General features: G+C 42.6%; 1 protein-coding gene across 1 annotated transcript; it reads right to left on the bottom strand.

Moving 5' to 3' along the window:
* Positions 1-18,086: 18,086 nt before the first annotated feature.
* cib3 (calcium and integrin binding family member 3) lies at positions 18,087-61,977 on the bottom strand. Its single transcript, XM_039767038.1, has 6 exons — positions 61,896-61,977; positions 50,252-50,286; positions 47,097-47,208; positions 38,225-38,372; positions 26,466-26,661; positions 18,087-18,756 (listed from the first exon to the last, which is right to left on the bottom strand). Exons 1-6 carry the CDS (start codon positions 61,944-61,946, stop codon positions 18,735-18,737), a joined length of 564 nt encoding a protein of 187 aa, XP_039622972.1. The 5' UTR covers positions 61,947-61,977; the 3' UTR covers positions 18,087-18,734.
* Between the last annotated feature and the right edge of the window lie 1,201 nt (positions 61,978-63,178).

Raw genomic sequence — 63,178 nt, 5'->3', positions numbered from 1 at the left:
GAGGCACGCTGAGAGTCGCCTTCAAACATGGAAAGGAATACCGCTGGACAGGAGGTGAGAATGGTGCCTCAAGAAGTACTGACGGAGTCTGAGAAGCGGGTGTCATAGAATTGCACTCAAAAGAGGGAGCGGCAGGGGAAGAGACATTAGGAAAGATGTAGGAGAGAGTCACCTTTGAAGACAGAAAGTCAAAAACCTTGGAAATGATCTGAGAAGCCGGCTTTACGGGAATGTGTGCAGTGAAGTGAAGACACATTAGAACATTAGAACACTCTAGACGAGAACAGGCCATTCAGCCCAATAAAGCTCGCCAGTCCTATCCACTTATTTCTTCCACACGTTAGTGAAGGAGTAAGAGGCACGCTGAGAGTCGCCTTCAAAGATGGAAAGTAATAACACTGGACAGGAGGTGAGAATGGTGCCTTGAAAAGTAATGACGGAGCCTGAGAAGTAGGCTTTACAGGAACACACTCAAAATGGTAGACGTTCAGACACGTGTGAATACCGAGGAAAGGTTGCTGAAGGTACACGCAGAGCAAGAGATGGCAAACTTTCTTACTTACTCTATTAACTATCTTTGACAGGTACTGTGGCTAGTTGTTAATAAAACAATAAAACAATAAATATTCAAGTCCAAGAACAGACCTCTGATGTACTGTTGTAGAATAAAGTATGAAAGACGACAATAAAAAGGTTTGGGGTAGACACCTCGTATACCTGAAGCTTTGTTCAAAAATCAAAGCAAACAATGATATCTCGTTACAGAATTGAGTCCAGAACAGAACCGATTTGTAACAAACAAAATGGCATTTTTAAGGCCGGGTGAAGGAAGTGATGTCATTGGGCCCGTAACCGGAAGTGATGTCATCAGGTCCAGGCGGAATTTCCTGTGTTTGGTCTGCAGAAGAAAGAGAACGGGTCGGTGCTCTCTGCCATCCCCTGGTCTGACATGGAATTACCCCTTGTCGAGCCCTTTAGCTGCCTCCCATGCGCACGTGTGTGACGCTGTCTGTGTTATTACTGCCAGTGTACTGTAAATGCCTAGCGTCTTCTTCTAACCACAATGGAGAGAAGCTGACGCAATACAACAGGTTCAATTTAGTTTATAGGTAGTTCAAACAGCCACAGTGCAACGCTCTGCTGTTAGTTCAGCTGAAGCCAAGGTTAAATGATCATGGGCGCTCCGCTATGGGATTGCTCTGTAGTTGAACATCATGCCACAGTGAGATTTCTCTGGGCAGAGGGAGTGAAACCTGCTGGAATTCACCAAAGGATGTCAACTCAGTCTTCTTCTTCATCTTTTCCCACTTCTATGTGGGGTGAATGTGTCTGATCGGCCTTCTCCAAACCGCTCAGTCCTGCACGTCCTCCCCAGTCAAGCCCTTTTCTTACAAATCTTCTTTTATTTTATTCATCTCTCACTTTCTCTTCCCCATTCCCATCACTCTTTGTCCTCATATTCCTTGTCTCTCCTCATCATGTGTCCTTACAACTTCACTCTACTTTCCTGGACTTTCTTATCTATCCCTCCCACTTGTGTTGTACCTCTGATTGTCTCATTTCTTATTTTGTCCTTTTTTGTAACTCCACACGTTCATCTCAGCCTTCTCATTTCTGCCACATCTAACTTCATCTCCTGTGTCGCCTTGACTGCCCATGTCAGGGCGCCACACATCATTGCTGGTATTACCACTTTCTTAAAATCCTTAACTTTAACCTTCACTGTAATTCTTCGATCACACAACATTCCTGATACCTTCTTCCAATTGTTCCATCCACACTGCACTCTATGGGTTATCTCTGGATCTGTTTGTCCATCTTGGCCTACCTTCTAATCCTTGATATTTAAAGTTATTCACCCTTTTTAATAGTTCTCCTTGCAGGCTAACGTCTGAATCCTGGTCATCAATAAACATTAAATACTGTGTAAGCTTTAGTAAATACATTTTTACAAGCACACTGCAAGGATATGATGATTTTTTGACAGGATAGTACAGTTACTTGTACCGCTTCTACGAGTGTCCAGCTGGAAAAGCTGTATGTCCTGAATGCGGTGCTGTAAGAGCAGATGAATGGAGTGCACTTTTTTCACTTATTTTCTTCTTGAAGAGAGACCACAGAGAGACGGTCACCCCAGTTTGTGGAATATTTGCCAGTCCTTTTAATGACACAATGGTGAAGATACAACTCTGAGCTACGCCAACCACTTCTCTTCACTTCTGCACCTCCACTCACTAATTGCTCTGTATTCAGCAGGGGGTGGTAGCTCCCATGTTGGAAGGAGTTCTTTTGTAATTGCGGTGTGTTACATAACCCAAAACCATATAGATATAATATAAAAAGGCGATATTCCTTCCTTAGTGATATGGCGGTCAGAGATCACATAGGAGAAATAACTTCGCTTTCTTTAATGATGGCTTACACAGCATAACAGATAAAGGAAGCCATTACCAGAACTCAGTTCATGAGGGGGGCCCGATGTGTAGAGTCTGCCATTTTTGCCATGCAGTTGGTAAGAATTTCAGGATTGGATGACGGTGTCTCCCATCTGTCCGTCGGCTTCAAAGGTGTGCCGGGCAATGTTCCAAGGCTTTATCCTCTTTCTCCATGTGCAGGCCCCCACTTCGGTGAATCATGCCATTCCAAACAAGCCAAAGAGAAGACAGTTTCATGCTGACTTTGACACACAGAAGTAGTATACAATGCCCATTTCGCAGTTGTCCCTGTTTTGTCTTCTAATGCTTGCTTAGCAGTTCTAAATGATGAGCCCCTGTGTGCTAAATCTGGCTTTGTGTTAGCTGTGCATGTGAGTAGAAAGAAAAATAGATTTATAAAATTATATTTGTACAGAGCACAGTGACATATTAAACATACTAGCCATGTGTGCCCAACTATGTTGCGCGTGTTAAAGTTGTCTGTGAAGGGCTCTCTGTTTAAACGCGGCTGCCAATCATGAACTGGGCTCTTCGTCGTACAGCAATATGATTTTTATAAGGGAAACAAAATTACAAAAGAAAACCCTTGGACATTGATTCGATAGGAATGGCCTACTTGGAATCACTGTCCGAATCGTAATTATGTGGTGGTGTAGGAGCATTTCTGCTTCTGTCCGTTCACAGTCCGTCTCGTTTTCACGACGCTGTCGTTTCCTCTCACGATCTCTTCTCAACCTTTCTCCAATCTCGCAGGTTGCTTTGTGGCAATCCAAAGAGTAAGGCAATATACACGGAGCAATGGTTATAAAAGGGGGACACATAGGTATCCAGGCTCTTTAAAGCATAAATAGGGATCACTTCACTGACATGTGAGCAAGCCACGGTACAACTGTGAGACGCGCAGCACTCGCCGGCTACAACGTAACAATAATAATTTCCTGAACGTGCTGTTACGTTGTCATTCATTTTACCCACTGTCTTTCTTTCATTCATTCATATGTTACGTAGGCACGTACCTTTTATCTTCGGCAATCTCACTCTCTAACCAGGCCTCAGGAGCTAACCAGCGTAACACTGTCCACCACCCCTTTCGTTATTCTGGCACATTGTTGACATATGTGAGTAACAACAACGTACTAAACTGGAAGGTGGTCTACGCATGCGTGGAATTCGCGGACAAACAAAGATCTAAATGAAGATCTCTTTAGTTAATTTAAAGCACAATAATTTGTTTAGTTTGAATGTCTGTGTTTTGAGGTGTGACTGGCGTACTACAGTCTTCAGTAGTATAAGCCTGGAGGAGATTCTTAATGCAATGCCTATGTTTTAGCTGTCTCTCTACTGCCATCTAGTGCTTCTTCTTCTAATTCATTCGCGGACAAACAAAGATCAAGATCCAAATGAAGATTATATATAGAGATATTAAACATATACACTTCTTACATGCTCAAAGTCAAGGCAAGATAAAAACAGAGATAACACAGCAATAATTAGTAGCATTCTTGTTAATATGCTTTCCTAAATCGAAAAGTCTTTAGCTGTTTTTTTAAAACAGCCCACAATCTGCTGTGTTCTCAGGCTCTCTGGTAGGCCACTCCAGAGCCGTGGAGCAGCCACTGCAAAGACTCGGTCACCGGTTGTATGAAGTTTGGTCACAGAGGGGCGAAGTCGGTAGGTATATGCAAAACGGAGGTTTCTTGTAGTGGATTGTAATATAAGGAGCTCTTTGAGATATTGTGGAGCATTTCTATGGATACACTGGTGAGAAAACAAACAAAGTTTGTATTCAATATGGAGGTGAAGAGGGAGCCAATGAAGTGACCGAAGGATTGGTGAAATGTGTTCATATTTCCACACCCTCATCAGGATCCTTGCAGCACTATTTTGAATTTGTTGCAGCTTTTGAAGGCTCTTGTTGAGTATCCCGATCAAGAGTGCATTACAATAGTCCAGCCTGGATGAGACAAAGGCATGAACCAGCTTTTCAGCATCACAAAGGGAGAGGCAGGGACAGAGTTTGGCTATATTTCGGAGATGAAGGAATGCAATTTTACAAAGATGATGGATATGTATATCAAATGACAGATGGGAGTCTAACTTGACACCCAGATTTATAACAGAAGGGGAGAAGGTAATAGTATGGTCAGAAAAGGAAATACACTTTACAGAGGAACAAAGTTGATGGGGGGTACCAATTAAAAGAGCTTCAGATTTAGTGCTGTTTAGTTTGAGGAAGTTCTTGGACATCCAGGCCTCAATCTCATCCAAGCAATAGGAAAAAACTGATGGAGGTGTAAGAGAAGTCGAATCCAGTCTCACATAGAGCTGCATAGGGTACAAGAGGGGCTGAGGACCGAATATGGTAATGCTATTTTATTCTTCAAATATCGTTCACTTCCCTCTCGGATTGTGAAGTGTACGAATCGCATTCCCGTATCTGCCGGTTGCTACAACCCTATCTTCAGCTTACTTCACCTTGTCTTATGACAGACGCCTGTATGAATAACCTGCCATTGCAATAATAATCCTTAGTAGCTTGCAAGCAGTTAAATTTCGTTTCAGAGAAAATCCAAACAAAAGGGTTCATCTTCTGAGATGCATCTCGCTTGTAAATCTGGACAGAAATCCAACTTCTAGTAGGTGGCTTCAGTTTTGAATTTCCCGCACATGGATGCTGTTGTTCCTCGCTTCACCTCCAGATGTCTCTCTTTCTCCTCAGTTCTTTCTGGGTTAATGCCCTTTAGGTGAGTGGTCCTGTCCCGTTCAGTGCCTCCTCCCAAAAAGAGGCAAACTCATGTCAACCCATTTAAGGAGAGAAGAAACTAGCAAAAGGTCAATAGTACATGAGGAACGCTCTAACTTAGTCGCTTGTCACCAGATAATGAATAAAGTAGTCAAACATAACACAGGTCTACAAAAAAATATTTTTTGCTACTGGGAACTTCCGACCAGCTCTTTATTAAGTTTTTTACACTGATTTCATATGTGAAATCGGAATTAAGCTAGCATGTCAGGTTTTTGAGATGCACATCATTGACGTTTTGATACTTTTGAATATCAATATATCAAGACAATATCTAGAGTTTGGACTCTGTCCCACCAAAATTGTTTTGATGTGTTTATTCTGAAAACAAACCAGAAGATGATACCAGCATGTTCTCCACAAGCTCAGCATTATGCTCTGGGACTGCCAAGAAAATTCTGGACAACCTGCACGAATGAGGGTGCTGATTCAGTGGGCTTCAGTTCCCTTTTGAACTCATCATCAGGCATCAGTTCACGGATTTCAGGACCAACAAAAACACCTTCCTTAGTTTTGGCTTCACTTTTCTAAAGATCAAAATTATTTCTTAAATACTGAAACGCATCAACGTTTCTGTCATTTGCCTTGACAAAGTTTTCAAAGTAACGGTGAATCTAACGAACAAAATGTCTTGAAATGCAGTTTTATGTTAAGGAAACAGTAAAACTGACTACCTACTGCACCGTCATGTCTGAGTTGTGTCATTATGCTTTAGAGTCATATAAGACCTGGTAATCAGTAACAAATATTTTTTCCGCTAATTAAAAATGAATAATTTTTAAATAAAATTAATAATGGCAAGGTAAACAACTCACAGGTGTTAGTAGTGTGTGGCATCCCTAGTAGAATTACCGGTATTTATTAAAATGGTTATCCATCTTTACCGTCCAGTCACCCTAGTTGTCCAAGACCTGGAACATCATAACTAAAAAACGGGACGTGTTGCTGGACGAAAACGGTTTTCAGCAAGTGAAATTTGTTAAAGAACAGGTGAAAGAATCCCAGTAGCAAATTGCTAGCTGACCAATGTAATAAATGGACACTGTTTATTTACCTTGTCGTATTATTATTTTTTAACAAGCTCCTTCATTAACACCACATTTTTCTGAATGAGTCTACGAATTTTCATCGAACAATTCAGTAAACTGTGTACAAAAGGCTGAGTCACGTAGCTACATTTTGAGTAAATATGTATGCACTATTTGTATTTTATATGGGTGATGGCATAAATCTTGATGGAAAATTTGGCAAACAGACCAATGTGAAATGCTTAGGATGAATGTTAACAGGGCCGCCTAGAGAAAATCCGGTCCCCGGTGCAAAGAAGGTGTGTGGGCCCTCGTGTCTCAGAACGCGGCGACTACGTGACGTATTTGTTTGCCCGCTGATGACTTTTTTCTCACTGCGCCTGGAACCCCCTCCTCCTCGTCACTTCCCACCGAGCGGGGAATCCCCTTGTAGACCACGTGACTTCTCTCCCAGGGCGGCCTTCATGAATGTCTCTTATGTCGTAAACTGTTGACTGCTGCTAAGTACCCTGTGACCCACGTGCCTTTTTAATTTTGAAACTAAACAGACTTGCAAAATTAAAAAAGCACAATAAAAATTAAATTAATTAAATAAATAAATGTTCAAATTATAATAAAAATGATGGGATGCGTTGGGCTTCATGGGCCCCCTTGAGCTTCATAGGCTCCGGATGTGATGTACCAGCTGCACCCCTTTCTCCTCAGGTCTGAATGCCAAGGTCTGCTCTACAGCCTGTAACACCCTTGTGATATTTTACTGGCATTCTTACAGTTCTCAGTGGTCCGACAAACACGCCCTTCACACCATCAATAGATTTAAATTTATTGAACCACCTTTAAAGAAAGGGGTGGAGTGGTGGCTCTGCACCGGCAATCAGAAGGTTGCCAGTTCGAATCCCGTAAACACCAAAAGCCTTTGAGCAAGGCCCTTAACCTGCAATGGCTATGTCCTGGGTATGACGTTAATCTGTATGTAAGCCCTACAGGGAAAAATCTGGGGGTTGGTGGGAGAAATGTCACTCCAGCCACCATAAGAAAAACCTCCCAGTGTTCCATTTCATCTGAACTTGTGTGGTGCTGAGGTGTCATTTGTCACATGGCTGCACTCGGGTCCTAATCTGGGATCCTGCGTTGGTTTGTCGTGTGGTGGGTGCGGTAATGTGCTGTATCAGCGCCTGCTCCTATCCTCTCTCTCTCTCACTCTTCATAGAGTGTTAAGAGAATACAATACAAAATCTTTTGCTATAATGGTGAACATGCGATGAGGCACCATCCTGAATTGACTGATAATTCATTGATTATAATAATTCTTTACAATTATGTAGTGCTTTTCTCAATACTCAAAGCTCTTTATATAGTGAGTGGGGATCCACTTCAGCCTCTGCCAATGTGTAGCATCCACCAGGATGATGTGACGGCAGTAATGCCAGTAATTAATAAAAGCCATTACCAAGATGCCCATCCAGGGATGCGAAATTAATGTACGTTGAGTGAGGGATTTCGGTTTTATTTTCCAGACGGGAGGCCAAAAATTTAAAGAGATCTGTACAATTTCTGAACAAGGTTCATAAGTCAGCAAAAGTCTACGTTAAACAATTTAGGACTCCACAAGACTCCAGGACGTAATCACGGCCAAAGGGGCTTCAACTAAGTACAGAATAAAGGGTCTGAATACTTGCATCAATGGGATATTTCTGTTTTTTTATTTTTAAGATATTTCTAAACTTTCCTAAACTCCTGTTTCTGCTTTGTCATTCTGAGGTATTGAGTGTGGCTTGACGAGGAAAAATTAACTTAAATGTTTTTAGCACAACGCTGCCCCCTAACAATATGTGTAAAAAGAGATGAATCTGAATGCTTTCTGAAGGTGCTGTATGTTTTGATCTCTGCTGGAGATGTTTAAGATGCTCGCAGTAACTGATGACACTAACTGTCCGGTGCGTTAAATGCGAGTCTGACCTCAGAAACAGAGAATCAGAGCTGAGGTCTCCTCACATGCAAGTCTTGAAAGGAGTTGGTCAAAATTTCACCTGAAATAGACAAGAAAGATTGCCTTGAGTTTTCGCAGGTGCTAAACTGAACTCAGATGTAAAGTCAGTAAAGTAAGTAAAATCAATACATACTCGTATAAAAGGCAAAGCCCTCACTGACTCAGCACTAATTCTCCCACTTTCCATATAGGTGGAAGCTGAAATTCACGTGCTCATTCCTTGCAGTGTACTTACAAAAGTTAGGTATGTTTCATGTCCTATTGCAACACCCAAGGGGGGGGGGGGAACGGGTGTACCCCCTAAACTGCATATATAGATAGGGGAAACCCCTCCTCACTATTTCTGTGACTTCCAATATAAGTAAGAAGCCCAAATTTCCCATGCTCCTCCTTTACACTGTCCTTACAAATGCTAAGAATGTTTCATTTTGTGCCGTGCCCCATAACGAACATTTGACAATAGTGTCTTCTTTTTGGCAGTTCTCACCATTATGCGGTAAGGAACTTTCGAAACTGACCTCTCCTTTTGGCGGTTTCATTCCTTATTTTAGTTAAAAGAGGATTTATTTCACGGCAGAGATGCACAAGGGCCGCCCCCAGTCCCCCTTCCTTTTTCTGTACGGCCGCTGTCCGCACACCTACCACGTGGTTGGCTCCCTACCTGTATACATTAACAACATCCCATGCTCATGTGCCTCCTCACTCACTTCCTTCCTTTACTCAGCTGTTCGCCGTGCTCACTGCTCCCTTCTTCTTTAGTCCATCGCTTCAAGCCTGTTATTGTTGGCCTTGCTGCACACCTTCCTGCTGGTGACTCCTGCCTTTTCATTTAGTTTCTTCACACTCTTAACCTTGCCTCTGCAAACACTACTTTTGAAGGTCGGTGCACCAGTTGTGCTACTACGAAACTTACAGCCACCAAAACTTTGTAAGGGCACCAGGCTTCAGATCAAATCTCTGCACAAGAACCTCATTGAGGCGACTGTCTTCACTGGAACTGGCTCAGGGGAGACTGGATTTATTCCTCGCATCCCTCTCATACCCTCTGACCTCCCATTCCAATTCAAACGCCTTCAATTTCCAGTAAGGGTCTGCTTCATTATGACAATAAATAAGTCAAAGGGCCAGACTCTAAAAAAGGTCGCCATTGACTTGACACAAGATTGCTTCTCACATGGACGATTGTACATTGCATGCTCAAGAGTGAGCTCAGCAGACAGCTTAGTCATTTTACAGCCCGAGGGCAGAACTGCAAATGTTGTTTACAAAGAGATCCTTATATCCAAAAAATGTGCATTTCTCATACACAACATTTAGGCTTTGTTCACACGGGCGTTAAGTTTTTGGATAAACGAACTTGCTGTGAACGTCCTAGACGTTTATGTTGCATTTTGTGGTGGCGATCGATTGACTTCTATACCGGCGTTCGTTTGTCTCTGTCTAATGCCAGCCTGCAGCCCAAATTGTAGTTTGTGTGTTAACCTGTGGAGGCAGTGTCGGGAACTGGATATGAAAGCCCTTGTCGTTTTATTTGAGGTGCCTCCTTTCAATATGGATCATTTTGCTATGTTAGATATTAATCTTCTTGTTTTAAAATACTGTAATGGCGGCGTAGGGAGAGAAAAAATCGCCGCCACTACTGGGTTCATCCTCTGACTGCACAATGTCGGGTTAAAGGAAGTTTTTTTGTGCTTTATGAAGAAATGCGAACATTTCCGCGCAAGTTTTTTAATTACTGTCGGATGTCGGTTTCCACTTTTGATTGTCTGCTGCAGCTGGTGCAATGCCACATTGCACGCCGATCAACCAATATGCGACTTGGTGTTAGCCCCGAAGAGAGACTACTAGTCACTTTGAGGTAAGGAAACAGTAGTCGAGTGTGCGCTTACACCGGTGTTATGCACTGAAATGCCCCCCCCCCCACATAATCGTTATCAAATATATTAGAACATAAATTAATAGGTTCATGGTTTACAAATTACATGAGAAAATAAAATAAGCAATATGAAAATATATATGTTGTATATGAAAACATAAAAATATTAATATCATGGGATATATCTGGTCCTCGGAAGCGTAAAATAAACGCGCAGAAAACGAACTAGAAGTGGTTTCCTTGCGTTCGTTGGGTTTTGAACGCCAAGAAAAAGCTGCATGCAACGTTTTTTTGATGCCGTATAAACGCGCTGCCGGACAAGCGCGTCACCAAAGCCCGTGTGAACACTGTCATTGACTCCTACGTAGAAAACACTCGGCGCTTGATCCGCTCACGGACTTCTGACGCAAAAAACGCTCGATTTTAACGCCCGTGTGAACAAGGCCTAACAATCATAAATTAAACTCTTTACTATCATCAAATTCACTCTCAATACTAAAATAAGCCTACGAAAATTACATTGACAATCATGTTACATTATTTTTAAAATGTTTTCTTTACTTTTTCATAACTTCTTTAACACACTACTTCTCCGCTGTGAAGCGCAGGTATTTGCTAGTTTATTTATAAAGCACTTTTTTCAGACAGGCGTCAAAAACTCAAGTCAAGTCAAGTTGGGGAGCCTGAACTGGTACAGTGCGTTGCCGCACCCACTACACGGCAAAACAACTCAGGATCCTGGTTTGAAACCCCCCAGGCAGACACACAGTCCAGTCCCACCTTCCAGAAATGACCCTCTATCTGCCGCAGCCAGGTGTTACGTAGGCGATCCCTTGGCCTGGTCCAGCCACTCATGAGGACGGAAGCCCGCAGTATTTCGGGGACGATTAATAAAGGAAGATGTGATGGTGACCTGGAGAAGAAATACTTCCGGGTCACAAAGTATAAAAGGACTGTGGGAAACCCCAGCAGATCGAGTCGGAGTTGGGAGGGTGTGTGACGGAGCTGCTGGGAGTGGAGGACTGGATTATTGTTGTATTGAATTATTATTGTGTTTATTATTGAGAATTTTAGAGAATGCGTTGCTTTGGGAACTTTATTTCAAGAATTATTAAAGATTATTCTTCTGTGCTTTTACATGATGTCTGGGACATCTGTCTAACGGGTTCAACGGGGCAACGGCGACCCCTAGCATCCACAATATATATTGTCACACACAATCGTTTAGGAGGCAGTCAAAAAGCTCAAAGGTGAGTGAAAAATCGCAAAATGAAGGATTGTCACATGGTACTTACCTGAACCTCTTCTCTCAACAGGAAAAACGAAGGAAAATAATAGCTGCTATTTCCAGGTTCCAAAATGGCCACCATGACATCACTTCCGGCAATTCCATTTGGCATCACTTCCGTCTCGCCCCTTGGACATCACGTCCGGTTCCTTCCACAATGACGTCACTTCTTGCCAACCATTTCCTGTTCTCATAATCCATCTGTCTATAGAAACTCCATTTTGTGAAAACAACTTTGTCAATTGTAATTGAAAAAATACTTTTGATCAACTTTGCATTTCATTCTGCATTATTTTGTCCACAGGACAATATACGAGGACGGTCCCGAAAACTTTATTTTTGTGGAGTTTCCTTCTTTTTGGATCGTTTTTCCACAATATATATATTACAATGTACCAAGCAGTTATATGAGAATAATGTATTTTTTTCTTTTTAACAATATTTTCATCTTGATTTTCATTCTACTTTTCTAGGTGTTCTAATTGTTTAATTAATCCATTGTTTTCTAATTAGTGAGTCTGGTACTAAAGTAGTTGCAGCCTTTGATTATTCAGTATTGTTTGCCAGTGTGTCTGCGCTGCTCATTTTTAATTGTCATTAGTAAGAACTGCACAGAGAAAGGGCAAAATATAATGAAATCAACAAAAGAGAGTTAAGTATTTCAATCAATAGCAAAAGCAGAAATATTTCTAAATGTCTTATACTGTAAATGTAAAAATCACACTGCTGTGCTTTTCTGAATGTAGAATGAAAGAAAAATAATCCCAGCTAATTAAATGAGATCAGTGCTATCAGGTGTTGTCACTGATTAGGAATCTGGTTGGAACAAAAACCTGCAGCCACGGGGGGTCCACCAGGGCCGAGGTTGGAAACACTGCTGTCTACCCTTGCACTCCCGGGCCAGACAGACAGACAGACAGCCAGCCAAGACAGACAGACAGCCAGACAAACAGACAGCCAGCAGGGCCAAGACAGACAGACAGACAGATGCATGCACGCGTAGACGTTTAGTTTTGTGTTTCCTCAGAGGTGAAGCTCTTACCCCGACTCCACCTCTCACTTCCGGGCTGGACAGACAGACACACAAACACTTGCATGTGTAGACGTTTATATATAAGATACTCAAGTAACTAAGGACCTCACCATCTTCTTCCCACACGGCGCATACTCTTCTATATTCCATATGTGGTATGGCGGGCCTGCAGCTCAGAATAGGGGGCTGTTTTTTAAAAAATAAATAATGAATTAATTGGCCAGCTCCTTCTCTGTGGGTGCGTATGCTCAGGCAGCTAGGAGGAGTTGGTGGAGGATTTTGGGCACACCTGCACATGAAGGTGTGGTCAGTCTCAGTTGTTTCATTGGCTCCCTGCAGTGTGCGATTGAGACGCCGAGCCCTAAGAATGCTGCATGAGAAAGGGGAAGGAAATCCAATGGTCAATCAGATAGCGATGAGAGAGAAGACAGGAGCGAGCAGTGAGTGAACAAACAAGCAGACAGCTGGGAGGAAGTCCCTTGAGGGAGGGTGCTGATGGCATGCAGGGACTGAACGACCTGGAAGCTGGAGTGACTGACGTCTGCTGCTCGGCTGAAGCGACTCAACTCGGAGAGGCAGCTCATCTGCAGGGGAAAGAGAGGCTCAGTGAGGGGTCCTAAGTGGAGCCATGGACCGCAGGAGTGTGTGCCTGGTAGAAGGAGTCGGATGTTTGGGGTTGGTGCCCTGCTGGGCGCCCGAGATGACTACAGGGGCCCGAGCCTAGGAGCAGCAATGAAGGTGCTGGTTAGGTGCCTCCTTGGTTGCAAAGGACCCGCTTTGGGTTAAGCCAGTGAGATGTCTGTTTTGAAGGGCATGCACCAGGGATCATGCTTTTAAGGACAGCTGCCTGAACTATGTTTTTAACCTCGTTTTAATGGATTATTTATTAGATTAATTTTAACCTCCGCATAAACACTTTTTTATAAGGACAATTTATTTGCACTTTTTGGACACTTGTTGTGTTTGGATTTTAATAAAAGCACTGAGGATTGGTTCACCTTCCACTTTGTGTATGTGGTCTCCTCGTTAATTGGCTCATCCCTCAGAAACATTATGGGCAGTGGCGGATTAAAGAGGCACCCCATGGGCCGACCCACACCGTCACACCGTCTGTTTAAATACAATCACTTTCTCTAATGGAGGAGCACCCCGATGCCCTTTGAGTGGCTCAGTCATGAGATAGGCACCCGCCCCTATTGGTTGGAGAACGAAAAAAAGCATAGGGCAGAACCCCCTAGAATAAATAAAATAAAGTAAAAATATACTAACAAAAACTACCCGAAAGCTTTTTTGAAAAGGTAAGTCTTCAGCTGGGCTTTAAACTGTTCAACCAAATACGCCGATCTCCATGCAGGATGAAGGCCATTCCACATTCTGGGGGCAACACATTGAAATGCAGGATCCCCACCCGTCTTCAGCCTGGAGCAAGGGACAGAAAGAAGGTCTTGTTGACGGGATCGCAGGGCTCGACTAGCAGTGTAATGGTGCAGGAGACCCACAATGTATTAATGATCCTGACCATGCAGGGCTCTGTAAGTGAGTTTTGAGGGTTTTATATTGTATCCTGAATTCGATTGGAAGCCAATGCAAAGAGAATAACACGGGAGAAACGTGAGTCCACTTGTGGGAGCGTGTTACAAGACCAGCAGCTGTGTGTTAATCCAGATTTGCTTAGACAGGTAAAAGGAGAATTACATAAATCAATGTGTGATGAGGTAAAAGCATAAATAAGCATTTCCATCTCAGCCTTAGAAACAACAGTTCTTAACTTGGACAAAATTCTCAAGTGAAAAAAGCAGGAGTGACTAGGGGACCTCACATAGGCATCAACATTAGAACATTAGAACACTCTGGACGAGAACAGGCCATTCAGCCCAACAAAGCTCGCCAGTCCTATCCACTTAATTCTCCTAAAATAACATCAAGTTGAGTTTTGAAAATCCCTAAAGTCTTACTGTCTACCATACTACTTGGTCGCTTGTTCCAAGTGTCTGTGATTCTCTGTGTGAAGAAAAACGTACCAATGTTTGTGTGAAATTCACCCTTCACACGTTTCCAACTGTGTTCCCATGTTCTTGATGAACTCATTTTAAAGTCACTGTCTCGATCCACTGGGCTAATTCCCTTCATAATTTTAACACTTCACTTAATCTCCTTTTGCTTAAACTGTAAAAGCTCAGCTCTTTTAATCTTTCCTCCTAACTCATCCCCTGTAGCCCTGGACTCAGCCCTGTCGCTCTTCTCTGGACCTTTTCTTGTGCTGTTATGTCCTTTTTGTAGCCTGAAGACCCAAACTGCACACAGGACTCCAGATGAGGCCTCATTAGTGAGTTATAAAGTCTGAGCAGAACCTCCGGTGACTTGTACTCCACACATCAAGGCGCTATATAACCTGGCATTCTGTTAGCCTTCTTAATGGCTTCAGGGATTGGTTCAAATTCAAGGATTGATTGAAAACAACACCTAAGTTGCTTAGTCCAGTGTTTCCCAAACTCGGTCCTGGTGGACCCCCTGTGGCTGCAGGTTTTTGTTCCAACCAGATTCCTAATCAGTGACAACACCTGATAGCACTGATCTCCTTTAATTAGCTGGGATTATTTTTCTTTTATTCTACATTCAGAAAAGCACAGCAGCATGATTTTACATTTATAAAACATTTAGAAATATTTCTGCTTTTGCTATTGATTGAAATGCTTAACTCTCTTTTGTTGATTTCATTATATTTTGCCCTTTCTCTGTGCAGTTTTTCTCCTTCGTCGTATCTTATTAATGACAATTAAAAATGAGCAGAGCAGACACGCTGGTAAACAGCACAGAATAATCAAAGGCTGCAAGTACTTTAGCATCAGACCCACTAATTAGTAAATAATGGATTAATTAAACAATCAGAACACCTGGAAAAGTAGAATGAAAATCATTATGAAAATATTGTTAAGAAAGAAATACATTATTCCCATATTACTGCTTGGTACATTTTAATATACAGTGGTGTGAAAAACTATTTGCCCCCTTCCTGATTTCTTATTCTTTTGCATGTTTGTCACACAAAATGTTTCTGATCATCAAACACATTTAACCATTAGTCAAATATAACACAAGTAAACACAAAATGCAGTTTTAAATGATGGTTTTATTATTTAGGGAAAAAAATCCAAACCTACATGGCCCTGTGTGAAAAAGTAATTGCCCCTTGTTAAAAATAACCTAACTGTGGTGTATCACACCTGAGTTCAATTTCCGTAGCCACCCCAGGCCTGATTACTGCCACACCTGTTTCAATCAAGAAATCCCTTAAATAGGAGCTGCCTGACACAGAGAAGTAGACCAAAAGCACCTCAAAAGCTAGACATCATGCCAAGATCCAAAGAAATTCAGGAACAAATAAGAACAGAAGTAATTGAGATCTATCAGTCTGGTAAAGGTTATAAAGCCATTTCTAAAGCTTTGGGACTCCAGCGAACCACAGTGAGAGCCATTATCCACAAATGGCAAAAACATGGAACAGTGGTGAACCTTCCCAGGAGTGGCCGGCCGACCAAAATTACCCCAAGAGCGCAGAGGCGACTCATCCAGAGGTCACAAAGACCCCAGGACAACGTCTAAAGAACTGCAGGCCTCACTTGCCTCAATTAAGGTCAGTGTTCACGACTCCACCATAAGAAAGAGACTGGGCAAAAACGGCCTGCATGGCAGATTTCCAAGACGCAAACCACTGTTAAGCAAAAAGAACATTAGGGCTCGTCTCAATTTTGCTAAGAAACATCTCAATGATTGCCAAGACTTTTGGGAAAATACCTTGTGGACTGATGAGACAAAAGTTGAACTTTTGGAAGGCAAATGTCCGTTACATCTGGCGTAAAAGGAACACAGCATTTCAGAAAAAGAACATCATACCAACAGTAAAATATGGTGGTGGTAGTGTGATGGTCTGGGGTTGTTTTGCTGCTTCAGGACCTGGAAGGCTTGCTGTGATAGATGGAACCATGAATTCTACTGTCTACCAAAAAATCCTGAAGGAGAATGTCCGCCATCTGTTCGTCAACTCAAGCTGAAGCGATCTTGGGTGCTGCAACAGGACAATGACCCAAAACACACCAGCAAATCCACCTCTGAATGGCTGAAGAAAAACAAAATGAAGACTTTGGAGTGGCCTAGTCAAAGTCCTGACCTGAATCCAATTGAGATGCTATGGCATGACCTTAAAAAGGCGGTTCATGCTAGAAAACCCTCAAATAAAGCTGAATTACAACAATTCTGCAAAGATGAGTGGGCCAAAATTTCTCCAGAGCGCTGTAAGAGACTCATTGCAAGTTATCGCAAACGCTTGATTGCAGTTATTGCTGCTAAGGGTGGCCCAACCAGTTATTAGGTTCAGGGGGCAATTACTTTTTCACACAGGGCCATGTAGGTTTGGATTTTTTTCTCCTAAATAATAAAACCATCATTTAAAAACTGCATTTTGTGTTTACTTGTGTTATATTTGACTAATGGTTAAATGTGTTTGATGATCAGAAACATTTTGTGTGACAAACATGCAAAAGAATAAGAAATCAGGAAGGGGGCAAATAGTTTTTCACACCACTGTATATATATATTTTTTTACCAAACTTAGTTATCTAATTTCTATATTGTTCCAAAAACACAGAACTTGGGAAATAACACATCACTTAATTAGCCCAGGAGTCCAATTAAAAAGAGAAGCTGCTTGGAACAAAAACCTGCAGCCACAGGGGGGCCAGAGGACCGAGGTTGGGAACCACTGCCTTAGAGAGACCTGAGAGAAGTTAGAAAGTGGCAAAGTTTTGGCTAATTGCCCGGGTACAGGTCACAAGGGGCAAAAGTTAGAAGCTCTGTTTTCTGAGAGTTTAGCTTTAAGTTAACAGTTTAAAGCCATTTATTAATCTTCGTCAGACAATTAACAAGAAAAGCAAACTTGTATAGTTGTTGGCTCGTAAAAGAACAAAAGAGCTCGATGTCATGGGCAGAAAAATGATAAGAAATATCCTTAAAAGAATTAATAATATGAGCTAACGGTAGAATATATAAGAGAGAAAGGGTAGGCTCAAGGACAGAACCCTGAGGCACCCCACAAAACAGTGAAGTACTAACTGACGTGAACTCGCCCAACATAAACTGAAAATCTCCTATCAGGTAAATAGGATGAAAACCCGGCTAAAGCTGAGCCAGTGATACCTACAGAGTGGGATAACCGATATTAAAGGAGTTTACGGTCAACAGTATGAAGAGCTGAACTAAGATCAAGCAGCACTAACACAGAGCACCTGCCAGCAGTCATTATTTTTAACAACAACGGCTGTGAAACTACAAAAAGAAAAAAAAAAAACGACCTCAGAGAATCAAGATCTCGGTTTTACGTCTCATTTTTCAGTTTATTGAATCATCAAGTGAATTTTTTGAAAAAAAGAAACCCAATAAAACCATCGCCTGAACATTTCATCTGGTGAGGACAGACGCTAAGGATCTGTGCTGGAGTCCCAAAGGTTGCCAGTTCGAATCCCCGTCACTGCCAAAAGAGATCCTACTCTGCTGGGCCCTTGAGCAAGACCCTTAAACTTCAATTGGTCCAGGGGCGCTGTACAATGGCTGACCCTATGCTCTGACCCCAAGGGGTATGTGAAAACTAATACGAGAAATTGTATAAGGTGAAATAAAGAACAAAAAAAAAAATAATAATAAGAGTCCAGGCCGCCTGTAAATGAACGTTTTCTTTGATTGGTCATCAGTTTCACGTTCATATTAAACTTTATTCACTTAGGCCAAACCTAAAGGAGACCATGAGGGTGTGAAGCATAGGTGTAGCCAGTGGGGGGGGGGGGGGTAGATTTCATGTTTTAATCGGCCCAGAAAAATATCTTCTGACAGTTCCAACTGGTTGATCACAAATGGAGTTATAAATTCAGATACTTTTTTGTTGACCATGAAATTAATTCCTGGCCGCAAATATCGAAGTCTCAGCTTTAAGATACAAGCAACGTCCATTTTGAAAAAGACAATGTTGAACTTGGGGGGGCTGCTTTTAATTTTCGGTTTCTTTCTGATGCTTTAACTGTGGACACACAAATCCCTTCAACTCTGATCCTGTCACCTCCTTGTGAAGTTCCAGCATGGGCGCCCGAGATGACAGAAGAATTTGCAAGACTCGATGGTTTCAGTCACTCGCCCAGTCCCCAGGTTGATGTTCTCCAGTTAGAGTAAGTCCAACCTTGGTCTGTTGATGTCATAAAGAACATTGAAATGAGTCCATCGTCCAGTTGGGAAGCTTAGATTCTGATGTGGAATGTGCTGCGTTTGAAGGGGAAGACAAAGGCAGTGCATATTAATTCTTTAATGTAATGTCCATTTACAGCATTTATCGTTCATGTTGATCCATTTGTGGTTGAATGGCCACTTGTGAAAGGCACTCTACACGCTAAAGATGGGGTAGACTTTTCAAAATGTTTTATGATGCACACTCGTAAAAGCACTATTTAAAGTAATCAAATTTAAATATTAATCAATTAACTTTAATACAATTGTCAGATTTAGTAGTACTTAATACAGAAGGTGCTATAATCAGTTAAACCCGATATCAGCACTGTTATTGAAGGGCTTAATGCCAACCAGTCACTCATATTCCAAACTCACTTATCCAGTGCAGGGATAGTGCATAAGTCAGGAAAGACCCCCGGGGCAGAATGCCAGTCTATTACAGGGTGACCACTCAGAAACAGACACATCTGGGGCCACATCAGTCCGCCAAACCTGCTTGTCCTTGGACTGTAGGGCAGTGGTTCTCAACCTGTGGGACGGGCCCCCCTAGGGGGGCGCGAAGTAACAAAAAGGGGGGCGCGAAGATGTGAATAAAAGAAAACAAGAGTCAAGAATATTACAAATCTGTTCAAACCAAAACAAATTAACTTAAACTACATTCTGATACTAGAACAATAAATAGAGAGTTAGATAAATGTCGATAAAAGTTGAGTAGGTATAATAAAATATGCATCTACATTTCAAAAAAATGTTGGGGGGGGTGCGATTAAAACTATTAAGAAAACTCGGGTCGCAAATAGTTAAAGGTTGAGAAACGCTGCTGTAGGAGGACACCGGAGATCCCCAGAGGAAATCCACACGGAAATGGAGAGAACGTGGAAACTCCACACAGAGAGCTCCTGGGTACATGAACCCCGGATACTTTGTTGTGAGGCACTACAACTGCACCACCATGCCAATCAATTAGTTAAGCCTCTTAAAAATGTGTTCTGTTAAAGAAGTTATAGGAAATGAATCATCAGTTAACCAGTCATCCATTTTAAGACCATCTTATTGAGTTCAGGGAATGTATGGAGATGGCGCTATGCCAGTGGCACTGAGCACAGGGTAACAACCAACCTTGAATGGGACAATAGTTATCCTAAGTTGCATGTATTTAGGCCATGACAAGAAAATCCACACATGAAGGAACCAGGAACCTGGGACCCTGGAGCAGTGAGGGGCTCACTATTGTGTCACTGTAAAGGCTTTCAATCGATATGCAATATACTGTCAAGGACGGCAGGGTGTCGGGGCAACATTATGAGGATTTTCTTCTGTCCAAGAGTTGGACGAGGCCACAGTCCTGGTGGAAGGTTAAAAGGAATTAAAAGGGCTTCCAGAGGAGCCAAGCTGGACAGTTGGTCCTCACTGCCACTCAGGAGACTGAATCTTTGCTCTGGTCAGACAAAGCCACATGTCTCTCAAGGGGTTTAGAGACGACTAGAACCATGTACTGATCAGCTGGGCAATGACACCTGAGACCACTCTGTAAAAGGACATCCGAATACACAGTGAGTCAAGTGAGGCTAGAGTCATGCGAGACCCCCTTTTATTTTACACTGGGCTTGTGTGTGTGTTTTTTTTATGTTTTGAAAATCTTGATGAACCATCCCTTCACTTCACTACTTACAATTTCAATGTGTCTGTACATATATGTCTTTATGCTGTATCTTCTTCTTCTTTTGGCTGCTCCTGTTAGGGGTCACCACAGCGGATCATCTTCTTCCATATCTTTCTGTCCTCATCATCTTGTTCTGTCACACCCTTCACCTGCATGTCTTCTCTTACCACATCCATAAACCTTCTCTTAGGCCTTCCTCTCTTTGCCTTCCCCGTCAGCTCTATCCTTAGCACCCTTCTCCCAATATACCCAGCATCTGTCTTCTGCACATGTCCAAACCAATACAATCTTGCCTCTCTGACTTTGTCCCCCAACAGTCCTATCTGAGCTGACCATCTAATGTCCTCATTTCTAATCCTATCATCCTCGTCACACCCAATGCAAATCTTATTATCTTTAACTCTTCTACCTCCATCTCTGTCTTCTGCTTTCTGGTCAGTGCCACCATCTCCAGCCCATATACCATATCTCTTGCTGATATCAGTCTGTCACAAATCACTCCTGATACTCCTCCACCCATTCCACCCTGCCTGCACTCTCCTCTTCACTTCTCTTCCACAATCCCCGTTACTCTGTACTGTTGATCCCAAGTATTTAAAATCCTCCACCTTCACCAACTCTACTCCCTGTATCCTCACCATTCCTCTGACCTCCCTCTCATTTACACATATGTATTCTGTCGTGGTGGTCCTAATGACCTTCATTCCTCTCCTCTCTAGAGCAGATCTCCACCTCTCCAGGTTCTCCTCAACCTGCTCTCTACTATCATTACAGATCACAATGTCATCAGCAAACATCATAGTCCATGTAGACTCCTGTCTAATCTCGTCTGTCAACTTGTCCATCACCATTGCAAATAAGAAAGGGCTCAGAACCGATCCCTGATGTAATCCCACCTTTATGTTGAATGTATCCATCACTCCTACCGCAGACCTCACCATTGTCACACTTCCCTCATACATATCTTGTACAACTCCTACGTACTTCTCTGCCACTCCCGACTTCCTCATACAATACCACATCTCCTCTCAGTCACCCTGTCATAAGCTTTCTCCAGGTCCACAAAGACACAATGCAACTCCTTCTGGCCTTCTCTAAACTTCTCCATCAACATCCTCAGAGCAAACATCGCATCTGTGGTGCTCTTTCTTGGCATGAAACCATCCTGCTGCTCACTAATCATCATATATATAGTCATACATGTGAGTCTGAGGACCACCATCCGAGCTTGTCAAAGGTAAGCCATACCTCATGGCTGAAAGGATAGGACAGTGGGTGAGTGCGTGCTTTTGGCTGAGCATTCCCCTGTACAATGATATGGATACCCGCAGGGCAGCCTGGGAGTTGTGGTCCCATTAGGCTCTGTGGGGACCACCCCAGGCAGTTGTTGGTTATTGACTACACCAGGATCAGTGTGGTCCTGCCCAGGCTGGAAGTGCTTCCTGGAGATGGTTAATTGAGCAATGGACATAATACCGAGTCGGGTGTTAAAAGAAAGTTTTGATGGTCCAGCAATCATTGTGCGCAAGGCAGGAACAATCCTGAATGGGATGCCAGCTCATCGCAGGGTGAATATGAGCACACATGTACACTAGGGGCAATTTAGCATCACAAAGTCACACATCCTGCATGCCTTTGGAAGGAAACTGAAGCACACTGACTAAACCAACCAGGAAAACTCCTGGAAGGGAACACCTGGGACAAGAGCCCCTTACCGTGAGGCAGCAGTGCTACTGCCACGCCACTGTGACCCCATATGTTTTAATGCATTCCATCATGAAAATGATATCAAGTATTTATCTTAGAATACAAAATGTTCAAAGAGCAGGAATATCATGGAGTTAACGTATTCTGTATGGAGTTCGCTGCCTGTGGCTTCTCTCAGTGCAAGAGGAAGTCGGTTTAAGAAGCACATAGCGATTACCAGCTGGGTCGGGGAACACCTACAATATGAAGCGCTTAACGTGCTACATTAGATTTGATGGGGTTTGAGAAAATCTAGTAAATTAAACATTGATTTTAAGATGAAGTTTACAATGTTCTACTTTAATGACAAAATATACTACGTGAGTAAAATAGAAATTTCGAGATTAAAGCCCGAAATATCACCTTTAATCACAACATAAATGACGAGATTAAAGTGGAAATGTCAAGAATAAAGTCGATATTTTTCAAATTTAATCTCAACATAGATTTTTTTTCTTCACTGTGTCCCTATTTTTTTCTTTTCTTTTCCATGGCCCTAACATGCTTTTGCAATACAAGCAATGCAAGTTAATATTAAACAATCAGAAAACCTGTGTGCTATGTAGATTGGCCCGGTATGAAGGAGTGTGACTTGTTATGGACCTTTGCTCCATTCCAGGGTTTGTTTCTGCCTTGCAATCAATACTGATGAGGTAGCCACGGCCTCCCACAGCCCAGAGGTTGTGTTAAGCAGTTTAAATAAATACGCTAGTGGATTTAAATAATAATAACTAGAAAAACTTACATTCATAGGCATTTTCAATATTTGGGGAGGCACGGTGATGCTGAGTAAGGAGACCAGGGTTCACATCTTGAGTCTTCTCTGTGTGGGGTTTGCATGTTCCCTCCGTGTCTCTCACTGTCCAAAGACATGCAACTTAAGTGACTCGACTAAATTGGCCCACGTGTGTGTTTGGGGTGTGTGTTTGGTGTGTGTGTGTGATCGCGCTGCCGTAGACTGGCGTCCTGTCCAGAGTTTATTCCTATCTTGTAATCAATGCTGCTGGGGTAGCCTCTGGCCTCTTGCATCTCAGAAATTGTACTAAGTATGCTAAGTAAATGCATATTTGGAATCAAATAGTACGAACTCCAAAAATTAAAAATGATAGGCAGCCGGAACAGCAAACAGAAGTGACCAGTGGCTGCGGTTCACCACTGATGAGTGGTCTCTTGTCTCATAGCTGACCAGTACTATGCTATGTAGCGGATACCCTTTATGTAACATTTTTATTCTATTAAGCCGTGCATTTAAATTGTCTTTTGTCTCACATTTTCAAAGACTCTTCTTATCTTTAGTAAGTAAACTCTTAGCTTGTGAATTTCCCCTTGGGATTAATAAAGTATCTATCTATCTATCTATCTATCTATCTATCTATCTATCTATCTATCTATCTATTATATAGTGCCTTATCTATCTATCTATCTATCTATCTATCTATCTATCTATCTATCTATCTATCTATCTATCTATCTATCTATACTAACATTAATATCTATCTATCTATCTATCTATCTATCTATCTATCTATCTATCTATCTATCTATCTATCTATTATATAGTGCCTTATCTATCTATCTATCTATCTATCTATCTATCTATCTATCTATCTATCTGTCTATCTATCTATCTATCTATCTATCTATCTATACTAACATTAATATCTATCTATCTATCTATCTTGCCTACTATACTAACATTAATATCTATCTATCTATCTATCTATCTATCTATCTATCTATCTATCTATCTATCTATCTATCTATCTATCTATCTTGCCTACTATACTAACATTAATATCTATCTATCTATCTATTGTGGTCCCCGGCCGGGACACCCAGGAGGACGAGAAGAGGGCTTCTGCCTCCTCCAGACCGCGAGGGTGCGTCCGTCCTGGTTATGTTGGGGGCCGCGTGTAGAGGGCTTGGAAGCCCAGCCCTGTAGGGACCCGTGGCCACCGCCAGGCGGCGCCCCAGTGCCTATTTATCCCGGGAGCCCGGCACTTCCGCCACACCAGGAAGTGCCGGGGGGAAGACGACAGGGGACACCCGGACGGCTTCTGGGTGCGCAGCCGGCACTTCTGCCACACAGGGGTGTGGCCAACTCTAATTGCCGGGAAGCAGCTGGAACCCATCCGGGTTCCCATAAGAGGGGCCGCCTCCCTCCAGTCATTGGTGGATGTCAGGAGGTAGCGAGACAGAGCTGGGGAGAGGACTGGAGGCGGCCAGGAAGAGAAGGCACAGAGACTGTGAGCCCTGGACTTTGGGGGAATCGGTGCAAGAGGCACTGGGGTTGATGCACTACAAACTTGTAAATATTGTAAATAAACGGTGTGTTGGGTGAACTTATCTAGATGGCCCCTGATCTTCGGATTAAATAGTAGGAACCTCTTTATGTAACGTAACACAGAATGGTCCAATGTCCCATACTGTATATGGACTTAGTCATATTAGATTAAGATGCTATCAGCTATGTGCTAACTTTACTACAGTCTACTATAAAACTGGGATTCCCAGTCTCTGATGGGTGTCCACATCCCCAGGGGGTGCGGGACGGCGTTTGAGGAGGTGCAACAATGAGGAAGACTCTGTTGAGCTCCGCAGAAATCGAGTGAGGTGCATTGTCCAACTTTATTGTGGTGCAGTCGTTAGTGCTCTTGTTTTGTGATATGAACAGAATCAAACATTGCGTGTGGAATTGTCACCTGTGAATGAGCCACATAATGGTTCTCGTGGGTTCCTTGACTTTGTAAAGGTGAATAACTTTTTTTAAGAGAATGGAATTTATACCTCATAATGATCCACAGAAAGTAGTATTGACTTCTGTGTGAGCCCTGATTGTGAAATGTCACTGTTTTTTTGGGCTTTGATTGACATCTTTGCCAGTTAAAGGGGACTGAATTAAATGCAACACCTGCTGCTTACACTGACTCAGCCCATCTCTATTGCTAGCAGTCTTGGCAGGACCACAGCAAATTGTAATTGTGCGGCACATCTGATTTTGAATAGCAGTGAAGATGTTATTGGGGGACAAAGCTCGTTGACTTTGTTTTATTGTTTAATGACACAGTGGCACATGTTGCTTCACAGGGGTCTACAATCCCCCAAATCCCTCGAGTGTTCTCGCAGTGGTTGAAGCTTTGTGGGATACCCCAACCCCTGGATTGTCAATCACGTTTTTAAGCTTCACGGGGGAAACATTTACAAGAGGCTGTGACGTGCGACCGGGTCCCATGCCTGGCCGGGACGCCCCTTCTACATACTGTATGTTCCGTTGGAGCAACCATGGGCATCTCAGTACCTCCCCCAGGATGCTTGGTGGCAGCCTCCCTGGCTGATGATGGTGCCTCAGTTTCCCGCAGGGCTCCATGGGAGACGGAGTTCTCCACAGCCCTGTTGGGATCTGGGGTGGCCACCAGGGGGTGCTGCATGTGTCCCTGAGCTGGCCTGGACAACTCCACAGCCCCACCCGCAAGTGCAATCGGAAACAGGTGATCAAGCACCCGGAGCACTTCCGGGTGGGCTATAAAAATAAATGGCCAGCAACCACCACTCAGTAGCCAGAGTTGCGAGGAAGAGGACGAGGTTGCCAGAGAGGAGTGGTGGTGCCAAACAGGAGTGTTGTGGTTTATTTGAAGTGCTTATTTGGACTGTGTTGTGCCTGTGGGGTTCTCGGGGAACACATGCCCCACAGGTGAAGAAAAATAAAAGTCCTTTGTGTTTTTACAAGTGCCTCTGTCAGAGTCTGTGCCAGGTCGTCTGCTATACAGCGTCCAGTCTCACAAGGCTTATAAAGGGCCATTGCTCAAATTACATTTACATTTTATGCACTGAGTTCAAAGCATATTCTTTTGAATTCAGTCTGTTCACCCACTGCACCGAATGCGGTTCAATTTGTGGTTTAAAAATTAAAAATTTGACTTCTTCAACTTCAAATGTGATTATTACTTTTGTAGGGGATGCAAGCATAAATCAAATATTTTCTGGGGGCACAGGGCACAGACGAGGATGGGAACCACTGGTTTAAAGCAATGTCTAAGCAAAGATTAGTAGCATAAGACTGGTGTGAAGTGTGTGCCAAAGACGTCTTTGTTGAATAAATTCCTTACTCTTCTATATTTCTCGAGTCTACAGAACCTTGTATTAATAGAGTGCTGAAGTTGAACAGTGGGTCAAGATTTTGCCCGGACAGCTGTCCCCTCTGCAGAGTCTACCCCCTGTTTCATGGCATGGTCCTGGCCTGAACACTACACAGATGAGAAAATGACTACAATTGCAACTTTCTTTGTCCATCAGGACATTCGGTGAAACTGAAATTCTCCCTTTGTACTCTCACCTGAGGAAGTCTGGTGCTCGCACAATCATATGCCGGAAGTCCTCCAGAGACAGCCTGCCATCGTTATCAAGGTCAGCCTCATCGATTACTTTGTCACACACCAGCCGCACCTCTTCGGGGGTCAGTTCATTACGGGTCAGCTTGTTCAGCGTCTTCTCCAGATCTGACTTACATATGTAGTCGTCATTATTGAAATCTGGCAGATGGAGGGAGGAGAGCATAACATTAGTCTTGACTTTAGGCAACATGGAAACCTCACAGGAGAAGCTGTTAAATAGCACAATGGTCACAAATGTCACAGTACTGCGGTCACAAACTGGTGGTGGACTTAAGTCGTTATGTTACTCAGCAACCATATTCTTTAGCTCGTGAAGATCATTAGGTAATAAACTTCATTTCAGGCAGCAATGAGCAAGTTCAGTTGTGGAGGGTTTAGAATAAAAGCATTTATTTATGAAAATTTCAAAAGGCAAAAAGCCAAGTCTGAAAGTCAAAGAGTAAAAAAGTAGTAAACCAAACAAGATCTAGCAAAAACAGGAATCCAAAATGAACCAATCAACAGTCACCCCAACAAATGGAAAATAACCCACTTTGCCCATCTGAGGTAACCAACACACACATACTTTATGTCACACTGCCCTCTTGTGGCTCAATTTCAACTTACTGTTTGAACAAAGTGGGTTTCTCAGTAGATTCTCAGAGCATTTGTCGAATCTACAGTATATCTCCAGAGCAGCAAATACTAAATAATACATTAGCATAAATTAATACCCAAATTGCAAATGAATTCTGTTTAATTACGATAAACAAAACATGAATTTATAAGGGGAGTCGAAAGTTAAAAACATTTTTGTGATAATTTTGTTTGGGTTTGCTGTACAACTTTCCCTGAGCACATGCAGAAATTCGGTGTGTCTGTGGTCACAGCGGTCGATCAGTCAGTTCCTCTTGTGTTTTCTAGGGGTAAACACAGCCACTCCATTCTCCATTTGCACCAAAGAAGAGCAGCAAGCAGTGATTCATTTTCTTTGTGAACTGAAGGTGCCCTGGGACCAAGGGTCATTAGAACCATCATATGGACTTGACCAATATGGTCATCAGTAGCGGACATGGACAGGCATCCCATTCCTTCATGATTAACATTTGTCCAAATATTTTTGGACTTCTCAATCCATTTGTAAAAACTCTACCACGGTAAAACTTTCTCTCCATATTGCGCAGAATACTTTCAATGAATCTTGGCCCCTGGTGCACCTTGTCCTTCTTCTCCTTATTATCATGTAGCAGATCTGGTAGTTACCTTTATCTAATACGACTTACAGAGCAAGTTATAATACATACAAGACTGATTAGAAGGTACAAGAATCAAAAGCAACAGACAATATGATAAAAAAAAGGAAGAGGGAGTCACACTACTACTAAATGCTTATACCTGCAACTTGACTATGACACAAATCAGCATCCATGTCAGTACAACTGCAACTGTCCTGTAGAAGAGACTCTAAGCAGTTCCAGAATATATATATATATATATATATATATATATATATATATATATATATATATATATATATTGTGGTCCCTTGTGCCTCCTCCAGACCGCGAGGGGGCGTCCGTCCTGGTTATGCAGGAGGCCTCGGGTAGAGGGCTTTGAAGCCCAGCCCTGTAGGGACCCGTGGCCACCGCCAGGTGGCGCCCCAGTGCCTATTTATCCCGGGAGCCCGGCACTTCCGCCACACCAGGAAGTGCCGGGGAAGACGACAGGGGAGACACGGACAGCTCCCGAGTGCGCAGCGGCACTTCCGCCACACAGGTGTGGCCAACGCTAAGTGCCGGGAAGCAGCTGGAGCCCATCCGGGTTCCCATTAAAGGGGCCGCCTCCCTCCAGTCATTGGTGGAAGTCGGGAGGCAGTATTGACAGAGCTGGAGAGAGGACAGGAGGCGGCCAGGAACAAAGGCACAGATACTGTGGGCCCTGGACTTTGGAGGATTCAGTGCCAGGGGCACTGGGGTTGTGTGAGTGCACGTGACTTTTATATTGTAAATATTGTATATAATAAACAGTGTGTTGGGAGAAATATGCTGTCTCTCTGTCTATGTCCGGGCCAGCGTTCACAATATATATATATATATATATATATATATATATATATATATATATATATATATATATATATATATATATATATATATATATAGTGGTGGATGGCTATGGAGGAATATTTCGGACAAAATGAAATAAATAAATAAATGCGTAAATAAATAAAAGTACTGTGAAATGTGAGCATAAATAAATAAATGTGTCATGAAATGACAGCCTTAATAAATAAATATGTCATGAAATGAGAGCATAAATAAATAAATGTGTCATGAAATATGTTTTTCGTTGCTTATTTATTTATTTAATTTTGTCCGTAACATTCCTGCAAACCGTCATGAAATACGGCTTGAAATAAAACTGTCACTTTCACTCGTCAAAGTTGAGAGGGTGGGCTCTAACACGCCCTCTAGTTACTGATTGGTGAATCGATAGCACAAGAATTAATTAGAAAAATGCTTACTTCTGCCGATGAAATGGATTCTGCCGAAGATATTACGTATTTCAGAGAGAGAACTGAAGATTTATCGGAAGAAATTACAATGTTGGCGGCCCTTTTAGACTCCGATATAGATGAAACTGTTTTTGAAATTATCGAAGAACAGGTGGAACAGACTCTACTACACTGCAGTTCAGGTGACTCAGTTCCCTGCTCTGGACGTCTAACCTTTGACATTCCAGCTGAGTCAATAGAACACCTTCTGTTATGCGGTTTAAAAGTACAACAGATTGCAGATCTATGTGGTGTATCGGAGAAGACGATCACAAGGCGAATGAGCCAGTTTGATATACGGTAAGCTGCAACGGCTGTATAAGTGCAGGTACTTTGACATGGAATGCCCAAAGCAGCTCCACCTAATATTTTGAACTGAACAACTTTACCATTGATCAGAGCTGTACAGTTGTTTGAAAAAGTAGCTGCGAATATGCAACTGAATTTCTACTCGTAAAATAAGGGTCAAATACTCAGTTCTAAAAGGGCCGCCAACATTGTAATTTCTTCCGATAAATCTTCAATTCTCTCTCTGAAATACGTAATATCTTCGGCAGAATCCATTTAATCGGCAGTAGTAAGCATTTTTCTAATTAATTCTTGTGCTATCGATTCACCAATCAGTAACTAGAGGGCGTGTTAGAGCCCACCCTCTCAACTTTGACGAGTGAAAGTGACAGTTTTATTTCAAGCCGTATTTCATGACGGTTTGCAGGAATGTTACGGACAAAATGAAATAAATAAATAAGCAACGAAAAACATATTTCGTGACACATTTATTTATTTATGCTCTCATTTCATGACATATTTATTTATTAAGGCTGTCATTTCATGACACATTTATTTATTTATGCTCACATTTCACAGTACTTTTATTTATTTACGCATTTATTTATTTATTTCATTTTGTCCGAAATATTCCTCCATAGATGGCTGGGGCCCTTGCCCAACCAGGACGCCCAAAGTGTGAAAGGACCTGGGGAAAGAGGATTGCCGGGACAGTTTCTTGCCCGGGCCAATAGAGGGCAGCCCCCTTGGTTTTCAGTGGGGCCACGGGTTATAAGGATGGAGGCTCAACCCTGTTGGAATCCGTGGCCACTGCCGGGCAGCACATGGACCTTTCCAGGGCCTTATTTGGTCACGCCTTCCACCACACCCGGAAGTGTGGCCAAAAGAAGCTCATTAGGCACCTGGAGTCCATCCAGGTGCCTTATAAAAAGGAGCCGCCTCACTCCGTAAGTTGGCCAGAGTCAGGAGGAGAGGACAAAGCCTGAAGAGGAGTGGAGGGAGAAGGACTGGTGGCAGAAGTGACTGAATGGTATTGGCGTGTTGTGTTGTGCTTACTGGTAAAAGCTGTAAATAAATGCGTGGAGTGCGGCAAAACTTGTCTCCTGCCTGTCTGTGTCTGGGTTAGGGTGCCGGTACGCGCCCTAGTGGCTCACAATATATACATATAAAATCCGTCTGTCTGTCTGTATGTTTGTCCTCTTTTCACAAGAGAATTACTTAATGCAGGGGTCCTCAATCACGGTCCTGGAGGGCCGCAGTGGCTGCAGGTTTTCCTTCCAACTAATTTCCTAATTAGAAGATGGTCCTTGCTGACAATGAAACTTGGGATTTATCTATTTGGCATGTTAGTGCTTTCATTCATCCAAGAGAAATTTTAATTGCACTGTAGAGTTTCCTTCTCTGAGAACATTATCCATGTGTTTTGTGGACCAGAACAGATTTAAACTTAATTCTCCTTCCAGTTCCCCTCTCATTTATTTCTAAACACTTTTTAACGCAGATTCTTCATGGTGCATACGCACAGGCTTAAAAGGAAGCACATTAGCTGGAGAGCTGCTGGTTTATTGGTTATCTGCATTTTATTATGAAATAACTAGCGACTGGGAGCCCGATCGAATCGGGCTACAAATTCTACGTTTGTGAAATCCATACTTTCTCTGCAAAGAATTATTTGTTTTTTTAAGTCATTGAAATGATTTTGTTATCATGGCATTGATTTGAGCTTAAAATAGACCTTTTCGGTCAATGTAATGAAGAGGTTCCTGTTTACATGGGGCTGCGAGACGTGAACTCAGCTCTTCGGTGCGCCTCATTTGATTTTTTCCAGCAAACAAATTTTCAAAACACACCGTATTTTATGACTCTAATCAGAGTCGGAGTAATAATTATGTTGACATGGTCATTTTAGATCTGAGATTGGCTAAAATTTAAACAATGACCGTTCTTAATACCCAGCCGTCATTACTCAGATTGCCAATAAATGTCAAAAGGACGGATGCCAACACCGAACTGCCCAAAGATAGATTTCAACGTACCAAGCAAATGGCGATACGTTCTAAATTACTTACGGTTCCGGAGCTGTTGAAGGGTTTAAGTCAGTCTTGGAAAGTACGCCCCACCAAACCAACGTTCCAAAAACCAACCGAACTTACTGTTATCTGCTCAAACCAACACTTACTTACTATACTCGGCTGTCCAGTGGCATCACTGAAGCATTCGAACATTCTTAGCTAATCATGCACTATTTCGTCCGCGTTTGCCACGTTATGTTCTTACTACAGAGGCAGAGTCCCATTGCATGGTTCTAACTTGTATTGTGTCGAGGTATTGACGCGAACACCATACATACGGATAGTATCAAATTATATATAAGGATGCCTGGTTAAGAAAAAACACGCAACAATTAAAACTTAAATGCAGCTGCTAAAAACTGAAATAGGCATTTCAAAGTTCAGAATTGTAGCAGGCAAGATAACTAAGATTAAACCCGATTACTTTAGTAGTAAATAAATGGTGTAACAAAAAGACACCATACTGTATAAGCGCCTAACCCGACACAGACTCACACTGGAGGCACGTATAAAAACAAGAACCTCTTATTTTTTTCACCTGTGGGCACGTCTTCCCCGTGACCCACAGGCACAACACAGTCCCAAAAACCCACAAGTAAAGCACCAACACACACAGTATCCTTTTCAACACCACTCCTCCTGGCAAGCGTAGTCCTCCTCCTCCCGACTCTGGCCCCTGAATGGTGGCTGCTGGCCCCTTTTATAGTCCACCCGGAACTCGGCAGTCATCCACCTGGAGCACTTCTGGGTGTGGTGAATACACTGCCCATAAGGGCTCAGGAGTCCCAGCTGCAGCACCCCCTGGTGGACCAAACAGGGCTGCACCCAACTCCATTTCCCATTCAGCCCTGTGGGAAACCGAGACACCGCTCCAACCCAGGGGGGCTGCCTTCTAGCATCCAGGGGGAGGTATTGCACAGTCCATGGCTGCTCCCCCTGAACATATAGCGAAGGGGTGTCCCGGCCGGGCATGGACCCCAGCTGTCCGCCACAATGAGTTCTAATTAAGAAATAGTTTGAAGTGAAAACCTGCAGCCATTGTGGACCTGATCTACAATTTAACTGACATTTTTCTTTGATGAATGAAAGTGATAACAAATCCATCCATTATCCAACCCACTATATCCTAACTACAGGGTCATGGGGGTCTGCTGGAGCCAATTCCAGCCAACACAGGGCGCAAGGCAGAAAACAAACCCCGGGCAGGGTGCCAGCCCACCGCAGTGCTAACAAATCATATAGTTAAATCCAAAGTTTTATTATCAGCAAGGACTGAGTTCTGATTAGGGAACTGGCTGGAATGAAAACCTGTAGTCACTGCGGCCCTCCAGGACTGTGATTGAAGAGCCCTGACTTACTTATTTTCTATAATTTGCTTGAACATTCCGGTAGATTTTGCGACTTCCCTCATCACGCTAAGTTTCACAGTTCGCTTATGGTACCAATTTATTTATGCAAATCCAACAATGAGGCTGCGGGCCGAGGCGAGGGGAAAGCGGGTGGGGCCCTGGTGATTGGCAGAGATATCACGGCCACGTGCTTTTCTCCCCACGTGGAGGACGGTCTCCCGTCAGCAGCTGAACACGATCACAGTGCCAACTTTTGATGTTAGAACATAGCTACTTTCTGTTTGCCCAGAATGACATTATTTTTTTATGATTTTTAAAGTTTGTCCTGTTTCACTACTACGTGGGCAGAGCTACGGGGAACAGCTAGTATTTTATAAAAAGGTGTGTCATCAAAAATGAGGAAATTGGATTAAAGGTGAATAGCCAAAGGGAGTTCAGACCACAGCTTTGAAGCAACAACAGAGAAGCATTGTCTAGTCTTGGCACATCTGACATCAGACAGAGACAGAACAGAGACTTCTTGAAGGGACGTATGGCGAAACCAAGGATTGGAGACATTGAGGAGCAGAACCATTCAGAGAACTGTAGGTCAGGACAACAGCTTGCAGCAACAGGTAGCCAGTGGAAAGACCTAAGCAGTGGAGTGAAACGAGGAACAGATAACACCAGTCAAACAGAGACATTCTAGACGAGCAGCTAAAGGAAAACCCAATGTTCTGTCAGCAAACTGGCAGATGAGCAAATACCAGGAGCTACATGTAAAAAACAAAACAACAAAAAATATAAAGTGAAATGAAACCGAAATCCAATCCGAGAAACAATAATCGTGGTCGAACTAGACGGTCAAAACCGTAAACATATGTAAGAAAAGAGGACAGAGAAACACTTCAATAACTTCAGAGAGTTGGTATCTGCAGATCAGCTAAGGATTTGCACTCATAGCTGTCCTTTTATACCATCGTGTAGCTTACACATGGGTCCTGACCTCAGACACCACACCCCTGGCAATGTTGGAAGCGACCTAATGACGGAAACAAACCTTTGAGGACCCAAAATCACACCTAATCATGAAAGAGTTGCAATAGTCCAACCGAAAGAGAATCGGCGCCAGAACAAGGAGTTGCGTGGCATAATTAGTGAGGACGTGTTGAACTATGATGAAGAAAGAAACAACAAGATTGGGGTGTTGAAGAAATATATTTGATGAATGAAAGTGAGGAGTCTAGAGTCCTGCTGAGATTCCTGACTGTGACTGATGGTTAAAGGATGACATCTTCAAGGGCAATGCTTAGAGACAAATATGAGGAAAGTATCACAGTATCTGACTTTGAAAAGTTAAGTTTAAGGTGATGAGCATTCATCCATTATGAGATGGAAGAGAAATAGCTGGAGATCTGGGCTGAAACCTGTGGGTTAGAAGTGAAAAATGAGCGAAAGATCTGTGTATCATTAACATCGAGGTGGTAGGAGAAGAAATAACATTGCCTAAAGAACAAACGTAGAGAGAAATGAGAAGTGGAGAGTTTCTGTGGAGAAGACAAGCAAGGAACGCAATAGGATCGGTCAGAAAGGTAGATTACAGCACATACTAATTGGGGGTAAAGATGAGCAAGGAGTGGTAAACAGTATCAAAAGCTGTTGAAAGGTCAAGAAGAATAAGGACAGAGGAGAAGGAAGTCACTCAAGCAGATCTAAGAGAATGCGTGACGGAAAGCCATGCGATCTCGGTAGAGTGACCCTTTTGGAACGCAAATTGGAGAGGATCTACAGTAGTAGATTGTTGTCAGAGAGATAAGAGGAGAGTTGTTTGTGGACTCTGTGTTCTATAGTCTTGGGCAGGAATGGCAGAAAAGAGACAGGACGGTAACTGGGTAATGGATTGAGAGAGGGTTTCTTGAGAATAGGCATCTCACGTGAGACTTCTTTACATCAATAGGAAAGATACCACAGGTTGGTGAGGGATTATAAAGAGAAGCGATGTAGGGAATCACGAAAAGAGAGGTGGACTAAAGAAGATGTGAAGGAAATCCAATGCACAGGCCATGGGTCTTTGGGTTACAGAGCAGGTCTGAAATGTCTGAGTCGTTTACAGCAGAGGAAGAGGAAAGAGTAGAACGACATAGAGGAGAGTCAGAGCATGTTTTAGGAGTCTTGAACTGTTTTTGGATGATACTGACTTTGGTCATGAAGTTGGAAGCTTCTGATCTTGTATTATCAGTTGTATGTTGATCAGAGATGCAGGTGGCAATTTCATTGTACCATAACTGTGAACTTAACCGCTATAATGACAAGTAGAAGTAGTGCTGAGAATTACGTCCTGGAAACTCAGTTATGCAGAACCTTCACAGACTGGAGGCATTTTAGGATTATTCCCAGGATTAAAACTTATGTCGTATTACTTGACTGTACTGTTAAGGATAATAATTTCCTGTATTTTCTTCATAAATAATTAATATGACAACTTTATTTGACCCATGACTAGCGCTCACCCCCGTAAAAGCCAGCTGGCCAGCCACTTTGAATGGCTGTCATCATGTTTTAATTAGAAAATATTGGGGCACTGACGAGCAGGACCGAACCCCTGACACAATGGCCTCATAAATTATTCTTGAGCTGCCTTTCACTCGCCATTCTTTTCGTGAGGTCTCATTCAAAAGCCCGAGTATCTCCTAACTCTTTCTGGTTTTGTGCACAGGAGAGAGAAGGTGTGATGACACTCTGCATAATGCTCAGTTCATGTGGAGTCACTCAAAACTGGATGGCTGGAAGTGATGAAGTGAATGAAAAAATGGGAGAGGGGAAATAAAAATGATCTTCATATGGTCCTAGTAATTTTTATCTCTCTGAACTCATTGAGGTCACCCTTACAGTCAAAGGTTTTTAGATGTTATAATGTCATCATCACAGTCATTTGTCTGGACTTCATGTAGTTACCATCACAGTCACATCTCTAGTTTTCATATGGTCACTATAACAGCTATCTGACTGAAATTCAAGAGATCATCATTATGGTAATGGGTTTAAACACTGTGAGGTCACCATAATGTCCATAGGTTTGGACATTATGATGTTACCACTTCATGTGGACATTAATGTGCTAACCATAACAGTTACTGTATATCCCTAGAATGATTTCATCATCACTGTAAGAGGAATGTGCCTGGACTTCATTAGGTCAACATTATGGCTGTGGGATGAAACTAAGTACAGTATACCATTACAGTCAAGGGTATGGACAACCTTATGGTTGTGAATTTGGAATTTATGACGGCATCACCACAGCTGTGTGTCTAAACTTAATATGGTCACCATAACAGTCATGTGCCTGGACTCTTTGAGATCCACATCATGGTTATGTGATGGATTTTCTGAAATCACTATTGCCATCACATGTTTGGATTGCATGCAGTCACCATCACAGTCAAGGGTCTGTGCACCATGAGGTCACTATAAAAGTTACAGACTTAGACTTTCAAGGGCTGAAACTCAGTCTGGTCTTAGGATTTCATAACTGTCAAATGTCTGTATTCCATGAGGTTACCATTATGGTTATGGATTTAAGGTCAACACCACATCTGTGTGTGTATACTGTATGTGATCACTCTCACAGTCATGTCTCCAGGTTTCATGAGGTTGCCATCACATTCATGTGTCTGACCTCCTGGATATCACAATTATGGCAATGGTTTTGGAGTTTAAAAGGTCAACAGTTTAGTTTGGTCTCTGGATTTCATATGGTCACCATCATAGTCAAATGTCTGCACTCCATGATGTCACTGTTATGGCTATGGCTTTAAATTTTATAAGGTCGGCATCTTATGTGCAGTGTCTGGAATTCATGTGGTCACCATCACAGTCAAATGCCTGCACTCCATGAGGTCACTATTATGACTATGGATTTGAGATCAGCACCACAGTTGTGTTTCTCAGCTGCATATGGTCACCATCACAGTCAAGTCTCCAGAATTCATGCAGTTGCCATCTCAGTCATGTATGTGGACTTCTCTTCTCTTCTAGCATTAGTGTTTGACCTCACAAATACTCTTTTGGCTGAATGAGGTACAATTTCCCACAGATACATTTCAAAATCTGGTTGAAAGCCTTCCTAGAAGAGTGGAGGTGGTTATAAGTGGGACCAACTCCATATTAATGTCAATGGTTTTGGAATGGAATGTCCACCAAGATTATTTAGGTATGATGGTCATGTGTCCACAGGCTTTTGGCCAAAGAGTTTATTTTTATTTTTTGTATGTAAGAAACCCTACCTCAGCAGAGGAGAAAGTATGTGCTTCGCCAAAATGGGCACATGTGCCAGTCAGCCTATAAATGGCATGTGCTTGGCACACAATACAGTGTGAACTGCCCAGAAGATGAGATCTAACACCACTGGGTTTTGTCAAATTGGGAAATGTGAGGCTTGACCCATGTAGGACTGACTACTTTCATTCATGTCTTTTCTGAACTTACTAAGTCATGTGCTAGGTCATAGGTCTATTGTACTTATATGAACACTAAGTGACTAGACAGCCCAGAGGTCCCTTGACAGATACACTGACCCCCTGCAACCTTGGGAAAACCACTGTGGAAAGAATTCTAGATATCTCGTAAATTATTTGTCTTCTTCCCCATAAAGCAGAAGTCCAAAGGGATCACAGGAAACACAAGGGGCTGTCAATACCTTATAAAAACTAACAGACTGTCCATCCAGGATCAAAAGATGGGACAGATGACATTGTGATACAACAGGGAGAGAAACTCTGCCTGAAGTTCATGCCACGTTAGATGACCATTCCCAAGATTTTCATTGGATTTTCAAGGCTTTCATTTGAACAATCTTAGTGAGTCAGAGGCGGTGCACTCCCATGATGACCAGTTGCCTAGTGTGACATTCCCAGTGGCTCGACCCAACAATATTAAACAGGTCTGATGTTGACACAGGGGTGTGCTTGTTCACGTGTGCGAAAGCGGACAACCAGTGAATGCTCGTCCAGAAGTACAATGTACAGTATAATGAGGGCAAGTAGGTGCTCTGGACTTCACAAACAAAAGAGAAGCTTGTCTGTCAGATGTCTTATGTGTTATATGCCATTACAGAATAGCAAAAAAAAAAGAAAATGGGTGCAGGGATAGCGTTTAAGCTCTCTATACCTGTTAACCCTTTGCATAGCAATGACTCCGTCAGGCAGCATGCTATTTGGCTGTCACAAAAAGGGACAAACAGGACAGTTCTGGAAAGTCGGAACGCAGTTGATAATTGTGACATGCTCAGTGATTTTTGGCTGTGTAAAGTGACACGGTCTGTCAGTGAGATTAGCAGCAGCGGTTCGAAAAGTCTAACACACCCAATGACTAAACGCTGCCGAATGTGACATCAGGATTTGCTCCCAGGTCTCTTGGCACTAACCACTGTGCCACCCCCTTTCTAAAAGGAGCTGATACGATTTTGAACCGCTACTCACCATAAATTTTAAATGCATAGTAAGCTTTGAGATCCCGGGGTGCCATTTCACTCAGCACTGAAAACATGTCAAGGAAGTCATCCAGGGTCATATTGCCTTCTCCGTCCTCCGAGAAGACCTCCGCTATCCTCTGCCGAAAAGGGTTGTCCTGCAATGAAATCCAAAAAGATGTTCTGCATTCCAGACATGTAAAGATGGATGCATTTCACTTTGCACTTTGGAGGTTGGATCTTGGTATCTCTACTTTTATATTATCATGGAACTCTGATCATCTGAGGCTTGGTGATGTCTCTCTATTATTAAAAAAAATCTTGGAAGCCTGGAGGGAGACGAGATGTGATTTTCTCAGAGAGACACTTTCGTGTCCCGCAAGACGAGTCTTTGTGCCAAGAGATTTAACCATGCCCGCGGCCGGAAATAAAAGACAAAGAGTAGATGACAAAGTAGAATGTCGTAAAGAATTCAAAAACGTTGGAGCGATACACATGTAGAGCAGGTTAGAGATAATGGAAGTACGAAAATTCGAAAGTCTCAAAAAAAGATAGTAAAGACTGCATTAGCACAAACAAATGGAAATTATTTATCGGTGAAATAATGGAACAGTGAAAAGAGATTGAATATATTGTTCGGATTTAAACTTTAAGGCGGAGATGTGTAGATCGTATAATTTGTGTTGCCATCAGGGGAAAAAAAAAATAGTGTTTCTTCCCAATGAGAATTAAAAGATTTGTTGTTTGGTGAAAATGAAATCCCGCGAGAGAAATCATTTATCATTTGTGCGAATGCTATTGTCAGACACAGTTTATGTAGAGAGAAAGAATCGATATTCATTTCCGGGCAGTTATACGTTGCATTGTCACAATGTAATTTCAAACATGGAATCAAAATTCAATGCGATATTGATGAAAAGGTAAAAACGAAAAGAGATCGAATATATGGACATAGGTGATATGACAGAAGTACCCCGCACGAGATGCAGATCTCGCAGCACGGCAGCAGCAGTAAACCAGCAGCTGATCGAGCAAAACAACTGTATGTGTTTCCCATTGTATTACCGTTTAAGAGGGGGTTTCGGAGGAGCAAGCGTGTCTCCTTGGGGTGCGTTCAGCTCCCCTCTTCACAACGCGAGCGGCAGACCATAGCATAGTCTGGGGGGTTTGTAGGTTGGCGAGTGAAGCGAGTCTGTTAATATTTTCAGTAAACAGACCTCAGATCTTATGAATATGTACATCCAATCTGTAAAGGGGAACAACCATGTTTTTATATCTTCTAACAGCAACAGGACTCTTTCATTTGGGAGCTTTGAAAATCTCAAATATCAACACAACAGTCTGGCCATGCATGGCACAGGTGTTGATCCTAGGGATTCTGAGTTTTTCCATCAGATTAATATTAGACCCATGGCATCACCAGCCTGCTCTTTTCTAGCTATTTACATGAAAATGACTGTATTTATTCAAATTAGATTCCTTTTATTGATTTTTTTGTACTTTTTTATACATTGATTCTGATAATCAAACACTGATTTTGGGGTTTTTTGAGTCGCTCAGTCTGATTCTGACATTCAATTGTGGCGATTCTCCTTTGTTTTAAAGGTTAATAATTTTTTCATCACCTTCCACCACTATTTTGGAGCTCCCATTTGTTAAGGCAAATGCACTCATTGTTAGGGTTGTGTCCTCAGAGGTAATGACATGACATGACAGGTTATCCTTCTTCTTGTTAACCCTGAGCGTCTCTCAGGCTCGAAGTTCTGTGAAATAATGGTTAACCCTGAATATCTCAAGATAAACCGTTAAGATTCAATGTATTGCATTAATGACCCTCAAAGACAATATTCTGCTGCCATCTAGTGGATAAAATAACATTATGCTGCAAAAAAATCATGAACAATATTTCTGCATGTTTTGCCACTCTATGGTAATATCATTATTCATGAGTGGGGCGGAGCTTTCAACCAAAACACAATAGCATGCAAATGAGTCGATGTAAAATCAGTTTTAAGATAAGCTGAAACTGAAACATTAATTGAATCAAGTGATAGCGATGTCATATCGTGAATTTGGCATCAGACCTTAACACAGCCAATGACACATAAGGCACTGCACAAGCAAACCCCATTGCCTGGCAATTTCTTTGGCCTGAAGGTTCACCTTTGTGCAAGTTGATGCATGGCAAAAAGGAAAAATTATTACGATCAAGTGGAAAAGACAAGACGTTAGCCTTTTAAGTGATGTTTACAATGCAGCAATTGTCAATGTTCATGTCAGGGGAAATGTGGAGGTCACTAAAACATAAGCCGTGGTATCTTATAACAACACAAGGGGTGCGTCCATCGTGCGGATTGAGCACTGACATTGAATCCTCTGACACGCAAGCAACAGAAAAAATATTATAAGGAAAGCGTAAAAATGACACACTTCTACTGTTATTACGATCAAGTGGACAAGACAAGATGTTAGCCCCCTAAGCACTACATACATTTATTGATTTCTGAAATACTGAGACAAATTATCTCAACTAGGTGAGGGAATAGTACAATATCCTAGGCATCTGCCTTAAGGAATTCGCCTTGTGGACACTTCTCCCTGTGGCTGCTGGAAGCGTTTGTGAAGCTAACACATGTACAGGTACGGAATGTTTTCAGACCCCCTTCAATTTTTCACTCTTTGTTATATTGCAGCCATTTGCTAAAATCATTTTAATTAATTTTTTTCCTCATTAATGTACACACAGCACCCCATATTGACAGACAAAAAAAAGATTTTTTGAAATTGTTGCAGATTTATTAAAAAAGAAAAACTGAAATATCACATGGTCCTAAGTATTCAGACCCTTTGCTCAGTATTTAGTAGAAGCACCCTTTTGAGCTAATACAGCCAGGAGTCTTCTTGGGAAAGATGCAACAAGTTTTTCACACCTGGATTTGGGGATCCTCTGCCATTCCTCCTTGTAGATCCTCTCCAGTTCTGTCAGGTTGGATGGTAAACGTTGGTGGACAGCCATTGTTAGGTCTCTCCAGAGATGCTCAATTGGGTTTAAGTCAGGGCTCTGGCTGAGCCATTCAAGAACAGTCACAGAGTTGTTGTGAAGCCACTCCATTATTTTAGCTGTGTGCTTAAGGTCATTGTCTTGTTGGAAGATAAACCTTCGGCCCAGTCTGAGGTCCTTAGCATTCTGGAGAAGGTTTTTGTCCAGGATATCCCTGTACTTGGCCGCATTCATCTTTCCCTCGATTGCAACCAGTCGTCCTGTCCCTGCAGCTGAAAACACCCCGACAGCATGATGCTGCCACCGCCATGCTTCACTGTGGGGACTGTATTGGACAAGTGATGAGCAGTGCCTGGTTGTCTCCACACACTGAGGAGAGGCAAGAGACATGACAGCCCGCATGGAGTTTGCTAAAAGACACCTGAAGGACTCTGAGATGGTGAGAAATAAGATTCTCTGGTCTGATGAGACCAAGATAGAACTTTTTGGCCTTAATTCTAAGCGGTATGTGTGGAGACAACCAGGCACTGCTCATCACTTGTCCAATACAGTCCCCACAGTGAAGCATGGCGGTGGCAGCATCATGCTGTAGGGGTGTTTTTCAGCTGCAGGGACAGGACGACTGGTTGCAATCGAGGGAAAGATGAATGCGGCCAAGTACAGGGATATCCTGGACAAAAACCTTCTCCAGAATGCTAAAGACCTCAGACTGGGCCGAAGGTTTACCTTCCAACAAGACAATGACCCTAAGCACACAGCTAAAATAATGGAGTGACTTCACAACAACTCTGTGACTGTTCTTGAATGGCCCAGCCAGAGCCCTGACTTAAACCCAATCAAGCATCTCTGGAGAGACCTAAAAATGGCTGTCCACCAACGTTTACCATCCAACCTGACAATTGGAGAGGATCTGCAAGGAGGAATGGCAGAGGATCCCCAAATCCAGGTGTGAAAAACTTGTTGCATCTTTCCCAAGAAGACTCATGGCTGTATTAGCTCAAAAGGGTGCTTCTACTAAATACTGAGCAAAGGGTCTGAATACTTAGGACCATGTGATATTTCAGATTTTCTTTTTTAATAAATCTGCAACAATTTCAAAAGATCTTTTTTTTGTCTGTCAATATGGGGTGCTGTGTGTACATTAATGAGGAAAAAAAATAATTTAAATCATTTTAGCAAATGGCTGCAATATAACAAAGAGTGAAAAATTGAAGGGGGTCTGAATACTTTCCGTACCCACTGTACTGTACATGCAAACAGAGTGCAGCGGGCAGGTGCAGACTACACAATCCTTAAGTGTAACACAGTTAAGGGTTTACATGGTCAAATAGCAGGGTTACTCGTGGAGAAAAAAAAGCCTCAACAATCCACTGATGATAGGGGCCCAGGAAGAATAATGAAAATCAGGGCCCTATAGGTGATATGCAATTAAAGAGGTAGTGGGTATTAGCAAAATGAAGAATTTCAAAAACCTATTAAGATTAAGAGTTAAAAGGTGAAGTCCAAGTGAAGAGAAGAAAATGAAGGATTTGAAAAGCCACTGATGACGAGGGCCCTGGAAGGGTAATGAAAACAGGGGCCCCAAAAGTGAAGTAAAACTGGAGGGGAAGGAGGTGTAGGCAACATCAGGGGTCTGAAAAGCCCATGAAGACAAAGAGACTAAAGGTGAAGTTAACATGAACATGAAGGAGATTTAAGCAAAATAAAGCCCTTGAAAAGCCACTGAAGATGGGGGCCCTGGAAGGATAATGAAAAATGAGGATCCCACTGGTGTTTTACAAGTAAAGAGGCAGTAGATATAAGCAAGATGAAGAGTTTCAAAAGCCTATTAAGAATAAGACTAAGAATAAAGAAAATAAAATCTGTTAACTATGTTTCTCAAACACCAAGAACTTGGTTTTCTCTAAGGGTTTACATAAAATAGAATTTGTTGTTCCCAACTACCATTTCAGTCAAATTCACTCATGTTGTCTACGACTGACACTGCTGAACTTGTGAGACTGAAGAGTCTACAATTCAAATGTTCGGACGTGACCGTGTGTGTTCCATTTCCGTTCAGGAGAGAGTTTTCTGGAAGTGGCTCATTTAACAATATTTTAGTCAACGGACATGCTTCTGAGCGTACAACTGGATGACTTGACATGTGGAATTATGCAATGTGAGTAACGTGAGATCGCTTCATGGATGTTTTTGATAGAATTTGCTGTTTTAATGAAACTGCAGGACAAGTTTCTTTAGGTTCCCTTCAAAGGAGCCATGACTGGCTTCAACTGCCCATCCCTGGAGTTTCGTAGGCACTTCCAATATCCATCAAAAAACAATCGAAATGCGCATTTCGAATCTCACAACACCAATTCCTTAAAGAGTCTAGCAAAGCTGTTCTTCTGTAATGGTCTTGACAGTTAAAATTCAGCACTTAATTGAGAGAAGACACGTTGCTCAACAGTAGCACTGCTTCATTTAGATCTGGGTATAATCCCCTTTGAGCAAATGTGAGCATCAACTGCTAAACAGGACAGCATGTGAAGAGACGCCAAAGCTACGTAGCACTGAATCGTCTTCTCCTGCTGCTTCAATGAAACAGCAGGACAAGTTTCTTTGGGTGGTCACCCTGGTTGCCTTTTCAGTCAGAAACTTTGTTATCTCCATACTGCATTAAGACATGAGATTATATATTATTTTTCATCCATCACTACAAACTACATGGGGTAAACCCAGCCACAGTGGAAGCACAAACCAGTGTGTTTCTTCATGCCGGTTCCAAGCCCGGTTATATGGGAAGGGTTACATCAGGAAGGGCTTCTGGTGTAAAAGTTTGCCAGATCAATATGCAGTCAACGATACAAACTTCCATACCAGATCGGTCGAGGCCCAGGTTAACAATGACCGCTACCAGTATTGTTAGCCAACAGGGAGCTGGAGGAAATTGAGCTAATGTTGACCATGAAGGAAAAGAAGAAGAAGAAAGAACATTAGAACAATCTAGACGAGAACAGGCCATTCAGCCCAACAAAGCTCGCCAGTCCTATCCACTTATTTCTTCCAAAAAAATATCAAGTCGAGTTTTGAAAGTCCCTAATGTCTTACTGTCCACCACACTAATTAGTAGCTTATTCAAAGTGTCTATCACTCTTTGTGTAAAGAAAAACTTCCTAATGTTTGTGCGAAATTTACCCTTAACAAGTTTCTAACTGTTTCCCTGTGATCTTGATGACCTCATTTTAAAGTCACCGTCTCGATCCACTGGACTAATTCCCTTCATAATTTTAAACACTTCAATCAGGTCTCCTCTTAATTGTTTAAACTGTAAAGGCTCAGCTCTTTTAATCTTTCCTCCTAACTCATCCCCTGTAGTCCTGGGCTCAGCCCTGTTGCTCTTCTCTGGACCTTTTCCTGTGCTGTTATGTCCTTTTTGTAGCCTGGAGACCCAAACTGCACCCAGGACTCCAGATGAGGCCTCACCAGTGTGTTATAAAGCTGGAGCAGAACCTCCTGTCACTTGTACTCCATATATCAAGGCGCTATATAACCTAACATTCTGGCAGCCTTCTTAATGGCTTCTGAACACTGTCTGGAAGTTGATAGCTTAGAGTCCACTACAACTCATCAATCCTTCTCATAAGGTGTACTCTTGATTTTCCAACTGCCCATTGTGTATTGTGGCATATGGCCAGTCATTTATCCCGGCCAATACTCCCAGGCCGCCAGATGGAGCCCTCGCTGCAGCATGGAGGTGCCCCGGAGGCCAGCAGGGAATCCTGGATAATGGAGTTTTTATCCACAGCCCTGCTGGATACCATGGGGGCCACTAGAGGACGCTGCAGGGAGGAACAAGGAGTATTTTCCATACAGCCCAGAAGTACGTCACAGTCACATGGACAGAGGAAATGACATGCTTCCGGGTTGAAGAAGAGGAGTTTTTACCTGACCTGGAAGTGCTGGACAATCACATGGACTGAGGGCTCAGAAGCACTTCTGGGTCATGGACTATAAAGGATTGTGGGAAATCCCAGATGGACGAGATGAGTCGGGTGGCAGGGTGACAACGCATCTGGGAGAGTGGAGGATTGATTTATTGTATTATTGTAATTGCTTATGAGTATTGTGGAGTGGAGGGTGCTTTGTGCACATTATTATTATTTTTATCTGGCGTCTGGCGTCTGGTCTGAGGGTTCAAGGGGACGACAGCGCCCCCTTATCTGTCACAGTATTCAAACCTAACATTTTTACTTCCTATGTGTAATTCTTTATATTTACTGACATTAAATTTCATCTGCCACAAATCTGCCCAAGCCTGTATGCTATTCAAGTCCTTCTGTAATGATATAACAGATTCCAAATTATCTGTTAATCCACCTCTCTTGGTATCATCTGCAAACTTAACCAGCTGTTTTTTTATATTCCTATATAAATCATTTATATATCATTTATATTTATTTATATTAAAAGTAGCAGCAGCCCTAGCACTGACCCCTGCTGGTCACCACTCTTAACATTGGCCAGTTCTGATGAGGTTCCTCGCACCATCACCACCCTCTGCTTCCTGTGCCTGAGCCAATTCTGCACCCATCTAAAAACTTCACCCTGAACTGCCACTTCTTTTAGTTTGATGCCCAATCTTTCATGTGGCACCTTATCAAATGCTTTCTGAAAGTCCTGATAAATAATCCCATCTGCTCCACTTTGATCGTATCCTTGTGTTGAAGAAGAAGAGTGGGGAGATGTGTCCATAGGCAGAAAGACAGGAGGAAGGTAAAGAGAGTGGAACTGAGGGTTGGAACTTTGAATGTAATTAAGTAGCATGTTAAAGTAACATATAATAATATGTAAGTAACATATAAAAGCATGTCATTTTTGGATAGAGTATTCCTTTAAGTGTCGCTCCCACATTATGTTATGTCATTTTGTAACCTGCTTTGGCCTGAAGAAAGTTATGTGGGGTGCTGGAGCCTATCTCAGCTAAAATAGGGCGCAAGGAAGGAACAAACCCTGAACAGGGCTTCAGCCCATCGCAGGGACAAGACACACACATCAAACACACACACACATGGGCCAATCTAGTAATGCCAATCTACCTAACCTGCATTTCCTTGGACTGTGGCAGGAAACCCACACAGACATGGGGAGAACATGCAAAATCCACACATGGGGGACCCAAGATGTGAACCCTGGTCTCTTTACTTCAAGGCAGTGGCACTACCACTGTGCCACCCACCCACACATCATGTTAAGGTACTATTATCAGTATTTGGGTTGTGGTGATCATATTATATTATCAACTGGACACCTTTGATGTGCTTGATTAAGCCACAGAGGCGAGGCTGGAGGTTGTCCATTAGTGTTTGTCATTTTCTTTTGAAAATGAACCTCAGCATTTCTGGCATTCTTTTGGAGAGTGTTGCTTCTTTCCATGTCGTCCCCAGCCCTCCTTTTGAGTATGCTGAAGCTTAGCCTCAAATCCTATTTTTTCTAAGTGATGCCAGTCTGGATACAACTGGAGGCCTTTCTGAGTCCCCCACCCTGCTGTTCACAACCCACTCTATGGATGTCGATTTTGGATGCCCTGCTCTTCTCGGTCACTTGGTTCTGAACATTCTGATTTGTCAGGTCAGTCTGACAGCTGCTGAAACAGGACTAATCGGCAGACTTCAGATCTTCCATAACTAATGACTCCCATTATCCCCACGGAAAAAAGAAACTCAAAATCGAGAGCGCAGTGCCATTGTGTCTCAATTACCGCCTAATGGTCCCAATTTCTTATGAAGCAGGCCTCATTCCAGTTAACAGGTATTAGCTTACTGGTAACCTCTCCAAGACTCCTGTCAATTAGTACCAGATGAATTATTGATAGGCTGGCATCTGCATCCTTGGCGGCGTTTACCTTTAACTCGGGCATGCTGCCAATCAGCTCATATGGCAACTTCACATCTGGCTTGCTGGTGTAGTCAAGTGGAACAAGCTGCGGTGCCAAGTCTCGGTATCTGTGGAAGAGCCTGAAATAGAAGACGTTGACTTTTATTATTTTATGGGGCTAACCCATCTAACCAGCTAACCCAAATGTCCAAATCTTCTGCTTGTGAGCTTTTCACCTCCTCAAAATGAGATATCTTGTCACAATGACAAAGAAAATGTTCAGGTGGTCTTTGGACTTGTATTAGTGTTCAACCCCATGCTATTAGAATTAGGAGTTGAATCCACTTGGAACCAGCATCTGTGTCTGACACACTCGAGGTGTCCATTGAGGTCACAGGTCACAAGTTAAGTTATTCAGCATAAATGCAAAAGGATGAAATGTCAGCTCTCAGCCATAAAGAAAACTTATCAAGTGCTACTTTACTGCATTAGAATCCATTTGAAGGGGCAACCAGCAATGGGGCACACAGATTTCAACTGGATTTCAATTTACAGTGCATTCAGAATTGAATTCCTTGACACTTCATTGCATTGTAGATTTAAATGGATACATTTGCCATGTTTGCCCACCAATCTACATTCAATAACCCATAATGAGAAAGTGAGCACATGTTTTCAGAAACATCTACAAATTTATTAAAAATCAAAAACTGAAATCTTTCGATCATAGACGTCTTCTCTTTGCTGCAGCACTCCATAGTCTGCTTGGGTGTCTCCTGATTGCTTTAATTCTCCTTCAGATGTTTCTAGAACTTGATTGGAGGCCACCTGTGGCAAACTGAACTGACTGGACATCATTTAGAAAAGCACACGTGTCCCTGTGTAATTTGCACTTCATGTATGAACAAAATCAAGCCAGGAAGTCCAAGGAACTCTCTGTAGACCTCCGTGATCGAAATGCGGTGAGAGAAAGATCAGGGCAAGGAGATAAAATCATTTCTAAAGCTTCAAGTGTTCCCAGAAGCTCAGTGGCCTAAGTAATTGTAAAATGGAAGAAGTTTGGGACCACCAGGATTACACTTAGTTTTGGCCGTCTGGCAAAACTAAATAACCGAGGAGGAAGGGGTTTGGTCAGGGAGAAGAAGACCAAGAACTCAATGGTCAACTGAACAGAACTTCAGAAGTCCTCTACTGGGATGGGAAAACCTGTAAGAAGGATATCACCACTAAGATGAAGCAGGGTGGTGGAGTCATCATGCTATGTGGGTGCTTCAAGGTGGAAGGGACAGGGAGACAGGTTACAATTGAGAGAAGGATGAATGCAGCAAAATACAGAAAAGACTTTAAGGAAAAACCTGCACACCACCTCAGACTGGGGAGACAATTCACCTTTCAGCATAAAAAAAAAAAAAATAAAATAAAGCCAAGACAACACTGTAGTGGCTTCAGGACAAGTCTCTGGGTATGAAAGCCTAGACAAACCCCATAGAACATCTGTGTTGAGACCTGAAGATGACAGTTTACAGACACCTCTCATCCAATCCAACAGAACTTGAGAGGATATGCCAGGAAGAATGGGATGAACTGCCCAAATCCTGGTGTGCAAAGCTTGTGGAGACTTACCAAGAAGACATGAAGCTGGAATTGCTGCTACATTGGCCTCAACAAAGTATGGGATGAAGGGTCTGAATACTTCTTGGAAGGACAAATTTCAGTTTTTGATTTTTAATAAATTTGCAAACCTTTACCGAAGCATGTTGGCACTTTGTCATTATAGGTCACAGACTGTGGAGTTGTGGGGAAAATGGTGAATATATTCACTTCAAATGAGATCTCCAAAACAATTAAATTTGCAGTAAAGGAAAGAGGTGTGGATACTCAGAGTCCACTGCAACGTTTCAAATCTAACCAAAATACATTGGAAAAAAGTGAAAGAAAAATTCAGCTGTTATGGAGAGAATTGATTTACATGCAAACTTACATTCTCAAACCTGCTTACATAGATAACATTACATTACTATATAATAGATAGATAGATAAATGTGAAAGGGACTAGATATATATAGAATGACGAAAAAGTAAGAAATTTAAACAGAAAGTGAACTCCTGATTTGGCAGTCCCAGTCATGGTAAGGCGCTATACAAGCGTATTGCCCCCGTCATGTTTCTTAACTTCCCCCTTGGTCTACCAGAACTGAAGCCTGGACGGGATGCCACACAGCCCACACACATGCACACCCATGCTGGGTCCATTTCAAGTTAGCAATGCACCAAATATGAATGTCTTTGAGGATTTGGTGAGAAAACACAGACACACGGATTCAAACACTGCTGGATGCTGGATCTGTGAAACAGCGCTGCTAATCAATACACCACTGTGCTGCCTTGAATTGATTTTACTAGAATTGCAATTGGCTTGCCTGTTCCTACCCAATTAGTTTCAACTGAGACTGAGACCGAGACCGTGCACATTAGCTCGGTTCTGAACGTTGCTGCTTCACTGATCCAGCGTCTTCACTTCAAACTGTTTGCTTACTTCTTGCCTGTATGAAGTCTACACATTCTCCAGGATTTCTCTGGGTATTCCGGTTTTTACAACCAACCCACCAAAGACACACATCTTAGGTAACTGGCAACTCTACATTGACTCCTAGTGGCCACTCTAACGAACCTCATCCAGGGCTGGTTCATGTATAAGCTAAGGCCCTGTGCCATGTGCCAGTGGTTAAGCCACTCTGAGAATGTTATGTTCATTCAGAACAAATTGATTTTCTTCAAATGAAATTTCCTCAGTTGTGTGTAACATCACAACGGCAAACCTACTGCAGTAAGTTGAGTTGACTCAATTCAGCGATTCTGTACTGACTTGGCACCTAATCAGCAATTTCCAAGACAACAGTAAACTGCCATCAATTTGAAACAATTCAAATATAACAAGCAATCTGAAAGTCGATCAGAGTACATTTTGTGATGAGTGGAATGACATTTAAAAAATAGAAAAACTGTACTTAAATATTAGGTATAAATGGATGGATTGTCAATCACTGCTATGAAAAATACTTGTAGGGAAAAAGAAGGAAGAATCTGTCATAATAATACACTGATGGCTGTGTACACATATTATGTATGGCACATTATAAGTTTTATAACAAAACCACATAGAAATTAGAAGAATTGACATACCTTAGTATTTCTTTTCTAGTAAAAAATGTGCAGTCCTAAAAAAAAAATTAAAATTAATTAATTGAAGAGAGACAACTGACAGAGATGGTATGGGACAGCATAGCAGTGCACAGTTCCATAGACCTGAATTCAAATATCATTCCAGCAATTATCTACATGGAGCTTCCTTCAGGTTTTCTGGTTTCCTCACACATCATTATTATCATTCTTGTTCTTAACCTGACAGATGCCTTAATCCAAATAAAAACTGAACCATTGGAAAGTATCCAGTTAATAAGCAAAAGAGGCCATCATTTACATGATTTATTTTAGTTTTTCATTGACTCGGTTAACTAATAACTCTTAACTGACTTTGAAGGAGTTATTGTGCCCTAATGGTGTCCCATCCAAAACTGGTTACTGTCATATGCCCCCATTGTCAGGTGTACCCAAACCCTCCATAACCTTGAACTAGAATATGCAGGAATGAAAAATAAACTAATGTTTCCCATAGAATCAGGAAACAAAATAACTGCGGAACGATGCTAGAAGTGTAAAGCATTGTGCCATTAAACTCATGGGAAATTACAAGTGAGAATGAATTTGAGACAGAAATAATACAATTGAGACACTATAAATAAAAGCAGTGTCCCATCACTACTTTTAAACAGACAGCGGGTCTGTAAGTAATAATAATAATAATAATACTAATAATAATAATAATAATAATAATAATAAATTTTATTTATGTAGCGCCTTTCCCATGCTCAAGGCACTTACAGAATATAAGAAAGAACAGCAGGGTATACAGTATATAGCATTGTACAAAACAAGTAAATAAATAAAGAAGATTACGACAGTGAATTCAGAGAAAAAAAGCCTAACAGACAACATAATTGATGGTCTAGCGCGCACACACATGTACAGGTTACATGAACATCTTGACAGAAAGGTAAACTGGGAGAAGGGTAATAAAGTCAAGCAGAGCTAAAAGCCTACCTGAGCAGATGAGTTTTGAGTTGTTTTATAACAGAATTCATGGAGTCAGCTGACCTGATTAATTTCGGTAGGTCATTCCAGAGTCTGGGCACTCGCTATACAGCTGAAGGCCCTGCTGTCACCCATGGAGTGTAGATTAGTGTGGGGCACAACAAGATTGTCAGAATCAGAGGACCTTAATGGGCAGACAGGCACATAGTGATGGAGAAGGTCACTGATGTAGGTTGGCGCGAGGTTATTTAAGACTTTGTAGGTTATTAGTAGGATTTTATATTCGATTCTGTAAGACACAGGGAGCCAGTGAAGACGGAGCAGGATGGGTGTGATGTGCTCGCTGCTGATTGGTTCAAGTCAGGACTCTTGCAGTTGAGTTTTGAATAAGCTGGAGCTGAGATATAAGATTAGGAGGGGCACCTGCCAGCAGCGAGTAATCAACAAAAACTGGGACACCTGCAGCAATTGATGTCATCAACCTTTGAGGCTCAATGAAGTTCCGTTGCTGCAGAAAAGCTGTATGTTGTTAAGCCATTACATGTTCGCTGAAAAGGACTTTTGTATAATTTTGAAAATTTTATTATATTTCAGCTTTTGGTAACCTAAACCTCTGGCAGTTTTCCACTTACCTTTGTAACATTTCAGATTATTCAGTGAATGTGAACTGTTTAAAATTTCAACTAAAACTGGAAAAACCTTTTAAGCAGTAGTGTATATACTGGCTCAAGGTGAGTCAGTAAAAGATTTAATGAAAAAGGATTAGGACAGAAAAACAGGCAAGATTCAATGCCAGAAAAGACAGGCGACTTTTTGTCTACTTTCAAATGCTAAGCAAAACATAATCTTTTAAGCAGAAAAATATCTATTCTTTTCGCAAGAATCAATTCAAGTTGGGGAGCATATACTGGTACAATGTGTTGCCGCACCCACCACATGACGAAACAACTCGGGATCCCAGTTTGCAATCCCCCAGGCAGACACGCGGTCCATTTCCACCCTCCGGAAGTGACCCTCTAGCTGCCACAGCCAGGTGTTACGTGGGTGAGCCCTTGGTCTGGTCCAGCCACTCGGGTCCCCAACAATGAGAATCCTACAAGCTGGATCACCCTCAGGGAAACGCGCCACATGGCCATAGTGCCATAACTGACACTCCATCACAATGCAGGTAATGTGCCTCATTCAGGGCTCCATGAGCATCACAAAGTGAAACCAGTGGTACCCAAAGATTCTCCAAAGAGACACAGTACTGAAGGAGTCCAGTCGTCATCTCAGGTCACTGGATAGCGTCCATGTCTCGCAACCATATAGCAAGACAGGATGCACCAGGACTCTAAAGACTTGGACCTTTGCAGATATCAGGGGCGCCACAGACCCCTTTCCAGAGACCTCATGACCCCCCATCACCTCCCAATCTGTCTACTGACTTCATAGGAAGAGTCACCAGAGACATGAACGTCACTGCCAAGGTAAGTAAACCTCTCGACCCCTCTGTTCACAAGAATGAACAAGTCAAAGTAATGCAATACACTCCAACATGGAAATCCTAATATCGGACACTACAGAGTTGAAGATGCTGGTTTTTAAGCCGATGCCCTGAATGATGCCACAAGTCGCACGTACCCAGGAATTCTGGTAAAGATCATCAATGCACTGCCATACACAATTTGGTGAAGCGATAAGACATTATCAGAATTAAGTATTGTAAAAATTAATGTGAAATAAATATAAAAATCATCATCCTTGGGGTCCAAAAACCACATATTTAATTTACAACATGTACTTGGACCTCAAGGAAGGCAACAGAAATGAGAGTAAACACCAGGTTACAGCTGTCAAAGACAGGTAATAGAATACACTTTAAAATATTTCATATTTGATATCTCTTGCCTTATGTGAACCCCCAGCGTTCCTCCAAAGCCTTTCCTCAGTATCCTTGTGTGTCTCGGCCTCTCATGCCCGGTGCTGCCTTTCTTGGTCGTGTTCCCTTAACGCCTGCTTCTCAGGCTCTGTGATTCTGAAGCGCCTTGCTTGCCTCCTGCCCACACCAGTGGTAGACGAGTGGAAGACAACTTGGGCTGTGCCTCTTTAGTATTTAGCAACACAACGCTGCTTGGTATATTATTCACTTTGTTATCACTGAAATGCTCAATTTTAACTCCTCCTTTGTAAAAATAAAAGCAAAATGTCCCAATCAAGAATTGAACTTCGCACCCCTAATGGATAAATGTATATATAATGATAGCTAGAGATCTACAAGGGGAGAAAACAAGTCACCTATCTTAAAACAGTTTTTTTATTCCTAAGCTTTCGACAACCTGCCAGGTGTCATCATCAGAGGAAAATGATTAGATGTACAGGAATCAAAGGCAATATATAGGGGGTGAAGGGTGGGGTGTTCAGATCTGGGATCAAGGTAGTGTACAAACCGGCAAACACTTTACAGACTGTTCTCTTCCATCCATCCATCCATTTTCTAACCCGCTGAATCCGAATACAGGGTCTGCCGGAGCCAATCCCAGCCAACACAGGGCACAAGGCAGGAACCAATCCTGGGCAGGGTGCCAACCCACTGCAGGACACACACAAACACACGCAAACACCAAGCACACACTAGGGCCAATTTAGAATTGCCAATCCACCTAACCTGCATGTCTTTGGATTGTGGGAGGAAACCGGAGTGCCCAAAGGAAACCCACGCAGACACAGGGAGAACATGCAAATTCCACGCAGGGAGGACCCAGGAAGCGAACCCGGGTCTCCTAACTACGAGGCAGCAGCGCTACCACTGCGCCACCGTGCCGACCCCTGTTCTCTTCAATGATAAAAAAAAAAACAGTTGACCACAGAGCCGAGAAACGGAGTTCACAGCATTCCATGCAGTGCGTGCCCAGTGGTATATGTGGGGCAAACATCTAAAAGACTTGCAACACGTATACAGGAACATCGCAATGTGGTCAGAAGGGAGGACCCATGGTCTCTGATTTACATGCATACAAGTTCCACCACACACACATTTAACTGGGACACTGGGAAAGTAAAGTTCAGGGCTAATACTAAGAGTGCCAGAGAGCTGGCTGAATTGCAGCTCTCTAATGGAAACCCATTAACAGACACTTGGACACCCAGCATAGGCAGGCAGCAGGCTTAAAAAGAAGAATATCCAAATTATAAAAAAGACTTTATGACTAACTCATTCTGAACCCCACCTTACTAATCCACCCCTTACAACCCCCCCCTTTCCCCACCCTTCACCCCCTATATATTGTCATTGATTCCTATACATTGTAACAGACCAGCCCGGACCACAGACAGACACCACGCCTTTATCACACAAACACACCTTTAATTTCTTTTCTGCAGCAGTATACCGTACACAAATCACCACAGTTCTCAGTCCATTCTTCCTTTTCCCTAGCTGGCTCCATACCTTCTCCCAGCAAGCTCAGTCCTCCTTCCACCCGACTCCAGCTCGCTGGGTTGTGGCAGCTGTCTCCTTTGTAGAGGACCTGTAAGTGCTCCAGTTATTCTGTGATCACCTTCCGGCTGCACTTCCAGGTGAGACGGCAGCACTGCACAGGAGGGCTCAGCGGTTCTCTACACGCCCCAGCAGGTTTGAGCTTCCCTGTTCTGTGGCAGTGTAGCAAGCCAGGTGGACTGACCTCTGCCATCCCTGGGGGAAAGTATTGCCCCGGGCAAGCTCCTTCCCCCGGTCCTTCCCTTATGGAGGCCGGGTAAGCATCCTGGCTGCCCATTACAACATCTAATCATTTACTCTGATGATGACACCTGACAAGTTGTTGAAAGCTTAGGAATAAAAAACTATTTTAAGATACGTGACTTATTTTCTCTCATTGCACATCTCAATATGTATAATTATATGTACAGTATAAATATATATATTATGGTGGAAGAGAAGGTTTGTGATACGGTTTGCATATTTGCAACTGGAGACCCGCAAAGGGAGAAAATGAATCACGTATCATAAAGTAGTTTCTATTCCTGAGCTTTCAGCCTCTGCCAATACATTTAACTGGGACAATGTACAAGTAAGATTTAAGGCCAGTACTAAAAGTGCCAGAGAGCTGGCTGAATCTTGGCTATCAAACGAGAACGTCATCAACAGACATTTGGACATAAACCCAGCATATACAAACTTAAGAAGAACATGTTCATAATAAATAAAACTTTACGACCAATACACCTCCCCCCACGAACACACTGACTTAGCCCCTTCCCATCCCCACGTAATTTTTTCTATATATTGCATTTGAATCTTGTAATTCTTTTTTTTTTTTTTTTATTGCAATCCATACAAAGAAATCAAGTTTTTACAAAAAGAAAAATTGAGTTAAAGAACAGATCTGAATCTTGTAATTCTAATCAATATCCTCTGATGAAGGCCCCTGGCAGGGGCTGAAAGCTCAGGAACAAAAACTACTTTATGATAAGTGATTCATTTTCTCCCTTTGTGGATTTACAGCTGCAAATATATACTGTACATATAATATACATATATATATATATATATATATATATATATATATATATATATATATATATATATATATATATACTGCTCAAAAGAATTAAAGGAACACTTTTAATCAGAGTATAGCATAAAGTCAATGAAACTTATGGGATATTAATCTGGTCAGTTAAGTAGCAGAGGGGGTTGTTAATCAGTTTCAGCTGCTGTGGTGTTAATGTAATTAACAACAGATGCACTAGAGGGGCAACAATGAGAGGACCCCAAAACAGGAATGGTTTAACAGGTGGAGGCCACTGACATTTTTCCCTCCTCATCTTTTCTGACTGTTTCTTCACTAGTTTTGCATTTGGCTACAGTCAGTGTCACTACTGGTAGCATGAGGCAATACCTGGACCCTACAGAGGTTGCACAGGTAGTCCAACTTCTCCAGGATGGCACATCAATACGTGTCATTGCCAGAAGGTTTGCTGTGTCTCCCTGCACAGTCTCAAGGGCATGGAGGAGATTCTAGGAGACAAGCAGTTACTCTAGGAGAGCTGGAGAGGGCCATAGAAGGTCCTTAACCCATCAGCAGGACCAGTATCTGCTCCTTTGGGCAAGGAGGAACAGGATGAGCACTGCCAGAGCCCTACAAAATGACCTCCAGCAGGCCACTGGTGTGAATGTCTCTGACCAAACAACCAGAAAGACTTCATGAGGGTGACCCAAGGGCCCCATGTCCTCTAATGGGCCCCGAGCTCACTGCCCAGCAGCATGCAACTTGATTGGCATTTGCCATAGAATACCAGAATTGGCAGATGCACCACTGGTGCCCTGTGCTTTTTACAGATGAGAGCAGGTTCACCCTGAGCACGTGACAGAAGTGAAAGGGTCTGGAGAAGCCATGGAGAACATTATGCTGCCTGTAACATCATTCAGCATGAGCAGTTTGGTGGTGGGTTAATGATTGTCTGGGGAGGCATATCCATGGAGGGTCACACAGACCGCTACAGGCTTGACAAAGGCACCTTGGCTGCCATTATGTATCAGGATGAAATCCTTGGACCCATTGTCAGACCCTATGCTGGTACAGTGGCTCCTGGTGCACGACAATTCCTGGCCTCATGTGGTGAGAGTATGCAGGCAGTTCCTGGAGGATGAAGGAATTGATACCATTGACTGGCCACCACACTTTCCTGACCTAAATCCATTAGAACACCTCTGGGACATTATGTTTTGGTCCATCCAATGCCACCAGGTTGCACCTCAGACTGTCCAGGAGCTCAGTGATGCCCTGGTCCAGATCTGGGAGGAGATCCCCCACAACACCATCTGTCATCTCATTAGAAGCATGCATACAAGAACACAGGGGCCACACAAAGTGCTGCGTACAATTTTGAGTTGCTGCAATTAAATTTTGGCAAAATGGACTAGCCTGCCACATAATTTTTTCACTCTGATTTTTGGGGCGTCTTTGAATTCAGGGCTCTGTAGGTTGATCATTTTCATTTCCATCAAACGATGTGGCATCCTTTCGTTCCTAACACATTACCCAGTCTATATCAGTATAGATATCCAGGAGGATTTCTTTTTCCCATTGAGATCTGATGTGTTTTCAAAGTGTTCCTTTAATTTTTTTGAGCAGTTTAGATATATATATATATATATATATATATATATATATATATGTATATATATACACACACAAATGTGATTGGGAGACGGCAGAAGGGCCTAAATGATAGTAATACCACACCAGACCAGGGGGCAGCGGGGTGCGCTGACTGTCTCTCTTAATCTGTTGCAGACCATCCACAGGAAATCCTGCAGGGTTCTGGCACCACTGATGATGTCACTTCCGGTTCTGGTACCACTGATGTTGTCTCTTCTGGTCCCAACACCATCACTTCTGGGTCCGGCCCCGATGACGTCACTTCCTGTACTGGCCTTTAAAGTCGCCATCTTGCCTCGATACCATCAGTTCTGTTTTGGACTCATATCTGTGAACATCTCTGTTCAAATCTAACCAATTTTGCAGCCAAGGAACAACATACGGGTGGCTACCCCAAACCATTCTGATAACTTGTGTCATTTTTGTGACAATATATATATACTGTACATATATTTTCACAAACTCCTGTATAATTGGTTTCCTGGCTGCAAATCGCAAATAAATGATAGCACTGACGTGCACAAACAGGGGTTCTAAACAGAACTGAGGGAATAGGGGAAAGGTGGAGGCTTTTAAAGGGGAAGACAGCAAGTGAAGTCAAAGGGGTCGGGATCGTAAGGGTCTACAGTCATAGGCTTGAACCCAGACGTGACATAAAAGGGGCCGGAGCCGACCAAGTCTTCCTCCATAGGCTCGGACCCGGAAGTGACGTCAACAGGACCAAGTGGAATCTCTCATGAATAGTCTGCAGGAAAGTGAGAAAAAGAATCAGTGCACTCTGCCACATCCCGGTCTGATTCGGAATTGCCCTTACTCAAGCTCCTTGGCTGCATCACATGCGCACGTGTGTGACAATATATACACAGGGTTACCCATATTTATGTATATAATTGAAAAGACGTTATTGCCAGGAAACTATGTTATTATCAAGTAACCTAATGGTATATGAACATTAAGAACCTTAAATGTTTTTCATCCCCTTTTCTCCATGGAGTGGTCTACCAATGCGCCAGGCAGAATGATACATGCTGAAGAAGAACCTAACTTTGAAAGGCATTTACCACAAGAGCTATGTTGGCATTGGTACACACACTCCTGGGCCTACCTGCTCCCTTCGCTTGCAAAACAGTACCTCTGGTGTGGAATTTTGTGTTTATTCTTGTGATGGTTAGCACACTAGGGCCACTGTCTCCAAACTCGACTGCCATCCTCCATTTCACCACCGCATAGTTGTTTGTTTCGGAGTATAAATGCACACAACGTACAAGCTGCTCTAGTGAAAATCAATTCACTGCCATTCTGTATTCAAACACAGCAGGGGTTGCCTGGTCCAGCACATCATTACTCCCATTCTCAGGCTACACAGGGATGGATGGCTAGCAGCTCATCCCAGCTGGGATGGCCCTGAGATGGAAGGATGGGGGGAAGGCAGCTTTTCCAGGACACTGCCTCCCCCAAAACGCTAGATGGCAGCTCCTCTGGAGTGTGACGGTGCCCCGGATTCCTGCAGGGCATCCTTGGACTTGAAGTGTGGTTTCTCAGCAATATTGGGTACCGTGGGTGCCACCAGGAGGAGCTGTGAGAGGACCGGAGGAGCCATGCCTCATCCATAGCCCGAAAGTACTCCTAAGTCATGAGGACGGGAGCCCCACTTCCGGGCTGAAGAAAAAGCCAATTCTCCATCTGACCCGGAAATGTTAACAAGTCACGTGGGCAGAAGGACAGAAGTACATCCAGGTCAAGGACTATTTATAGGATGCAAGCGGTGTAAAGGAGAGGGTTATAGTGATTTATTCTGGGTTTACTTGTGTCTTGTGTTTATTGGTGGCTGTGGTGATAAAGGAACACTATTTAAAGAATAAAATATTAAATATCTTCTTAGCGCTTTTAACCTGTGTCTGTGTGTCTGTCAGTTGGGTTTAACAGGGCGACAGTGACGCCTAGTGTTCTTACAATATATATATATATATATATATATATATATATATATATATATATATACATATATATATATAGTATATACACTGCATATTCAGTATTTATATATATATATATATGTTTATATCTGACTGAATTTAAATACTTGTGATCAACAGTACACAGTAATGGGGATTGTGGAAGAGAGGTGAAGAAGAGAGTGCAGGCAGGATGGAGTGGGTGAAGAAGAGTTTCAGGAGTGATTTGTGACAGATGGGTATCAGCAAGAGTGAAAGGAAATGTCTACAGGACAGTAGTGAGACCAGCTGTGTTATATGGGCTGGTGACGGTGGCACTGACCAGACAGCAGGAGACAGAGCTGGAGGTGGAAGAGTTAAAGATGCTAAGATTTGCATTGGGTGTGACGAGGATGGACAGGATTAAAAATGAGGACATTAGAGGGTCAGCTCAGGTTGGACAGTTTGGAGACAAAGTCAGAGAGGCGAGATTACATCGGTTTGGACATGTGCAGAGGAGAGAAGCTGGGTATATTGGGAGAAGAGTAATAAGGATAGAGCTGCCAAGTAAGGGGAAGACAGGAAGGCTTAAGAGGAGGTTTATGGATGTGGTGAGAGAAGACATGCAGGTGATGGGGGTGACAGATCAAGATGTAGAGGACAGGAAGATATGGAAAAAGATGATCCGCTGTGGCGACCCCTAACGGGAGCAGCCAAAAGAAGAAGAATATTCAGTATTTGTATCTGGGTTCTGTCCTGTTCAGGTTAAACCAGTTTTGTTACAATTAAAGGAAGTTTACTTACAGGTGAAAGCAGCTTTTCTGAAATTCAAATTAGTATCTTAAAGCAATGAGCAATGTCCATTATGAGTAAAGATATGTGAAAAACCACTGCAGACAGAGTGCGTCATCTGAACAGCGAAAGGCAAGACTAGAAAGAGAAGCTGCAACAAATGGCCCTGATGAAGAAGCTCACTGTCAACGTGAAACTGAAACAGATGCTCGTAATTTCAACATGCAAATGAGGCCTTGATGCCCAGAGGTGACTTGCCACCTGTTTATACAGATTTAACTTTTTTTTTGTGAAGCCATCATTTTGAATGATTATTAACAAGTATCAAAGGCCAAGCTGAGATTAGTTGGCCATTTGTTTGGACACGGGTAGCTTTCTCACAAGTCAGAAAGGTGTGTGACGTGAACAGTAAGAACATTTTCTGTTTTTATGCTGTGCCTTTCATATTTATTTACAGTAACTACCCATGATATAGTGATTTTCATATCTATCTATGACACAATACAATACAATACAATACAATACAATTTATTTTTGTATAGCCCAAAATCACACAGGAAGTGCCGCAATGGGCTTTAACAGACCCTGCCTTTTGACAGCCCCCCAGCCTTGACTCTCTGAGAGGACAAGGAAAAACTCCCAAAAAAACCTTGTAGGGAAAAATGGAAGAAATCTTGGGAAAGGCAATTCAAAGACCTTTCCAGGTAGGTTGGGCGTGCAGTGGGTGTCAAAAGAAGGGGGTCACCCACTTCATTTAATTTTTGGAACCTATCTAAGTAGTACTTGTCTTTAGGATATGGGAGGAAATCACAGAGAGACCCCTGGAGAACATGCAGATGACACACAGGCCATGACTAGGCCAGTCCCTCCTATGTAAAGCCCCAAACACAATTTGTTGGACTTATCAGAATGCAATTTTATAAAGAAATGACAAGTCATCCATTTAATCATCCATTATCCAACCCGTTATATCCAAACACAGGGTCACAGGGGTCTTCTGGAGCCAATCCCAGCCAACACAGGGCACAAGGCAGGAACAAACCCCAGGCAGGGCACCAGCCCACCACATGGCACACACACCCACACACTGAGCACACACTAGGGACAATTTAGGATCGCCAATGCAGCTAACCTGCATGCCTTTGGACTGTGGGGGGAAACCCATGCAGACACGGGGAGAACATGCAAACTCCACACAGGGAGGACCTGGGAAGCAAAGCCAGGTCTCCTTACTGTGAGGCAGCAGCGCTACCCACTGCGCCACCGTGCCACCTTCCATTTAATCACCTTAACGTAAAGTATGATCAGTAAAGTCCAAAGAGATTTTCCTGTCAATATTTCCAAGTCCCATGTTGAACTGCATAGTTTAACATCAACAATGTGGCCTTGTACATGCACAGTTATTCTCGACAGATGACATTTTGTGTTCTTTAACTGTTATATTTGTGCATGAGAAGTACGCTATCAAAAACTTTAATTAAACCAAATATGTAACATTTCAACATGTAGTTTAAAGGAGATCACAAAGCCATATATGAACCTTTTATAAACCAAATATGACTCAAAAGCCATCCAGTTTAGGAAAGACTTGACGATGTGTGGATTTGAAAAATGAAGCGACCAGCAGAATCTGCAAAGTTTTAGGTTTGCTAGTATGTGCCAGTGACCCGTCGCCCAAGTGTTTGCAGAGATGCATTTCACTGCCATACTGATTACCTGACCAGGTTGGAATTTGATTTGCTGCCCACCTACCGCCCCGTTAAAGACACCCTTATCCCCCCCAACGCCACCGCCAATCCACTGTACCTGGTATGCATCCAGCTGCTCCGCCGTGAACACAGTCTGCTTGTTTCCCATGTTGCCACGGCAGACCCTCCCTACTGCCAACCCCGAGTCTGTCGCACCTGCTTTATAAAACACCTCGGGGATATTTTCAGATATGAAATGCAGAAACAAAAGGCGCTCCTGACAGCAGGCAGATCAGGTGTCCACTGCCTGCCTCCGGCCTTTTCATTTCAGCATAATAATAGGAGCATTTCATCAATTCTTTGACCTGAATAGGCCCCCCCTTCAGAATTAAAATGGGGGTGGTGGTAATCGGTTTGATTCAGACTCAGTGTGGGCCTGAAGAGTGCTTACTGGGATGTGACCGTCAGTCTCATTATACCGCCTTGCAGCGAGACGCCGTTCCAGGATGTGTGCCTCATGTTTAATAGTGGAGTAAACTTACAATAGAAATATAAAGAACCAGTAACGGTGAACTGCACAATAACATGCAGTGAATCCACTTGACTTGAGCATTTCTAGTTTTCATCCTCTTTCTCTGTCTCTGTTTAGCATTTTCGTTTGCTCAGAGGTTGATGCGCTTGCTGCTTCCTGAGCAGATCTAATTTTCTTCACCCTAGCGGCCTGCTTCTTCTCTTCTTCCGTTGGCATCTTTTTGCGTTAGAACTGATTAAGTCAGTGTTTGTGTTGCAATTACTGAGTACGTTTTCTTTAATTTGTCACTTAAGGTGACACTTAAGTCTTAAATCATTCTTGAGGCAGATTGAAGATATGAAGAGGTAGGAGAAGAGACCGCAAAGGTGGTAGGGATGAGAACGGTGTCCGTACACATGGCCACTCGGCCACCCTGCTGCCCACTGCCAAGAGTTGACTCTACAATAAAATTAAATAAAAAATAAAAAGAGGAAAAGCCTTGGAGGTCAATCATTACCCTGAAGCTGGCACTTAAGTCTTCAATCTGCCTCAAGAATGATTTAAGATATGAAGACGTAGGGGAAGTGACAGCGAAGGTGGTAGGGATAAGAATGGCGCTCATACGCATGCGCCGCGTGGCAGCCACCAAGAGCTGATTCTATAATAAAATAAAATAAAAATAAAAAGAGGAATAACCTTGGAGGTCAATCATCACCCCGAAAGTGGATAGTAAACATCATGTAGTATATGTGTACCAAATTTCAGGTCAATCGGTCAAACTGTTTGCGAGCTACAGGTGATTTAAAATCCTGGACAGACAAACAGACAGCCATGGTAGCGTATTATAGAAGAAGATATTCAGTTTTACTTTATCCACTGATTGATTTTAC

The sequence above is a fragment of the Polypterus senegalus genome, chromosome 10 (genome assembly GCF_016835505.1).
Source record: "Polypterus senegalus isolate Bchr_013 chromosome 10, ASM1683550v1, whole genome shotgun sequence".
NCBI lineage: Eukaryota > Metazoa > Chordata > Cladistia > Polypteriformes > Polypteridae > Polypterus > Polypterus senegalus.
The sequence above is the reverse complement of the archived record's forward strand: the minus strand, read 5'-3'. Positions and strand labels throughout refer to the sequence as shown.

Coding starts and splice junctions, on each gene's coding strand:
- cib3 (XM_039767038.1), bottom strand. CDS start 61,946: ATGGGAAACAAGCAGACTGTGTTCACGGCGGAGCAGCTGGATGCATAC. Junction 50,287..61,895: donor AGCAGCTGGATGCATACCAG/GTACAGTGGATT, acceptor TTTTTTTTTTAG/GACTGCACATTTTTTACTAG. Junction 38,373..47,096: donor GCAGCATGCCCGAGTTAAAG/GTAAACGCCGCC, acceptor ATTTCATTGCAG/GACAACCCTTTTCGGCAGAG.